This window comes from Cryptomeria japonica, chromosome 11, assembly GCF_030272615.1.
Source record: "Cryptomeria japonica chromosome 11, Sugi_1.0, whole genome shotgun sequence".
In the NCBI taxonomy this organism is placed as follows: Eukaryota; Viridiplantae; Streptophyta; class Pinopsida; order Cupressales; family Cupressaceae; genus Cryptomeria; species Cryptomeria japonica.
In genome coordinates this window covers 373688848-373760936 of record NC_081415.1, presented here as the reverse complement: position 1 = coordinate 373760936, position 72089 = coordinate 373688848, and the positions used below count along the sequence as shown (strand labels likewise).

At 36.9% G+C, this 72089-nt stretch overlaps 1 protein-coding gene across 2 annotated transcripts; it reads left to right on the top strand.

The window, feature by feature from the left end:
- Window positions 1–41115: 41115 nt before the first annotated feature.
- On the top strand, window positions 41116–59015 carry LOC131859940 (calmodulin-2/4). Of its 2 annotated transcripts, none has more exons than XM_059214240.1 (2): window positions 41116–41352; window positions 58174–59015. In XM_059214240.1, the coding sequence occupies exons 1-2, from the start codon at window positions 41277–41279 to the stop codon at window positions 58545–58547; spliced, it is 450 nt and encodes a 149-aa protein (XP_059070223.1). In that variant the 5' UTR covers window positions 41116–41276; the 3' UTR covers window positions 58548–59015. The 2 variants fall into 2 exon arrangements, with proteins under 2 accessions (XP_059070223.1, XP_059070224.1); XM_059214241.1 differs by lacking the exon at window positions 41116–41352 and adding an exon at window positions 44908–44928.
- The last annotated feature ends 13074 nt before the right edge of the window (window positions 59016–72089 follow it).

The following is a 72089-nucleotide window of genomic DNA, read 5'->3' as shown; positions in this document are numbered from 1 at the left end:
TCTATTTCTTCTATTAATTAAATAAATCTTTATTTATTTAATTAGTTCATTATCTTTTTCTACACATGACACATGTCATTCATCTCTTAATTCATACACTACCTACCTCTTTCATTATTTTACTATTTCCTCTACCTACCCTCTAATCCTAGCCGACCTCTCTTTTTACACCTCTCAATCTTAACCCTCCATTTCTTATTGTGTCTTCTATTTAAGGAGATGCTTTCTTCATTGTCAAACCCTAACTACTTGATCAATTGACTACACTACAATTCCACTTGCAACCACATTCCGTTCTTTGTTGAGCTCTTGTGCATACAAAAATCTAAGAGCAAGTATATCAAGCAAGATCAATGGAGATAGGAAGAATGGAGATCAAAACCCTATTGGACATGTGATGGTATAATCTTTATGATTTTGAGTTATTTTGCATTGTCTTAGGTTATCTTCATATGTTATGGTGGATCTTTGTCCATTGTTAGGCTAGGGTTTAGTGGTTGAATCCATTTTGGTCTTTCAAATATTGTTGTTTATTGCTATCCATTTTCACCATATACATTTTGGCACGTCCGGTGGGACTCTTGTCCCTTTGCATTTAACATTTTGTTGCAGATTTGGCATTTTTGAAGTTGCAGATCGGACGATTTCGACGACATTTTATTTTTTTCCGCGTCTGCGAGTGCTCGGATCGCGTTTTTGTATTTCAGAGGCGTCTGTGATATCTTGGATCGCGTCTGTGTTTCTGTCATTTCTATTTTTTTTGTCTTTTGCCCGTGGTCTATCTTATAGCCTACCCTAGTCCTGCCCTTCATTTCCCGAGTCAGTATTCTTCATCCTGTGACTTTGTCACATTATCCAATCAGTCCATTCTATCCCGTCTTTCTTATCGAGAGATTGTCTGCAATCTTTTCAGACATTTTCGTCCAATCTCTCGAGGGGGCAAATAATTCCTTATTCTGGGGCAACTCTGTATCAGTTCATCTTATCTTCTTTGAAACAACGCGACAAGCCGCATTGTCTCAAAGAGGGGCAAAATGTAGACACTCAAAATTGTCATGTCTAATTAAATAAATATTTTATTTATTTAATTATCTAAGCCTAATTCTTCTATTAATTAAATAAAATTTATTTATTTAATTAATTCATTTATCCTCTTCTAGCCTTATTTCTCATTTAAATAAATACATTTATTTATTTAAATTATCCCTTTCCTAAATTAAATAAATATTTTATTTATTTAATTGTTCTATTTCTTCTATTAATTAAATAAATCTTTATTTATTTAATTAGTTCATTATCTTTTTCTACACATGACACATGTCATTCATCTCTTAATTCATACACTACCTACCTCTTTCATTATTTTACTATTTCCTCTACCTACCCTCTAATCCTAGCCGACCTCTCTTTTTACACCTCTCAATCTTAACCCTCCATTTCTTATTGTGTCTTCTATTTAAGGAGATGCTTTCTTCATTGTCAAACCCTAACTACTTGATCAATTGACTACACTACAATTCCACTTGCAACCACATTCCGTTCTTTGTTGAGCTCTTGTGCATACAAAAATCTGAGAGCAAGTATATCAAGCAAGATCAATGGAGATAGGAAGAATGGAGATCAAAACCCTATTGGACATGTGATGGTATAATCTTTATGATTTTGAGTTATTTTGCATTGTCTTAGGTTATCTTCATATGTTATGGTGGATCTTTGTCCATTGTTAGGCTAGGGTTTAGTGGTTGAATCCATTTTGGTCTTTCAAATATTGTTGTTTATTGCTATCCATTTTCACCATATACAGTACCCTATCAGCTTCCAGGTCAAACTGAGCATTCCATGGTCTTCACTATAATTCAAAGTATCTATTTCCCAAATTTGGGGATCCATGGAGAGCGTTTGATATTTTTAATGTGTGCACTTTGTGGTCCCTGCATATTGATTTTATCAGGTTCCTTTGCTGACAAAGCCATTTAATCAACTTCAACAATTAATATCTCATCGCCCAGGATTCGTCGTGAGAAATTATTTTGCAAAGTAAATGCTAGTATTTCAAGCAATATGTCTTCCAGTGGGTGAGGTACAAAAAGGTGTTCTGACCAGTTTATAAAATGCATCTTTGGGTTTAAATGCGAAAATGTGACACAAGCACCTGAAAGTTGCAAGTTGAGTTTTAATGATCAAAAAATTGTGTTGATCAACTCCAGAGGCATGTTCAAGGTGCATGAGGCATTTCAAGGGTCAGTTGAATGAAAATGAAAAAAAAATTTAGCCGGACCCACTTTTGGGGCTCGACCCGACCTATGATTTTGTTTTACCACTCTGGAGGAGATGTTGAAGTTTTAGTTAAATCATTCGTGATTAAGAAACAAAAATATGTTAAAGTGGCGAAGATATCAAAGACATCTAAGGGTTATGTGGATTGTACCAATTTGGCCCCATCTACTGTTAAAATGTGACTTCAAAGAGACACAAGAATGGTTCGCAGACAAAGATGTTTGAAGGTAAGCATAAGAGTGTAGAGGCTTATTATCAGGCATGGCCATGAACTTCAGAAAAAAAGCATTGGCAGGATTTTCCAGTCCTCTCTGCCCCTGTGTGGTAGACTAAGGTGAAAGAAACTTCCAAGCAAATGCTACTGGCAGGTGGATCGCCAAATTCTTCTCCTTCTTGGCACGTGGTATGGTGTTAAAACAAAGAAACCTCCAAGCAAATGCCATTGGCAGGTTTAAAGGCACTCCACGACTTTCCAACGTCCTCCTTGCAGTGAGGTGGAGTGTCAAGTGAGTTGAAAGGGGGTTGAAGGAAACTTTTAGCCAAATGCAAAGTGGTAGGTGTAAAACCAAGTTTCACGACCTTGCTAGCATCCTCCTCCCTGCTTGAAGTGTGACGTGATGGCTGGAAAAAGCCTTAGAAACTTTCTGCAAATGCATTAGAAGGCGTTAAACCCAATTCAATGGTATGGAGAAGGAGTTTTAATCTTTCTAAAAATGTAAATTAGCAGGTGAAGCCAAATCCTCTCCTCCTGCATGGTTGAAAGGCACTAAAAAGTTTTAAACAAAGTCAGAATGTGTAGGTGCGTTGTGTTCTCCTCCTTGGTGTGTGGTGAGGGGAGCCCCTTTCTAAACCCTTAAACAAATGCACGTTGGCAGGTGTATAACTTGCGAGCTCCCTCCCTGCCATTGCATAGTACTCCCTGTCACATGGCTTTGAAAGATTGAAGTTAAACATTCAAACCAATGCAATCTATAGGTGTAAACCGATTTCTCCTTGCGTGGTATGTGGAAAGGCTCAGGAAGCTTTCAAGCAAATGCACAGCTCCTCTAGGGGTCCCGTGGGCCTGAGAAATCCTCAAACAAATTCCTTTGGTAGGTGTAAATTTAATTCCACAACCTTTTCCAATCCCCCTATCGTGAGATGGAGGCATTGAAAAAACTAAACTTTAGAAAGTTTCAGGCAAATGCAAATGACAGGGGAATGTGTAAAGAACATTTATCCCACATTGATAGTGAAGGAGTTTTCCAAAGTGTTTAAATACAAAGCAACACACATCTATACTATCAAAGCTTAAAGGCTTTTAACAAGAGGTTGCTTGGCGACCCAATGGACCCCATGCGCATGTGCGCATCCTGAGGCACCCAAATTTTGTAACAGAAAGGTGAGTTAAAGATCAAGCAAGTTGGAGATGATCTGATGGTGGTCGCTATACCGCAATGAAGAGTTGCTCGACGGTTATCCATCGTGACATAGCGACTGGATGGTGGGGCCTGCTAGAAGGGAGCAGCTCAGGTCTTGAGAACAACAAGACCTGTGGCAGGCCTGGATGACAGCATTTTGTATGTGTGCCAAAGGAACATTGAATGGAGAAATTCTCTAATAAAATAGGCTTATGATGACTTTGTGAAATTGATAAATCAACTCGCAAAATTATTTACTTCCATGAGAAATGAGCTCGTGTGCATTGGGATAAAATGTCTAAAAGATGATGGAAGAACCCTTGACATGATCGAGAATAATTTAAGAGCAAAATCAATTATGTGAAAGAGGCTAAGGGTTTGGTTCCGGATGACTTAAGTGTGATTGCTAAGATCGAATCACTCTTGTTTTTATGCATCGAACATCTGGATAGTCACTCCAACAAAGTCGCACAAGTTCACAGGGAAAAAGAGGTCAATTTTATTTTTATACTAGTTTCACTAACTTTGCGGGGCAGAAATTGTTGGCTTTCTGTGTTTCCTGTTATAATTGTTGGCCAGGTTGTGGCTATATAACTATGTTTTTGAGACTTTGGAAAGATGTGAAAAACTGTGATTTTTTTAGCATCAAACAATATATGTTTATGTTTTGAATTCCTTGGAACTGGATTGACTGATTTCTCAATGAAAATGATTATGGTGTGCAGTCTTTGAATCTGTGCATTTAAAGATTGGTAATCTTTCTTTAAAAATTTTGCTATGTGCATGATATCATTATTCTTATCAGTCAATTCTATGTTTTCTTGAATTCATTATTATATATATTTGTTAGAAGATTCATTATGGATTGAGTTGTGTTGATCCCCCTTTCCCTGTAAGGCATGAGAGAGTATCAATCAGAATCAATACTGCATTGAACTTTCTTTGCTCTGAATTTATGGAATTAACTTATGTGAGAAACAGAGTCTGTGAGCTCCTATTTAGTCTTCAGAATTTTCTCTATGTTTTATGTTATGGCATTCCTTTATGTTGATAGATGAATGCTAAAGCCTTTCTATGCTTTCTGGTTAAAAGCGTCTTCATTTCAAGATTTTCTGTGTAGAATTCATTGCAAATCATATGAGGAGCTACCCTCTAATGCAGAGGATGGATTTTTGATTAGTTCATCCAACTGTTGGTCTATTTGTGCCCTTTCATTAAGAGGTGTATAGAAGTCATATTATCATTTAGAGAAAATAAATATTGCAATTACAAGAAAGGGAGAAATCTGTTAACCAACAGATTTTTTGGCGACTCTGTTGGGGAGTCGAATCATAAGACTAGTTGCCTAGTTGTAAGACTGGAGTCAAAGAGATATACTAGGTCCTAAAGAAGGGGGGGGGTAGCTGATTTTATTTTTCAAGAGTTACAGGACCTCAATTTTCAACCCTCTTTTTCACCTCAAGATGAGAAAGAAGTAGGCCTCCTTCCCCATCCTCATCATCTCCTGTGTCCTTAGTTTGTCAAGCTCTGACCTTGCATGGTATTGCTTTACCAAATATAATCAACCCGACTCCACTTAATATCATCTTTCCAATGGCAGTAAATAATCATTGGGGGGCATTATAGGTCCATTGAACTTAGGATTAAATTTGAATCCCTTACCCAAAGGTGCTAGAGATCACTTGCCAAAATTCAGTGGGGATGGGAAAATCATTGTCGATGAGCACCTGAATGCATTCAATATGGCTTGTGGGATAATAGTTATTCAACATGAGGATGTTTCTGTAAGATTGTTTTTTCAAACACTAACTAGAGTAGCAGTAGATTGGTTCTATCACTTGCCAAATAGTGTGATAACAAATTGGCAGGATTTGAAAACAAGGTTTGAGGCAAGATTCAAAGTGGCTGAAGATGAACACTCTCTATTGGCTCAATTGGCCCAATTAAAGAAAGATATTTCAGAGTCTATGAGGGACTTTGTAGCAAAATTTGATAAGATTGTGCATAAAATTTCAGTCAATCAAAAACCCTCAGATGATAATCTGAAGTGCTTTTTAATTAATTTCGTGCCTTCAGAAATAGGTTTCCTGATCCGCAAGCAAAGAGTTGCAAATTTAAGTGCTACAAAAACACTTGCCGTTGAGTTGGAAGATGATCTAATCATGACAGGTAAATGGAAAAGAGAAGTACAGACACCCATTGCCCAACCTTCTACTTCTTCTGACCCTGTGATCCAGAGATTGATGAATGATGTGATTACTCTTAAAAGACAATTACCTGAAGCCAGTACAACATACTTATCTCCCTATCAAGATGTACCTAGGAGAAATACAAATCAGTCTTTGGGCTTTGGAAACAAGTCTTTGCAATTACATCATGCTTAGCAAAGATTGGCAATTGAGGCACCACCACCTAAAGGGAGTATGTGTGTTTTTCATCTCACAGATAAACATGATGGTAGTTCTTGTCCTGAGATGGTGAGTTATGCACAATTGATGAACTCTAAAGATACCCCAAGTGAGTAGAGTGAGGAAGAATCTTTAAAGCAACCTGGCGACTCTGAAATCCACTTCCTAGAGTATCAGTCAGATTCAGAAAGGGGGGTGATATTTTGGTTACTTTAGAAGATCCTTCATGTATTGTGCTCACAAGAAATCAACAAAATATGAAACCTCGGGGTGCTTCTTCATCTTCTACTATGAATTTCAAAGGTAAGGAGATTGTTTCAAAATTTTATAATAATGCTCAAAAACTGCAAGAGTCTCTATTGTTAAGGTTTGTTGAAAAGGAAAGTTCATTTGATATTATAAAGTTTTGCAAATCCTCCCAAATTCAAATTACACCTGTTGAGTACCTTAAGCTAAACCCCAAAGAGCTAGATAGGCTCATTCAGTTCGTAAAAGGGAATAATGTACTACAAGCTAATGGAACACAATAGTCAATAAATGTCACATTGTCCTCACACAGTGATGAACCAATTCACCATGTTTCTCGTGAAAAGATGCTTGAAATAACTTCTCTCCAAACAGATGATTCTTTGTCTTCCCTTGAGTCAAAACTTGAACCCTTTTACATATCATTCTTTATAAATGGTCATAAGTTAAATAATTGTATTATATATTTAGGTGCATCTGGTAATATAATGCCTTCTGCGGTAGCTAAAGCGTTAAGGTTGTCCTTAATGAAAACTTTTGGTAGATACTCTATGGATTCAAAACAGATTCCTCTATTAGGACAAATTAAGGATTCTCGGGTAGTTCTTTCCACCCACCCAAACAAAAGAATTAAGTTGACTATTCTAATAACTGACATCCCAGCTAGCTATGGCATATTGCTAAGTCATACTTTCTATAGAGATTTAGGAGGTGAAATTAAAATGGATTGGTCTCAAGCCACAATTTCAGTTGGAAAACAGCGAGTCATTCTGCAGCCTGAACCAAAGTCTAAATTCATTGTTTTCCCTTCTGACAATCCAAGAGCTCAAATTTTGTATCATGAATTTCAATTTGGAAACTACATGATTTTGTCTAATAATGAGGTAGTGGGAGATCCATCACAGCCTAAGGGAGAAGAAAGTCTATGGTTAATGGAGTTTGATGGTAATTGTGCAGCATCAGGCTCAGGTGCAGAGGTAGTGTTAATTCCACCTTCCGGCAATCATATTCCTTTTTCTTTTAAATTGGAGTTCAAAAACACCAACAATACAGCCGAGTATGAAGCTTTGTTGTTAGGTTTAGCCGAAGCTAAGAGACTGGGACTGAAACTCCTGCGAGTCAAAGGAGATGTTGAATTGATTGTAAAATAGGTCAGAGGGTTGTTTAATGTAAAAAATGAAAGGTTGAGACACTATTAGAATAGAGTTTGGGATGAAATCAAAGATTTTGATGCATTCTCCATTGAGGCTATTCCTAGGGAACTGAATTCAAAAGTAGATTCGTTGGCCGTGTCAGCCTCCTTACTAATTCCACATCCTGAATTTGTTGATGATATTTATAGAGTAGAGTTAGTATATCGGCCTAGTGTCCCAGATAACTCTAAATTCTAGCAAGTATTTGAAAATGACAAACAAATTAATAATTTTATGCAAAGTGTAGAAACATTTTCTGCTACATATTTTGAAGGTTCAAATGCAGAGTGGAAGGAATTTTCACTAGAATGAGCCAAGGAGTTGACTGATGGAGTTATGCAATTAAAAGGTAACAAGATCCCTAAAGGATTGGTTTCATTAGAGCGTATGTTCAATCATCATGATACCTACAAGAAAAACAAAGGTGACAAATCCCCCGAAGTTCAAGATGTTGGAGGTTACGAAAGGATTAACATCGGTACTGAAGATGAACCTAAATAGATCAATCTGGGAAAATGTTGTATGCCTACAGAAAAAGAGATTCATTAGTCTCCTATTGGAGTTCAAGGATGTGTTCGCTCGGTGCTATGATGATCTAAAGAACTTCAAGGAGGGAAAATTCCAACATCAAATTCCTCTGAAACCTAGAGTAAGTCCTTTTCAACAAAATCTTAGAAGTTTCAATCCTAAGGTAGGTGAGGCCATATTTCAGGAAGTAGAAAATATTTTTAAGGCTAGGATTATATACCCCATCCATCATTCTACATAGATAGCCAATATTGTTCCTATTAGGAAGAAAAATGGAAAAATAAGGATTTGTGTAGATTTTAGAAATCTGAATCAAGCTAGCCTAAAAGATAACTATCCATTACCAGCTATGGACCACATTTTACAAACAGTTTCAGGTTCTGAGATGATGTCCATGCTCGATGGATTTTTGGGTTACAATCAGATCAGTATCTTGGAAAGTGATCAACATAAAACTGCCTTTATTACTCCCTGGGGTACGTTTGCTTCTAGTCGAATGTCATTTGGTTTAATCAGTGCAGGAGCGACATTTCAACGTGCTATGGATTTGTCCTTCGGTCATTTGAAGGATAAGATAATTGTTGTATATCTTGATGACTTAACCATTTTCTCAAAAAGAAGAAAACATCACCTGAGGGATCTGAGACAAGTGTTACAGAGGTGTCGTGAGCATGGGGTGTCCTTAAACCCAAAAAATTCAATGTTTGGGTGACAAAGGGTAAGTTGCTTTGCCATATTGTTTCTAAGGAAGGAGTAAGAATAGACCCTGAAAGGGTAAAAGCAATTCAACAGCTAAATCTACCATCAAATATAAATATTGTCAGATGCTTCTTTGGACAAGTAAATTTTCTAAGGAGGTTCATCCCAGATTTTGCAGAGACTACCAAGTATATTGTGAATTTGATGAGTGAAAAATAAGCTTTTAAGTGGAATGAGGAAGGGAAGAAATCATTCGAATCAATAAATAATGCTATTGGTCATGCACCTATTCTAGTTAATCCTGATTTTAGAAAGGATTTTGTTATTTACTGTTACGCCTCAGAGCATACTATGTCAGGAATCATATTATAGAAGAATGAGGGTAACGAAGAAGTCCCAATATCATTCATGAGTGTACCGTTGAAAAAGCATGAATTGAAATATTCACTAATGGAAAAACAAGCATATGTGGTTGTGAAGGCCGTAAAGAAGTTCAGATACTAAATTCTTCATTCCCATGCCATTGTTTATGTGCCTCATTCTATAGTCAAGAGCATATTGACACAACAAGATATAGGAATGAATAATAGAGCCTCTTGGGTGTCAAAAATTCAAGAGTTCCATTTAGATATTAAGCCCACAAAATTGGTAAGAGGACAGGGTTTGTGCAAGTTAATTGTTGAGAGTAAGGAGGAAGTGATAGAGGAATTGCCCTAGTCTTGTTTGTTGGACTCTAGGATTCCTGGTTTGCAGATGTTGCCTACTATTTGACCTATGGAGACTGCCCAACACATCTTTCTTCAAAAGAAAAGAGGAACTTGAGATTAAAGGCTATCAAATACGTCATTTTTAATGATGTATTATATAAAAGAGGAATAGATGGAACTTTCTTGCATTGTATAGATAAATCGCTCCAAGAGTCTTTGTTGAAAACCTTTCATGATGAGGCCTATGGCGGCCATTTTTCAACAACAGTAACTACTTACAAAATTTTGAGAAATTGTTATTATTGGCCAAGAATGTTCAAAGATGCGTATGCATGGGTAGCCAAGTGTGAGAAATTTAAATTGTTCACAAGTAAGCCGCAGCTTGCAGCATTACCACTCTAACTCGTGATTGTGGATGAACCCTTCAAACAATGGGGTTTGGATTTTATAGGTCCTTTGACGCCTACTTCAAGTGTAGGGCATACACATATACTGACAGCTACATACTATTTTACTAAATGGGTGGAATCCATTCTGGTACGAAAAAACATCTTCAGAGGTTGTTTGTAACTTTCTCAAGGAGAATATCTTGGTTCAATTCATAGTTTCGCTAAAAATTGTGGTCGATAATGCCACTAATTTCTCTTTTGCTAAGATCTCATTATTCCACTATGATCATGGGATATCCCTCGTTCACTCTTCTGATTATTATCCACAGGGAAATGGTCAAGCTGAATCCAATAATAAGAACCTTATAAATATTATGAAGAAATTAGTGAGCGAAAACTTGAAAGATTGACATTAAAAATTGTATGAAGCTCTTTGGGATGATCGTACATCACCAAAAAGGGCTATTGGGATGTCACCATTTGAAGTGGTCTATGGTGTAGGGGCTCAAGTAGCACTTCCTCTGGAACTTGCAACTACTAAGTTACAGATTGTCATTGAAGACGCTTATTTTCAGGATTCTTTGGAAAAATGGATTATGCATTTGATGAGGATAGATGAAGAAAGAGATAAATTAGTAGACCGAATAACAAAGCATCAGATGAGGGTCAAGAAGATATTTGACAAGTGGGCCAGGCCACAGAAATTCATGTTAGGTGATCAGGTATTGCTCTAGGACAGAAGAACAGAACCAAAAGGAGCACACACGAAGTTCGAATCTCTCTGGAAAGGACCATTCTTGATTCATGAGGTAAAGGGGCCAAATTTATTCAAGCTTGCATATCAGGATGGTATTGCTCTTCCCCTGTCTTATAATGGACAGGATTAGAAATTATATCAATTGTAAACATAAGTCCTATGTAGGTCTTGTATATAAGTTTTTGTTGCGTGTAGCTAGTTGTTGCTTTTGTTTTGTGGTATTTTGGTCCTTTCTTTCTGTAAGTTTGTTTGTGAAACCAGAGATTCTGAGTTCATGTCTTGGTCCTTCTCAGTCCCAGTCCCTAGTCAGAGCCAATGTTAGTCCGCACTTGCATTATGTCTTTTTCGCATTCTTTAAATTTTTCCCCCTTTGAAATTTTTCTTGAACTAAACCTCTCGATTGAACCATTCTAAGAGTTCAAGTGCGGTATGTAGTATAGCGGCTTTGTTTTAAGTAAGGCATTAAAAGGTCTTGGTGGTCATAGTTCATTGCACTTGAACTGTGAACCTTTAGAGTGGTTCAAGGTTCAAGGCTCAACATGTTAAAGCGAGTCTTGTGTAAGTCATGTTTTATAGTGAGTAAGCTTAGGCATGTTCGTGTGTTTTGCACTAATGATGTTTTGAACTTAAACCTTTGATATTATTTTTGGAAGGGTTCAAGGTTCAAGGTTCAAAGTTCGAGGATTGATGACTTTGGAGATAAAGTGAACAAGTGTCGGCATATAGGGAATATTCTAGATTTAAAAGATGAACCTCTAGAAAATGAATTGTGATGAAAATCTGTACTTGGGAATAATCATTCCAAGCAATCATTTCAAGTAAAGGATATGGAGGAGAAAAGACTTGTTATTAATAAATTGTCAAAAATTAATCTTTTCAACACAATTTGGCACGAATGAGTATGTAGTTTTCAAATCATGACGAATCGTGCGACCGATATTTTAGGCCAGTTCCTAAGATCTGTTTTATTTAAAATAAGTTACTTGTCTTCATTATTTGCCCAATTTGGTAAGTAGGAGATTAGCGCAGGCGGCATTTCTTGTTCTCGACTCTATGAATTCTAAGTTTTGCATGAAAGATGAGTGCAAGTTCTTCCTCTTTTCTCATTGGTTTTCATAAATTGAAAGTGTTATTTGATACTTTCGTCGGTTCAGTCAATTCTTCTTGTCGTGTATTCTCTTATTGTAAAGCAAAAATGAGACCAAAAATACCTCAAATAGACCAGAAGTCTTGGTTAGTTAGTTCCCTGCTTGACATAGGAGATACTTTTCTGCCATCAATAGACTTAGAGGAATTCCATGAAAGAGTGCGAAATTCTACTAGTTCCCCTTTGATGCAGAAAATTTCAGATAGTGGGTTGGTAGAAGCTGCAACATTTCCTCCAGCTGTGTCATGTCCAGAACTAGTTTTGGAATGTATGAGGCAGGTATGATCCTGTAGAGAGGTGTATAAGAAATGTAGACGGAAATTTTTTCTTGCAATTAGTCAGGAGTTTATTTCCGTCGTAATGAAAATACCAGAGAAAGAGCAATATGAGGACTAGACGGTATGCAAGTCGCAAGGACTTTTCTCTGAGAAGAATTCATGTTATAGGAGTGTCATTGCAAGAAATTGGTTATTGAAATTTCAAAAGGGGGGTTCAAAATTTCCAAGCCCATTAACCCGAGAGCATCTGATTCAAGAAGTAAGGGACATAGTCATTTTATTACATAGAATGCAGGGTAATCAGATAGCCTTTTACTGGGAAAATTGGATGTATTTCTTTATTCAGGTCATCTTTGGTGAAAGGAGATACATAGATTGGGCAGAGTTAATTGCAGAAAGAATGCATGAGGGTTTAAGTTGTTTTGGGAACAAAAATTTCCATATGTCTTCTTACCTTATATATTGTTTAGCCTGCACCCATCAATAGGTAGGTCTGTATCATGAAACCTGGCAGAATGATACGAGAATATATGAATATCACCTGCATTTGCAACAACACGGGGTCACTGACAATTATTACAAGGCTCATAATATTTTCCTTGGTAGGTTGGTATTTGAGTTGAAAGAAGATATTCATAAGAGATTAACTAAGGAAGCTATGCAGTTTATAAATATATATGGTAGCTTTTATATTCAGTTCTCCAAGTTCACTTATTTGAGGGTTGGGGGTTTTGAAGGAGAACCCTACAAATTGCCAGGATATTCTTTGACAGGCAAGTGTTAATTGAAGTTTGTAGTTAACTCACTCATATAGATAAGAAATATGGGGAAGAACACCAAACAGGGGTTTCCTTTCCCATTGAACTGACACATTATATTTGTAACAGTGTCTCAGATGCTTTGAATTTGGAGTTAGAGTTCAAAAGGTTTAAATATCAGCTATATTTTCCCCGTATTGAATTTGATACTAAAGGATTTGCAATGACACACTTTACATTCAGGGAGAATTTTTGACATGTACCTAATCTAGAAGACTTTTGGGCGGATTGTGTGGATGAGTATGAAGTCTGAAAAAGAACTCACCTGAGACTCATAGTGCAACAAATTAAGGATTATGGTCTGAAGATAAAAGCTAAAAATATTGTGGATGATGAAAATGATTTTCTTGACCCCCAATTCGTTAATGATAGGCAGCCAGGAGTAATACCAAAGATTGACTAGAAAAATGATGAGGAAGAACAGATTCAAACCAGGACAATCTTGGTCATTCGAAGAATAGAGAAGTGGCTTAGAAAGTAGAAACTGAGAAAAAGATCAAGGAAAGTTTCAACCTCACCCACTGAGGTCTTGGTATCTAATTCTCTTGTCCTATCTTGTGCTACAGGTTCATTGAAATAGGGAAAAGGAGGACAGAGAGCAAAGACAGTGCAAATCAAAGAGGAGACAACTTCTATCAGAGTCACTCGCTCCAGAACAAGGGGCAAAAGACAATCCTTGCTTGTTGATACTATGGTGGTTGACCTTGAGATGGATAACACCTCAATTGATCCAATCAAAGAACAACAAGGGCTGGTTGATGAGGGTAATAATCAGCAGGAATGGGCAGGCTTAAATGAAGTTACTACTATGGTAGTAAGGGATGGAAATGAGACTGGAATTGATTCGGATAAGCCTCAAGTTCCTTTAGGACCAGTATGGTTAGAAAATATGTTAAGCAACAAGATGAGAAACATTGTTCCAACCTTGATTCCAGTAGAAGACATGGCGAGTAATTGCTTGGGAAAGACTCCTAAAGTGAAGAAGTCCAAAACTATGTCAAAAATTGACTTTGATGCAAATAGTGGGAACTGGATTGCAGAGATTGCACGCCCATTAACAGATTAAAAGACAGAGAATTCTATAGCTCAGGAATTCACTGTTGAAAAGATAAATATTGGAACTGCTTCTCAAGCCACAAATATTCTTCACCTTGAGGCTTCAACAAAGAAGATCATAACCAAGACCTGGAAAGACGAAAGGATAAGCATCAGATGAAGGAGATGTTATGAAGGATGGAAGAATATATTTAGGCAATCAATGATCTGAACCCTCAACCTTTGTCACAGATTCCAATGTCCTTTGATCCTAAGTCCCCTACAAATCAGAAGACTTTGGAGCAAATACAAAAATGCAGGCTGATCACAGAAATTGTGATGGAGTGGCTAGAAAAGATTCAGAAGTTTGGTGCAAAGTACTTTGTTAATCTAAGCAGGGTATATGATGGGGCGATGCAAGTGATGAAGGAGCTGGAAGTTGAAATCATCAATTGGAAGAATGAGGAAACTAAATGGGCATCAAAAACTGTGCAGATGCGAGAAGTGCAGAATTATGGGGTAATGAAGTTTCTTGCTGAAAGACCTGTGGTAGGCCTGGATGACAACATTTTGTATTTGTGCTAGAGGAACATTGAATGGAGAAATTCTCTGATAAAACAGGCTTATGAGGACTTCGCAAAATTGTTAAATCAACTCGCAGAATTAGTTACTTCCATGAGAAATGAGCTCGTGTGCATTGGGATAAAATGTCTGAAAGATGATGGAAGAACCCTTGAAATTATCGAGGTTATAACAAAATCATTTAAGAGCAAAATCAATTATGTGAAAGAGGCTAAGGGTTTGGTTCCGGATGACTTAAGTGTGATTGCTAAGATCAAATCACTCTTGTTTTTTATGCATCGGACATCTGGATAGTCACTCCGACAAAGTTGCACAAGTTTATAGGGAAAAAGAGGTCTGGGAGCAACGTATGGCACACGTGGGATTACCTCATAATACAATCATTCAGCACTTCGTCACTGCTCATGCAGATTGGAAGAAAGAAGCAGTTATCAGAACTGCATAGTGATATTTTTCGGTGATGATAAATCCTTTTCACTTGTTAGTTGCATAAACAATTTTATTTTTATACTGGTTTCACTGACTTTACGGGGCGGAAATTGTTGGCTTTTCGTGTTTCCCGTTATAACTGTTGGTCAAGTTGTGGCTATAAAACTATGTTTTTGAGACTCTGGAAAGGTCCAAAAAACTGTGATTTTTCAAGCATCAAACAATATCTGTTTATGTTATGAATTCCTTGGAACTGGATTGACTGATTTCTGAATGAAAATGATTATGGTGTGCAGTCTTTGAATCTGTGCATTTAAATATTGGCGATCTTTCTTTAAAAAATTCTACTATGTGCATGATATCATTATTCTTATTAGTCAATTCTATGTTTTCTTGAATTTATTGTTATATATATATATATATATATATATATATATATATATATATATATATATATATATATATATATATATATATATATATATATATATATATATATATATATATATATATATATATATATATATATATATTTGTTAGAAGATTCATTGTGGATTGAGTTGTGCTGATCCCCCTTGCCCTGTGAGGCATGAGAGAGTATCGATCAGAATCAATATTGCATTGAACTTGCTTTGCTCTGAATTTATGGAATGAACTTATGTGAGAAACAAAGTCTGTGAGCTCCTATTTAGTCTTCAGAATTTTCTCTATGTTTTATGTTATGGCATTCCTTTATGTTGATAGATGAATGCTAAAGCCTTTCTATGCTTTCTGGTTAAAAGTGTCTTCATTTCAAGATTTTCTGTGTAGAATTCATTGCAAATCATATGAGGAGCTGCCCTCTAATGCAGAGGATGGATTTTTGATTAGTTCATCCAACTGTTGGTCTATTTGTGCCCTTTCATTAAGAGGTGTACAGAAGTCATATTATCATTTAGAGAAAATAAATATTGCAATTACAAGAAAGGGACAAATCTGTTAACCAACAACGTGGAAAAAATAGTTAAGGGAAAAAACACAATGGGAACCTACCCACAGTAAGATAATACTCTATAGTGGTATGTGAAAATATTACAATGGGGAATGCACATGCATTCAAGCACACTGCCTAGAGCTCAGTGCTCAAATATGATGGCCCGAAAGGCTACAACCCTTAGGGAAATCTCACTGACTTACAATAAGATTCAGACTACAATCCAGAAGAAATAAATTGAAAGAATAACATCTCCAAATGCCTAATCACAGTTCTGGTTAAGTACAATTATCTGCTCTGCAACACCAATCTCTCCTCAATCTCAATATTGAAGGATGAATCTCATGTTCATATATACACCACTCTCTAATAATGCAGATATAACATCGACACCTAAATTACATGAATATGTCACCTATATATACAATTCATCAACCTTGATAACAAGGTTGGCTAAACCCTCAACCCTTAATTATAAAATTACATCACATTCAATACAAAGATCGACCACCAGACCAATATAATGATTTACATATCATAGCATGGACCTAAATCAATTCCCAAATGCACAAATCCACCACAAATTACGCCAAGATCAACTGCAACACGCTACACCACCAGGAAAAACCGCATAACACGAAAAATCATCACCGGTTCATAGAAACCATCAAAAAATCGCACAACGATCAATGTAGATCGACAAAACAAATAGGACATGACTAGGAAACACCAACAAGCATGTTAGAATCATAAAAAATAGCTTGGCCAACACCACTTATCAAATCTTCATGTGTCAACGTCTGAAAGCTCGAGAACACAACCAATCAACAACTGTCACGAAGAAAGATAACTTGTGGATCACCAAATCATAATCCATCTGAAATGGAGATATACAAGACCATCCCAAACAATATCCCAAAAACTCAACACAAGATCTGATCACACTGGAATATACCGGAGGATATATTGAACTCTGCAAAACAATGATCAACAAAACAACACTGCATACCAGATCATAAGATCTTCCCAATCTGCAATCACCAGAGCAATACATAGTAATATGTTGACATCAATGACAACAACATATCTTAGTAGCAACAATGACCAACCATATCTAACAATCTCCCCCTTTGGCATTGATGGCAACATATGAATGTGAAAAACAATCAATGCAAAGCAAGAAGATATCTCTAGTAAACTCCCCCTAAGATCAGGACATATAAAGTAGTTTTTCACATGATCTCTCTCCCCCTTTGACAACAATGCCAAAGATCTATCAAACTTACTCTCCCACTTTGAACATGAAACATGAATCTATCTCCCCTAAAACAAATAATACTCCACTAGAGGAGCAACACCAACTCACCAATCCGGATAAAAGGATAAGACTCTGAAATCCACTGGATTGATGCAACTTAATGCATCTAGTTCTCACCAGGAGTGGTGGATACCCCATCTTTCAAATAAACAAATGTATCTGTAGGCAAAAGCTTAGTGAAAATATCAGCTATTTGTTCCTTTGTAGATATATACCCTAGCTTCACCTTCTCTTCACTGACTTGCTCTCTCAAGTAATAATATTTGATTGACACATGCTTAGTCTTTGAATGTTGCACCGGATTCTTTGACATGTTAATAGTAGTAGAATTATCATACTATATAACATTAGGCTCATCACAAATAACTCTGATATCCTTCAACATTTGCTTCATCCAAACTACCTGAGTGCAATTACTAGTAGCAACAATGTACTCAGCTTTGGTAGTAGATAAGGACACTGAATCTTGTTTCTTACTAGCCCATGAAACCAATTTATTTCCCAAAAAGAATGTTGCATCAGTAGTTCTCTTCCAGTCATCAACATCATCAACCCAATCTACATCAGTGTAGGCACATAGCATGAAATCATCATTCCTTAGATACCACAGACCATAATTCATAGTTCCTTTCAAGTATCTAAATATCCTCTTCATAGCAGTAACATGACTCTCTTTCGGATCGACTTGATATCTAGAAGCCATGCACACAACATGCATAATGTCTGGTCTAGTTTGAGTAAGATATAGCAGTCCACCAACCATATATCTTTACAAACTTTGATTAGCTTTCAGAGATTCATCATTCTTAGACAATTTACAACAAGTCACCATAGGAGTTCCAACTGGTTTGGAATCATCTAACCCAACTTCTTTAGCAATTCCTTCACATACTTAGTTTGAGATATGAATATGCCTTTTTCAGTTTGTGAAATCTGTAAACCTAAGAAAAAATTCATCTCACCAATCATAGACATCTCAAATTCTTTTTGCATATCACCGACAAACTTCATATTCAAGTCATCATCACCTCCAAAGATAATATCATCAACAAAGACTTCAACAATCAGGATGTTATCATTTTTTATCTTAAGTATAAATTACTATCAACAAGACCTTTACTAAATCCCAATTTCAACAAATACTTTTCTAATCTAGCATACCAGGCTCTATGGGCTTGCTTCAATCCATAAAGATCTTTCTTCAACTTACATACCATGTCCCCATCATGCGATAGTGAAAATCCATCAAATTGCTCAATGTAGACTTCTTCCTCTAGATCACCATTCAAAAAGGCAGATTTGACATCCATCTGATATACCTTGAAATCTTTATAAGCAGCATATGCAAGCAACAATCTAACAACTTCAAGTCTGGCCACCGAAGCAAAAGTCTCCTCATAATCAATCCCTTATTTTTGAGAATATCCTTTGCAAACCAGTCTAGCTTTATTTCTAACAACTTCACCGACTTCATTCAATTTGTTTATGAATACCCATCTAGTACCAATAACATTCTTATCCTTGGGTCTAGGCACAAGTTCCCATGTATTATTCTTTTCAATCTGATCTAATTCTTCTTCCATAGCTCTCATGCAATTTTTTATCTTTACAAGCTTCAACAACATCTTTAGGTTCAACTTTAGAAATCAAACATACTTTTTCAGTAGCTAACCTTCTTCTAGTCATTACACCTTTATTATTATCACCAATAATCTATTTTTTTAGAATGATTCAATCTTACATAACTCGGAGTCTTCTGATTATTCTGATTATCACGTTCTTGCACCTCTTCACCAACAACAACAACATTTGGGTTAACTGTCTCTATCGGATCATTCTGCTTAGGTTCTTCAGTCTGAATAGGGGCTAAAACAATATGTTGTCCATCATCATAACCACATGCTCTGATCTCTTTTCCAAGGTTCTCATCCACCTTCACATTTGCATTTTCCACTATCTTTCTTAGTCTCTTATTGTAGCACTGGTAGGCTTTGCTCTTTGTTGAATATCCCAAGAAAATTCCTTCATCGCTTCTAGCATCAAACTTTCCAATATCCTCATCTCTCTTGATATAATATTTGCTACCAAATACTCTGAAATATCTCATAGTAGGAACATGACCAAACCATAGCTCATAAGGAGTCTTACTAATATCACCTTTAATATGAACTATGTTGAATGTGTAAACAACAGTGCTAATAGCTTCTCTCCAGTAGATCTTCGAAACATTTCCTTCAATTAGCATATTCCTTGCAACATCCAAGACAATTTTGTTCTTCCTTTCAACAACTCCATTATGTTGAGGGGTTCTAGGAGTAGATAATTGTCTTCTAATCCCATGCTTCTCACATAATGAATTAAACTCTCTAGAACATAATTATCCACCTCTATCAGATCTCAGACACTTCACCTTCAATCCAGGCTCAGTCTCAACCTTTGCTTTGAATATCTTGAATTTGTCCAATGCTTATGATTTCTCCTTCAAAAAGATAATCCACATCATTCTGGAATAATCGTCAATTAGCAACATAAAATATCTATCACCCTGCACACTTCTAACATTTTTAGGTCCACATAGGTCAGTATGCAAAATATCTAGCAATCCATCTGATGTATATTGCTTGCTCTTGAAAGAAATCCTTCTTTGCTTACCTAGTAGGCTTAACAATCTTAGGCATATCTCTAACAAATTGTGTAGAATAGATCTTAATCATTGAATTAAAATTTACATGACACATTCTCCTATGCCGCAGCCAACTTTCATCAATCTGAGCAATCAAACAACTTTTCTCACCGGCATTCAAATGAAAAATGTTACCTTCAGTCTTAGTTCTAGATGCAATTTCCATTCCAGAGGCATTTAGGATCTTGCATTTTCCATCCTTAAATTGTAGATCATAACCTTTATCAACCATTTGTCCAACACTCAAAATATTATGCTTCAAACCTTCAACATACAAGACATCATTAGTATTATGCTTACCATTAAAAGAAATAGAACCTCTCCCATGGATTACATAGGCTTTGTCATCTCCAAATTTAACTATTCCACCATCATATCTTTCCATACTCACAAATTTGCTTTTATCACCAATCATATGACGTGAACAACCACTGTCAATTACCCATTCATCTTTCTCTTCAACTTTAGCAGCTAAAGCTTTCTCCTCAATAGTGCAACTTGTGGAATTAATAGGTATAGGTCCATCTTCCTTAATGGAAAGGAATACAACTTCATCTCCTTCTTATTCTTCATTTGTAATACCTTCATCAACAACATAATAATAGTTCTTTTGATTCCTATATTTCTAGTTAGGCTTGTAAGGCTTATCATACTTCTCATGATTTTTATATCTATCATTCTTGAACCAAGGGAAACTTTCATGCAAGGTTGGTATGTTAGTTCAAATCTAAATAAGCATCAAATCTAAATGAAAACAACAAGCTAACTAGATTATACCTTGCAAGAGAGGAGTCTCTCTTGTTCCTTTGATTTGGACCCTAGTTGAAGCCAATAATGCGCCCCTTCTTGACTTGTTTGGATTGGTCCAATGATATGATGTGGATGGCTCTCCAAGTTGCACAACAATAGATGGATATGAGGATGGATAATTGTTCAAGGATGGATTATGGGCAAATATGGCTATTATGTGGATTCTCTTGATGGATGGATAGACTCAAATTAGCAGCATAAGATTACTTGAATTATGGATGATCAAGAGAAGGGATGGAGACCCCAATTTATAGAAGTGAATAGAAGAAAACAGACGGTCAAGATTGAAGAGGAATGGAGGGATGGGATTTGAGGAGAGGAGATCACATGGATCAAGGGACAATGACATGACAAGGGGGGTGGAGACCAAGAGATTTTCCATAAAGGTATTTCTTGTCTCCACCCTCCTCAAGGTACACGGGGAAGAGTTCCCAATGCACCTAGGAGGAATAAAAGGAATTAAAAATTCCTTGGGGGATGCATATGAAATTAAAAATTCCTTAGATATTGTGTGCATGGGGATTGGAAAAGGAAAAGGAATTTAAAATTCCTTGGGAAGGGTGTGCATGGGGAGATTCAAGGAATTTGAATTCCCTTGAAAGGATCAAAGGTGACGTGACATGAGTGGAGGAATATAAAATTGGAGAATAATGATAAGTATGATTAAGGAAGAATTAATTAGGCTAAGAGGGGATTAGAAAAAAGCGATTTGTAGGAATCACATGACTTAAGTTAATTAATTAGAATTAATTTAATTAAGAGGAATTTAGAAGACTTAATGATTTGGTTGACTTTAGAAGAATGGGGAAATAATTAATTTATTTGATAAATTAATTATTAGACTATAGTGACAAGATTGATTAAATTAACATTAAGAAGAAGAGAAATAACACAATTAAATTAGTTGATTATGATGACAGGCTTAAATTAAATAAACATTAATTTTAGGTGTCTACAATTCCCATCATGCTTATCAAATTTATCATGCCTGTCATACTTAGCCATTCTCTCTTGGCATCTAGAAGCAAAATGTCCTATCTTATTACAAGAGAAATATTTCAAAGGGAACTTTCCATCATATTTATCGGCTCCTTTAGGAAATCTCTAGGAAATCAATGCTTCAAGTTCATCCAACTCTCTTTCTTGCTCTTCCATCTCTCTTCTCTCTCTCTTTTATATCTAGATATTTTCCATTAATCAAGATCATACTTTTGCTTATTGGATACAGATGATGATGCTCTAAATGTTGTCTCAGACTTTCCATGTGATTCTCCAAATTCACTCAACTCAAATGCAACAATCTTTCCAACCAACATGTCTCTTATCATTGTAGTCACACTCTGGATCTCATCAATAGCAGCAACCTTATGTTTATAAGCAAGAGGCAAAGATCTCAACACCTTAACAACAATTTCATCTTCCTCAATGGTTCCACCGACACATCTGACACCTAGGACAAGATCATTCACCTTAGCCATGAAAGAGTGTATGTTCTCATCATCTCCCATCTTCAACACCTCATATTTTCCTTTTAAACTCTGCAACTTAGCAACCTTCACTTGTTTATCACCTTCATACATAATCTCAAGCTTCACCTAGATCTCATGTGCGGTCTGAAGTCCCATTACATTTGTCATCTTAGAATCAGTTAGGGCACTAAGCAATGTTTCCTTCACTCTAATATTATGTTCAACTTCCTTGATCTCATCAAGAGTATTCTGTCCATTTGAAGGAGCAAAATAGGCATTCTTTGCAATCTTCCAGTAATCTTCTCTAAAACATTTCAAGTGCACTTCCATCTGATTCTTCCATATAGCATAGCTACTTCCATCAAATCTCAGACTATCCTTCTTAAAGATAACACCTTGAGCTTCCATCTCGGATCTCCTCAAGCGATTAAGCTTCTACCAGAGAATCTAGCTCTAATACCAATTGTTAGCAACATCCAAGAAGGAAGACCGAGAGGGGGTAAATCAGTCTTCATCAGATTAACAAACTTAATAACAAAACATAGATCTGATAAATTGCAGTAACAACAAAGATAAGCAAATTGAGAGCACAACACACAACACCAAGATTTTGACATGGGAAACCCGGTTAAGGGAAAAACCACAGTGGGAACCTACCCATAGTAAGATAATGCTTTGCATTAGTATGTGAAAACATTACAATAGGGAATGCACATGCATTCAGGCACACTACCTAGAGATCACCACTCAAATACGATGGTTTAGAAGGCTACAACCCTTAGGGAAGTCTCACTATCTTACAATAAGTTTTGGACTACAATCCAGAAGAAATGAACTAAAAAAATAGCATCTCCAAATGCCTGATCATAGTTCCGCTTAAACACAACTGTCTGCTATGCAACACCAATCTCTCCTTAATCTTAACAGCGAACGATAAATCTCTTGTTTGTACATACATCACTCTCTGATAATGTAGACATAACATTGACACCTAAATTACATGAATATGTCACCTATATATACAATTCATGAACCTTGATAACAAGGTTGGCTAAACCCTCAACCCTTAATTACAAAATTACATCACATGATACAAAGATCGACCAGTGGACCAATATAATGATTTACATAGAATAGCATGGACCTAAATCAAATTCCCAAATGCACAACTCCACTAGAAATCATGCCAAGATCAACTGCAACACGCTACACCACCAGGAAAAACTGTATAACACAAAAATCATCACCAGTTCATAGAAACCATAAAAAAATCACACAACAATCAATGAAGATTGACAAAAAAAAAATAGGACATGACTAGGAAACATCATCAAGCACGTTAGAATCTGTTGGTGTAAATAATTATTCATCTTGGATATTATTACACTTTACTTAAGTTTACTTAGGAAATGCATTTCATAGTAGTTTGGGTATGAGACACTTGGGTGTTTGTGCCACATTGGGATAGTGTGTGTAGGAGAATTTCCACCTTTTATGGTGTTGATCTTGTTGTTACACTCCACATTCAGTGGGTGATCCACCTCATGTGGAATATTATATTGTTTCTCCTACCTACCCACACCTATTTCCTACCTACCCTTGTTTCTTATTGAGCCACATGTCATGTTTGTGTGCTCACATATCCATATAGCCTTGCCTATATAAGCAGGCTCATACTCATTGTATGTAATTCTTGATGATCCAGTTGATCATATTTTTCATCTTGATAGAATATAGTTTATTTCTATCATCTATTTTGTTCTCTCTTATTTGTGCTTTCTATTGCCTCTTGATCTTGGCAAAATCTCACATGGTATCAGAGCCATTAGAGTGTCATTGGTTTGCTAATTGAGAGAAATTGATGCTATTTGGTATTGTGTATTTTGGAGTTTTCTATTGCAGGTTATTATTGAAGATTGATGGGTCAAATCTGAGGTTACCATTGGATTGAGGAGGTCCAAGAAAGTCAGTTATGCCTTTTGTTTCATCCAAATTGGACTTCGGAGGCCAAATCTAGAGGCATTTGAAGTTTGACGCTGCAGCGAAAATTTTCCAGAAATTATAATTTTGCAGACAATTTTCAAATAGCGACGTCTCACTCATCCGGACTCGTTTTTACGAGCATTTTTTTTTTGTTTGGGTAGAATTTCATGATCTATACAGTGGTGATTTTTTTTTATTTTTGGATATAGCTTTTTCGGAAATCGCGAAATCCCGATTTTTACAACTTTGGAGGCTTCGTTTGGGCTCATATGGACTCCTTTTCAGGTGCTATGTTTTTTGGAAGTGCATATTTTTTCATCTACTTTCATAATCTACCATCTGTTTGCAATGATTTTAAGTAGAAATAGTACTTTCAGTATTTGGCCATTTTTGGCATATTTGGTACTTGCATTTTTCTTGGATCTCAGTTTAGATCACTAGCAGTATTTGTTGAAGTCTCTTAGATCTCATTTTTGAGAAGTTGTAAATTGGAATCAAAAGTCCACTTTGCCTTGTTTTGCAAGTGGCCCATTGTATACGCACTAAGTATAAAGTGCCAAAATCATCATTTTTTGGGGGGGTACTTTGATTGAGTGAATTTGGGGGGTGTCTCTTGTGCTTTTGTGTTCCTTCCTTTTTGTTGCTATGGGTTCTTCTAAGTTTCCTCTCTTAACTCCTCATAATTATGCTACTTGGAAAATTGATGCATGGAGTAAACTTGTGGAAAAAGGACTAACTCATTACATTGATGGAACTATTGTTTCTCCTGTTGATCCTAAGGTTGATCCAGTTGGTCACTTGGATTGGCTCACTAAAAATATCATGGCAATTGGTGCCTTAAGAAAGTATGTATCAAAGGATCTCATTTTTCATATTGAGAAGTGTACTCTAATCAAGGATGCTTGGAAAAAGTTTCAAGACTTGTATGGTCAAGTTGATGAGATTAGGGGATATCAGATTGATAGTGATCTCACCATGTTAGATCCCAAGAAAATCGATACTATACAAGATTATGTCACTAAGGCAAATGAGTTGAGGGCACAACTCAAATATTGTGGCATTGATAAGAAGGATACTCAATTGATATTCAACTTGATAGGCAAGCTTCCACAAGAATATGCAACATTTGTTTCTAGTTTCCAAACCCATAGGATGACAATGGGTTCAAGCTACACAATGCCTACATTTGATGCTTTCAATGAAATGTTGATGATGGAACAAACTAAGTTGATAAGCATGGGCATTCTTAAGGCTTCTAAGTCTCAAGCATTAGTGGCAAATCAAGGGAACAAAGGAAATCAAGGAAAGGACAACTCAAACAAGAAGAAATGGCAATCAAAGCCTAAGGACAAAGCATCATCCTCTCCACAACAAGGAGATACATCCTCTTCCAAGAGGGATAATTCACCAAAGAAGGAGAGACCTACTTGTGCCTATTGTAAAAAGGTTGGTCATGAGGAGCGTTGTTTCCATTCTAAGAAGATTGATGAGCTCACACATATCCTCAAAAAGCATAACATTGATTTGCCTAATGTCTAGAAGAAGGATGATTCATCAACTTCCACTTCCTCACATTCAAAAGGAAAAGGGAAAGCATTCATGGCTTCTACAAGTGGGAAGACTCACTCTTTTGGGACAAGAAAAGGAAAAGCTCTATGTGCTACTATCAGTCATGATTCAGAGAGATGGCTTCTAGATTCAGGGGCTTCTCATCATATGGCATCTTCGCAGTCTATGTTCTCTACATTTGAGCCTTGCACCATGCCGCAGATTTTGATGGGCAATCATACATACATGGATGTGATTGGGAAAGGATCTATTGACATTGGGGATAACTCCTTCAATAATGTGTTGTGTGTATCCCACTTGACAAACAATCTCCTTTCTATCTATCAAATCACACATGGCGCAACTAAGAGAGTTGTGGAGTTCACACCTGAGTCAGTTTTCATTAAAAACTTGGAGACTAGAGCTATCATTGCGACTGGGGTGGTTGATCATGCATCTCGGTTATACTCCTTTTCAGATTTTGTTGATGATGATGATTTCACATTTGATGATTCTACACATGATGATCACACTTCTTGTGATGGTTCAGATTTTGAGGAGAACTTTGGGCACTTGAACATGGGGATTCTCACATGTGAACCCGTTCTTGAGTCTTGTATTTCATCTCCTCATATTGATATCACATCACTTATTGCACCTGATGATGCGGATAGTGTGACAGTTTTGCCTTCATGTGATTCAGTGCAGCAGGATATTCATTGTCTTCCAACTTCAGATTCATGGGATGATTACTTGACAGACATTGTAGGTTTATTTATGGAATCCTACATTGCAGATTTGGGAGACATCATTGATGACATTCATCTTCTCTTTGATGAAGGTGATCCTTCTTCAATTGTTGCAAGGGAACACTTTGACCCTCTTGTTCATTCTCTACATGATCATTCTTTCGAGGTTGACATGATTGTGGATACTTATGTACAGCAGTTGGAGGAGGTCTCTTTAACTTTTGAGGAGAAATGTGAGTCTTTGGGACATGTTCTACATCCATCTCCACTAGATCTTGGGGTGCCTTTTTCAGCAGTGTGGCACAGTTTACTACCTTTGGAGGGGGTATCTTTCAACATCAACATGGGGACACTTGATCAATTTTTAGAGATTCCTTTCATCATGAGCTTTCTTCATACATCTTCCCTTCATGATTGGGGAGACTTCATGGATACACCTTTGGTTTTGTTTCTTCCTAAGGGGAGGAATGTTGTTCGACGTTCGTGGAGAAGTTTCTTCATACATCAAGCTTCTATCATTGGTGCAGATTCAACATTGAGGGGGGGCTTCCTAGCTTCTCTTCTTCTCTCATATGGGGGGGACTTTTTCCTCACATGGGGTTTTGTCCTTCACATACTTCTATGAGAGTTCTTTGTATCTAGTTTTTCATCTCTCTTTTGGGGGAGGGTTTTTTCCCATTGGGTTTTTCTCTCTTTCCCCACTTTGTGAGAGATTTCATTGCATTGGTTTGCATGCATTTGCATTTGTACATGGGTACCTAACATGGCCTAGTAGTCGGGACCCATCTTGCATTGCTTAGTTGCATTGTAGACTTAAGTGCATTCCCCTAAGTTGCACTTAAGGAGGGGTGTTGGTGTAAATAATTATTCATCTTGGATATTATTACACTTTACTTAAGTTTACTTAGGAAATGCATTTCATAGTAGTTTGGGTATGAGACACTTGGGTGTTTGTGCCACATTGGGATAGTGTGTGTAGGAGAATTTCCACCTTTTATGGTGTTGATCTTGTTGTTACACTCCACATTCAGTGGGTAATCCACCTCATGTGGAATATTATAGTGTTTCTCCTACCTACCCACACCTATTTCCTACCTACCCTGTTTCTTATTGAGCCACATGTCATGTTTGTGTGCTCACATATCCATATAGCCTTGCCTATATAAGCAGGCTCATATTCATTGTATGTAATGCTTAATGATCCAGTTGATCATATTTTTCATCTTGATAGGATACAATTTATTTCTATCATCTATTTTGTTCTCTCTTATTTGTGCTTTCCATTGCCTCTTGATCTTGGCAAAATCTCATAGAATCATTAGAAACAAAGTTGCACCAACACCACTTATCAAATCTTCATCTGTCAACGTCTGAAAGTTCGAGAACACAACCAATCAACAACTATCACGAAGAAAGATAACTTGTGGATCACCAAATCACGATCCATTTGAAATGGAGATACACAAGACCATCCCAAACAATATCCCAAAAACTTAGCACAAGATCTGATCACACCGGAATATACTGGAGGATATACTGAACTTTGTAAAACAATGATCATCAAAACAACACTGCAAACCGGATCATAAGATCTTCCCAATTTGCAATCACCGGAGCAATACATAGGAATATGTTGGCATCAATGACAACAACAATGACTAACATTTCCTACAAGACACACAAAACAAATTTGCCTGGTCTTACGTTGACATTCTTAGCCTTCACCCAAAATTGGTAGTCCATAATCTTGTTGTCGGACCAGATGCTAACTTAATTAAAAAGAAGCTACACAAGATGCATCCACAAGTTGCCCTCTCAATTAAAGCATAACTTTGGAAAATTCTAGATGTTGGATTCATTAAACCCATTGACTATCCTGAGTGGGTTTCAAACATTGTACCCATTGGCAAGCCCACTGGGGGCATTAGGATTTGCAAAGACTTCAAAGACCTCAACAAAGCATGTCTGAAAGATGAATTTACCTTACCAAATATAGACATGATTGTAGACCTCATAGCTGGACACGAGATGCTCTCCTTAACGGATGGATTCTCTGGATACAATCAGATAAGGATCACAAAATAAGACCAACATAAAACAACATTCATAACTCCTTGGGGCACCTTTGCTATCAATTCATGCCCTTTGGTTTAAATAATGTAGGAGAAACATATCAAAGAGCCATGACAACCATCTTCCATGACCTTCTATACAACATTATGGATGATTATGTGGATAATCTTCTAGGCAAGTCTAAAACAAGAGGAGCACATTCCTGTCTTAAGAAAAATATTTGACAAACTTGAAAAGTATAAGTTGCATCTTAACCCTAAGAAATGTGTCTTTGGGGTCACATCGAGAAAGTTGTTGGGATTCATATTCTCTCGCAGAGGAATAGAAGTGGACCCGACCAAAGTCAAAGAGATCATGAAAATGCCTCCTCCTAGGACACTCAGACAACTTCACAATCTCCAAGGAAAACTTCAATCCATCCGTCAGTTCATTGCACAACTTGCAGATAAGTGTCATCCATTTGCCCACCTCCTACATAAAGATACCAGATTCAAGTGGGACTACCTATGTCTAAATGCCTTTGACAAATTGGAAAAATACTTGGCCTCCCCTCTAGTTTTGATGCCACCTATTCCAAGACAACCCCTCTTCTTGTACATATCGGTAACTATAGCTGCACTAGGGGCATTATCAACATAAATGGATGACAAAGGCAAAGAGCATGCAATATTCTACATCAACCACACCTTATTGGATATGAACATAACTATACTCCCATAAAAAGAGCTTGCCTTGTAGTGGTCTTCAACACTCAGAAACTAAGTCACTATATGCTCAACAACAAGACCAAACTGATAGCGAAGATTGATCCCCTCAAATAGTTGTTGTCTAAAGATGCTCTCGTAAGATGAACAACAAAATGGGTAATGCTCCTGAGTGAATTTGACATTGAGTACATAGACAAAAAATAATCAAGGGACATAATAGCCGATTAATTGGTTGACGCCCCACTTCAAGGTGATCACCCCCTTATAGCAGAATTTCCTAATGATGTTGTCATGACTGTCACCACATCTACAAAATGGCAGTTATACTTTGATGGCTCTTGCACACAACATGGATTGGGGGAAGGTATATCACTAGTCGCACCATAAGGAGATTGCATCACTAAGTCCTACAAGATAGACTTTGCCTACACCAACAACATTACAAAGTATGAAACTCTCATTACTAGACTCCGTCTGGCTATTCAATGGAAGATCACAAAACTACAAGTATACAATGATTCCCAACTTGTCATAAAGAAAGCTAACGATGAGTATCAGATAAAGGATGACAAGTTGCTCCCTTATCATAGCATGGTTGAATATCTTAAGCATCATTTCACTTTCATTTAGTTTGACCAAGTTCCTAGAACAAACAACAGAGCTATCGACCCAATGGATACAATTGGCTCCCTCTTGCGGATGCCCAAAAATAGTTAGAAGTGTGATTTTTTGGTTGAGCAGCTCCTAGTACCAAAATATGATGTCCTCAACTCGAAAATGGTGTGTGTCCTCATTGGTTCTGATTCCCCATGGTACAAAGAAACCTTCATCTACCTTCACGATATCATCCCCCCTCACCTCACTAAAACCCATCAACAAACCTTCATTAGTTGATCTACTTGCTACACTATCCTTGGTGTACTCTATTTCGAAGGCATTTGGACAGAACCCTCCTAAGGTGTTTAAACAAAGAGGCTGAATGGGCACTATGTGAAGTGCACGAAGGTATTTGTGGAGCACACTCAAGTGGCCTTACTCTAGATAAGAAGCTCTTGCACACAAGATACTACTAGCCAACAATAGAAGAAGATGCATATCAGTATGTGAAGAAATGTATCCCTTCTCAGAATCATGATGACAAGATCCATGAGCCTTCTCAAGACTTGCAGTCGTTTATCACACCTTGGCCCTTCTCTTAGTGGGGGATCGATCTCATAGGAAAAATCCACCCCACCTCATCTAATGGACATAAATTCATAATAACCACCACAAAATACTTCACTTAGTGGGTGGAAGCTATACCACTCACTTTCACCACTGGCAAACAAATCTCCAAGTTCATCCTGAATTACCTAATATGTCGTTATGGAATTCCTAAAGTGGTCATAACAAACAATGGTAGACCTTTGAAAAATTAGGATGTTAAAGAATTATGCCAGAAGTTTTCCATCCAACACCGCTTTTCCACCCCCTACTACCTGAAAGGTAATGGTCAAGCTGAGGCTTCAAATAAAATCCTTATTAAGATCCTTAAGAAAACAATCAATGAAGTTGGTTGTGATTGAGACTTGCAACTCCATCCCGCCCTCTGGCCTACTGCATAAGCATTCGTACCCCCACAGGAGCTACTCCATACTCCCTAGTCTTCAGTTTTGAAGTCGTTCTCCCCCTTGAGATTGAGATCCCCTTGCTTCGAGTATCACTGCAGAACATCCTTCCTGATGAGGAATACAGAGTGGCCAGACTGCAAGAGTTGGAACTGCTAGATGAAAGGCATCTTAAAGCCTTAAATCATCTCTGAGTATATCAGAATTGCCTACGACTAAGCTACAACAAGAAAGTCAGAACCTCAGAATTTGACATTGGTGACCTAGTTCTTATGGACAATCAAAAGAATCTTTAGGATTGTGAGAAGAAAGGAAAATTTGAGCCTAATTCGCTTGGACCCTATCTTATCACTGCAAAATATGGATCAAGAGCCTATCAATTGGCTACACCTGAAGGAGATCATTTGGATGAGCCCATGAATATCATGCATCTAAAGAGATTCTGTACCTAGTTTTTAGAGGTTACCAGTCTTCAAAAATCAGAAAAAAGATCAAAAAAATCAAAAAATCATAAAAATACAAAAAAAATGAAAAAAGTAAAAAAGTAAAGAAAAAATCAATTCGTCCATCAGTGAAAACCACTTTGTGGCATTATGGGCAATTACCTTGGTGAAAACCTAGTATCAGGCGTCAAGGTAAATAAGTCAGATCCACTGTCTCTTTGGACACTCATCCCCTTGCTTGCATACTTTCCCACCCTCCCAACTAATATCCATATTTTGTAATGTAAGCCATTAATTAGCCTCCAACTCCCCCCAGCATGCACAAACACCACACCTTATCCACCTTAGATGCCTATTATTTTAGTGATATCATTGATAAGACAACTCACCATGCATGGGACTACACATGATAAATCATTTAGACTTTGGCCATTGCCTACTCCTTGCCCCTCCCCTCATCGGTATCCATATTTCTTTAGTCATGTAAGCCATTAATTCGACATCTAGCCCATCAATCTGCCCTTTATTTATGCAGGTCCCTTCCATCTTGATCACTTGCAATGCTTACCTACATCCATCATACTCGCCTTCCCCTCATGAGATGATGAGCTTTCATATAGATCCTTTAGGATCGTCTCAATAAACTAAGCTTTTGTCCCATCATACTTAGTTTTTCCTTGTTTTTATGAGCTTATCTCGTCAAGCTGAGCTTCTTCTTGACTTGCGCATCACCCAAGAATCCATCTACATGAACTTAATCAAATCCCACCAATCAATTTCACATCCGCATTCTTGTGCATGCCATCTTCTCTATTGCCTACTCAGTCATATTAGTTAACTTTTCCCATCGAGATGTGTCCTTCCTGTGTCCGACACTATCATCATAATCCTACTCCTACTCTTGGCAAGAGATATTAGTTGGTCATGTGTATGATGTTTGCATAATTTGATCTTTTGTTTTGATTTGCATCTTTGTGTCCTATGACTACTCCTATCTAGGGCTACCATGATCATTCTATATTATGGTATGCCCTAGGTTGGTGTATATTGGGAAATCTTTTTGTGGTATGACGTGTTTGAAGGTTTCTCTTGTACAATCTTGTAGTCCCGCATTTACATCATCACGATGTTTGCGAGCTTGTGTGCATTGAGATACCTATTGTTTGAGAGTCTAGTCCACGCCTGGATCTTCACAATGTCCCGATTCCTATAATCAATAATGTAGATCATCCTTGACAATATTAAACTAGGTTTGCTCTCCACATCTGCACAACAACAAAAAAATCACCACCCATTCATTCCATTTTTCATTCCATTCCCCTTATCTTGGAGACTTCAATTTATTCACTTCTCCCCCCTCCTCTTTCCTTTTTTTAGTTCTATATCATTGTATTATGGTTAGCTCATTATAAAAAAATGTGCATTTCCATTCACATGTAGGATGTCATATAGTTGTAATTTATTACTATTCCATCATTTAGTTATCATTACCATTTTCATTTATCATTCAATTGCATTCCCGTTTAGTTTCATTATCATATTCATTCTCATTTAGTTATCATATTTTCATTACCATTTTTCATTTCCACTTAGTTATTTTACCACTTATATTAGTTGCATTTTCATTGCATTCATTACATCCATTTATTTAGAAACATTCATATCATCACATGTAGATATCATATACACATAAAAATCAATAACAAGTATATTATGAGCTATAATCCAATGTAACAAATACATGTTTTGAAATAAAAAGAGTTATGTTGCAAGTTAAGCTCATACACTACATTGCATTTTACGCACCATTATAACCATTGCATACATATATATCCATTGCATATAATATAGTATCATACATGAGGTCATCATGTCATAATAACTCAAATCCCATCTTGCATACATCATAGGTTAGGAATAATCACACATTATATAAATCACAAGCATCCACCCTGCATCCATAACATGTTAGAAAACATCATAAATAAACATGAGCATACATATCACATAGGCATACATCCTACATCACAAACACGTCAAATAATATGCATCATCATCATCATAAATCCAAAATAATCAATCATCCATCATCCATCCATAATAAAGTCCATAAACAATCCATAATAAACTACACATCTATGCCGCCGCCAAAATCATGACTTGTATATATCTCATAAATCATAATGAGTCCAATCGTAGTAAAATAATAGCCCTAAAGGGTCAAAATGTCACACATATGAGATCACTACCCCATGCCCTCTCTATCTCCTGTGCTGGAAGGTCCTCCTAGAGGCAGTCGCGGTGCTCATCCCAACAAAGGCACCCAACTACTGACTTTGTGTCTTGTGGGATCGAGTACTCTCTACATAATATATTGCCCTCTACTCCGTTGGCACTACCTGATAGTATAGATCCCTATAGAAATGGATATCCTATGCCATTCTCTTGATCTTCTGGCGAGCACCTGCAATCTCTGAGAAAACTGCAGAGAATCTCGCTAGAACCAGAAGCTGCCAAACCACATCCCTCTCCCTCCGCAGTATGACAACCTCTACCTATGACCTACTCAATCTAGCTTGGAGCGTCTCTAGCTCCTCATCCATCCTCTGCATCTCCTCCCCTATCTACGCAATGATTCCCCCACTCTTGGCCACCTATAACAACTCTGAGGTCATCTCAGCCTTTGTCCTGTAACTATTTCACTCAAAGATAACAACCTATAAGTCCCTCTGCAAGGCATCACCCTCCTCCCTAACCCAATCCAACTCTCCCTGCAGGTTGTCTACCCTAACCCTCTCCTACTCAACCCTCTATCTCTCAGCGATCAACTTCTCCAAGTTCTGATCTCGGGCCCTCTTTGTATTCCTGTCCAAAATGGCCTAAGGAACTTGCCTGGTCTCCCTCTTGTCCCTCTCCCTTGGCATCCATCAAATCATCTCCTCCTGCCTCTTCTCCTTGTACCTATGGAGCTAACTCTATCCCCTCTACCGGTGCTCGCATCTGCATTGGTGCAATTGTTGCTGCTCTCTGTCCCCTCCCTCCTCTCATAGGTATCTATTGTCAAACCCTAGCTCCTCCTACTGTCTCCCCCTCTCTAGCTCTATCCTCCTCACCTTGATTATCTCATCAATCGAATGTGCAAGCTCATCCTCCTCCAAAACCCTTGGTCTATTGAGCTGAACAGGCCAATGGGCCTCACACCATGCATTATATGCCCTAGTGCATCCCGCATCGTTGATCTCTGGCCTCTTTGTCCAAATCAATATCGTTGCGCCCATCTAGTTGAGGCGCACTATGAAAGGTCCAATGGTATCCCCCCAAGTGACCATCTCCCTGTTGATCTGTGGGTGCCTACACTCATGCCCCACTATGTCTTGTTGATGACCAAAGTGCCTCATAACTTGATGTGGGAGGTACTGATCGATCACATGCACTGTTCAGCCAAATAACCAACACTCACTATGTACCCAGGCAAGCATATAATCTCACCACCACCCCTCACAATCTCTAAAAGGGCGCCATGTAAAATCTACCATCTCATTGATAATCTCTCTCCAAAACCACATGACACCGACTCGTGTATAATGCAAAAGCCCCCTGTATATGTCAACGTAGGGGTATCTCCTTTGTCAGTCCTATACGCCAATCATTCGTGTGACTCCAACATGCTCCCATGCCCATATATGAAGGAGTGTCACACCGGTCCTGATGTTTTTATAACTTCGGTAAACACACATGTGCATATCATGGTATAATTGTCTTGACATTGTTGCGCCCCAAGCCTACTGTACTCCATCCTTGAGCATGTAATAGACACATCTTCTCTAGCCAATAGGAAATCCATGCCCGCTCAAATCAGGCATCATCCTCCCACTAATAAACTTGTAGATGAATAGAACCAATCATGGGATACCACAATGAGGCTCCATTGCTCTCCTCAAAATCATCTACATCTGGTCTATAGGCAAATATTTTGTACAACATAACCTCTGGAAGTAATCCTCGTTGTGCTCCAACTGGTGCCACACATCAAGCAGAGTGATGGTAGCCTCAACTGTCGGTAAGTGAAATGTGCAGGTCTCACTATTCCACCTCTCTACTAAGGCGATCATCATGGTTGCATGGCAGTGAATCCATGACCACTGTGCTACAAACCCTAGCCCACACCATGCTAGGAGTGTCCTCTCTGTCCCCCTAGCTCTTTGAACAACGTCATCATTGGAGGCCAATGCTCTCGTGATGACAAAATGTTGGGATCCTCCTGCACCCAGTCAAACCACTCCATTAACCCTCTTTTCTGGCATATTCTAGCTTAATCCTACCCTTGGGGCATCTTGTTGACACATCACAATCCTATCTTAGTGACTCATTTTCCCCCCATTCTCTCCTGTATGGAGACAACTTTTCTCCTTAGGTGGAGACATCAAAACCGTGGCTCCTGCGCCGATCCGCAGGGCAGAGACAGTAATCCATAGGCCCCCATATCCTCCTTCTCCTCACTGCAGAGACATTGATCCTCAGCTCAACGTAGATGCGTAGATGGTGTCCGTCTGTGCGTATAGGGATCGCCTCTGCAGAAGGTGATCCCCTGTGCAGACGCCAAAACAGTGATCGATGTCTTCACCTCGCTAGCATTTCCCCCTATTTATGACCCTAATTAATGCTACCTCCTAAAACACAGAGTCGGGGATAGGGTATGTACCGGTGGGCCAAGCTTAAGTGGTCGCTAGTATCTCCAGGCCCTCTTTGCGCAATGCTCATGGCATAGAATACGATCCATTTCTTTGCTCTCTCCATGTCTTGTGAGCTATATGTGTGACAATGACCCTTCCTTGGGCCTCGTGTGGCTTATATAGGGCCTCCCTTCGCCCTTTTTTTCACTTTTCCTCCATCATTGCTCCTTTTTCTTCCAAATTATTTTTCTTTTCTTATTTTCTCCTTCTTCTCCCCTTCTCGTCATTATTTTCTTTTTTTTTTATAAAATTTCTCTAATTAAATTCTCGAGGGGCATGTACCACCCATGTCTTCAAGCTGAGCATCATTTCCTGTCTTTTACCCACCGCCAATTTTGTTGTTGCATAAAAGAGGGGCAAAATGTAGACATCTAAAATTAATTAAATTAAATATTTAATTAATTTAGCCTTTCTACATAATTAATTAATTTGATTATGTTTATCCTTATTCTTCTCAAAATTGATTAAATCAAATTTTAAATTTTGTCACTATAGTCCAATAATTAATTTGCCAATAAATTAGTCATTTTCCCATTATTCTAAAGTCATCCAAATCATTAATTCTTCTAAAATTCTTCTTAGTTACTAATTAATTAACTCAATCATGTGATTCCTACAAATCACTCTTTTCTAAGCTTCACTTAGCCTAACTAATTCTTCTAGAGCCATGATTAACATTATCCTCCCATTTTATATTCCTCTACTCATTCTCTCTCCTCATGTCACATCCTCCTAACTTTCCCACTTGCACTTTAATCTCCCATTAACCCACCCAATCACCCCCCTTAATCATTTGCACAATCCTAATCCTCAAGATTAGGAGCAAGTCAGCCATTTGCCATGAATGGTTAGTCCCCTCCACTTTCCAAACCTTAAATGCAACCACTTTGATCATGTCAGATGATTTCAAATCCTTTACACATTCCCATGCCCTCTCTTACCAAGGAATTTTTAATTCATTTTATCCTTTATTCCTTCTATGCAATCTTTTATTTAGGAATTTTTAATTCAATCAAGAGAGCATTTCTGGATTCGATTGTGTGAAAGATTTTTGCATCAACGTTTCGAATCACACTCCGTGATCCATCATTTGACTCTCTTCATCCTGATGATGGATCACAGAGAGTGATTCGAAATGTTGATGCAAAAATATTTCACACAATCGAATCCAAAAATGCTCTCTTGATTATATGATGGATTGTGGAAATCTCTTAGAACTGAATTTTTAATTCTCTTATCCCTTCCTAAGGAATTTTTAATTCCTTTTTATTCCTCCAATGTGCCTAGGGATCTCTTCCTTGAGTACCTTGAGGAGCGTAGAGACAAGAAACACCTTTATGGAAAATCTCTTGGTCTCCACACCTTGTCCTCTTATAATCCTTTCCATCACTCTCCTTCAATCTCCACCCTCCATTTCAAATAAAACTTAGCCCTCCATTTTGGCCTCCTCCAATCTATAAATTGGAGACTCCTCCCCTCATTTCCATATCTCATCTTTGTGCGATCTTATGTTGTCCTTTTGAGCTTAGAAACCTCCCTCTAGCATCCATATTATAGTCAAATCCCTCCATGCTTAGCCATTATCATCCATCTTACCATCCATCATTCCATCAAGCCACCACTCTATCTTGTGGTTGTGTAGTGGAGAGCATTCCACATCCCAATCCAAGGACCAATCCAAAACAAGTGGATCAAGGGTGCATCTTCACTTCATCAAAGGTCCAATCCGAAGGAGAAGGAAGGTATATCTATTTCATTTGCATGTTTATTGTTCTAATTAGTGTTTTATGTTTATTTTGTGCATTTGAATGGACTAACACTTTTCCTATCCTCCACTAAGTATACATGCTTTGTAAATGTAAAGGGGATCTCACCCTATTATTTGATATTGAAAGAAGAGGATGTTGAAATTATACATCCTTGTTGAGATAAGCTAGCCTTTATATGCAAATAAAATGTAGATTAGGATATAATGTTAATACCAACAATCCAACCTAGCATAACCAAATTAAGAAGTGGGTCATTAGTACAAAATGTTGAATTTATATTGTGTAGGATTGTATTGTGTTGCTGAAGTATACTTTAATATGGTTGTTGTTTTATACTGCATGTGTTTGGTGTAGTAAAACTAAGAGATCAACCATCATAAAGGCTATATGTGCTTCTTGTCTCAAGAAGAGTTGAGCACATCACGTGCATGAATATTGCTTTCAATGAGTGCAATTTATAGATTCTTACATGTTATAAAGATATACACGAGGAATAGTTGAATGCTTATATGCATATTGTCATAGATATCATAGTTTATGTGGGAGCTTACTTAAGATGTCATTTCTCCCTCTTGTTGCATAGCATGAATATTGTTGAATTTGATATCCAAGAAATAAAAGAGGGTGTATAATCGAGATTAATTGAGAAAATAATTTGTATAGTTGTTTGATTTAATGTCGCTTGAAGTTAAGCCTATGAATCATTGCCAATTGGCTTTGAGGTGGGTGTGTTTGATCTAAATAAGTGTACTCTCCAAAGAATTGTTCAACCTACAATTAGGAAGTACATGCAAATTATACTTCTACATGCATCATTATATGATTAGTGAGCCTAAAACTTTGAGAAGCTCATTTTTTATGGGATGTTGTTGATGGATATCAACACATAGATACATCACACATTGTTGGAATTTGGGGTTTCTTATGTTGAGTGTGATCAAAGATCTCCCTAGGAATAGTCATACATCTTAGAATAGGAAGTTGAAGTCCAACAATAAAGTGTTGTATTGATAAGGAGTCATGCTGTGCCCATGTCAATACTCCAACCCTTATACTTTAGAGCATGTGGTAGCAATTGGCTCTATTGGAGGTGAGGTCATTTCACCACATGGAAGTAATTTAGTTCATTTAGAGGGTTCAATAAATAATTATGATTTTCTATAGAGGTTGGTGTAAATTTGTAACTCCCTTATGAATACTTTGCTCTCTACTTTCTTCTTCTAGGCAATGGTGTGAAGAAAAGAAGAGCATTAAGTATCTTTGATACTAAACAAAGGTGTTTGATTATAGGTTGCATGAGATTGAGCCTCTATGCTTTAAAACTAGTGGTCTAATTTTTTTTTTGGATTGGCTCAAACAACTTTAGATGAAGGAAAAGTTATGGCTATACCAATGGAAGTATATATTTACTTTCATAGAAAGCTTGAGTTGTAAAAGTGTTGTTATATAATGTCACAACCAAAGAAAAGACATGATAATTACATAGATAATATTTCATGTATTGATTAATGTTACATGTGTGTACATCATTACACAGAGGCTTTGACAAAAAACAAGGCCCCATGATTAGAAAATGAGAAGTCACACACACTTTATTTACCAAAGGTACTTTGGGGAACAACCAAATCAAGCCAAAAAATATGGCAAGGCTCATTGGCAAATCAAAAGACTAGTTTATATAGTATACTAGTGTGCATTTAGTTAAATGAGTTGTCAACAAAGCCTTTAATAGAATGTTTAAGTGTCATGCATGCATGCTGTGCTTTATATGTGGATGAGTGGGTAACATATGCCAAACATGTATGGTGCCATTTAGATGGTTGCATTATGTGGTCATGTGAATTTCCATGTGTCCAAAGCTTACAATACTAAATTGGACTAATTGATGTAGTTGCATATATTTCCTATGTGTAGCTTGCATACAATGTGGAAAGGTAGTAGAAACTAGCAATGGTATTGTCGAAGTTGAAGTGCAAACTCCTAAAGTTGTGTGATGTGTCTAGAGAGTACACACATGAATATCTTGTGGTCTCCTATGTAGAGCTATAAGAAATGATGCTTGTGTAGATGTAAACAGAGCTATTTCACCAAAAAGATCTTCATGTGTAATGTACCTTAACATTGTGTGTCTGCAAGGGCGCATTGCAACATGAGATATAGTCAAATTGAGTTGTTGCTTGAAATTATGCACAATTCATACAAGGATAGACATAATAAATGCACTCACACATATGAGAGGGAGGAAGGGAAGAAATCCAATTTACACAAATGATGATGTAGAGTATATAAATATATCAAATTGTTCTTTGAAAAAATTTCCACTATAACTGCTTTACATAACTAAATACAATAATTTTTTGTAGAAGGGTGTTTTCTTCCACTACATCATGAAGTGCCTATGGTTTACAAGGATATATGAATCAAGCACACTAATGTCTTGAAAGTTGACTTCTTGACTTCTTTATGTAGAGTGAACAAATTATATATATGAAAGAGAGAAGAAACCCGATTTACACAAAATTACATCATCTATGAAGTATATAATAGTATAATGTTATGTCAAAGTTCAAGCACAAACTCTTGAAGTTGTGTGATGTGATCGAGGAGTGCAAACATGGGTATCTTGTGCTCTCTTGTGTAGAGCTCTTAGAAGTGATGCTTATGTAGATGTGCACAAAGCTTTTATGTCAAAATGATCTTCATATGCAATGTACCTTAACATAATGTGTAAGAGCACATTACACCATGACATGTATGATAACGTACATAATTCATACAAGCATAGACATAATAAATGCACACACACAATTAAAAAAGAGTGTGGAAAATGATCTAATTTATACAAATGATGATGTATAGCATATAAATATTTACAAACTATTCTTTGAAAAGTTATTCCTCTATAATTTTTTTATATAACTAAACACACTATATATTTATAGAAGAGTGTTTTCTTCCATGAAACATTAGTCAGACATTAAACCCTTTTAACTAAAACTCATACTAAAAGATTGAAGATTGAGAAAAAAATCAATAAAAAAATTTAAGATAAAATACCTTACATATAAAACAAGTTTATTTCTATAAGTCTGTGAGACACATTAAAAGCTTTGATTTCATTTCCAATATTCGCAGTAGGTGGGTAGGTGACATTTATCAACTGTCATCCATCTGCACTTTCCACGGAAAACGCGTCCGAAAGCGCGTAAGGAACAGAGGAATTTGACGGGAAAAAGGGAAAGTAACCAAGCAATTAAATTGTACTTTCAACGTTATCATTATCATTACTTTCAAACCTCGCACCCAAACCGCACAAAGCGTACGAATTCTCTCCAACTTTAGACTCTACGAGTGGTATTTAAGAGTGTGTTGCCATTGACCACGCGACCTCTTCCCCGTTTTATCGTTATCATCCACACCTCCTTTCCACTCCCGCATGCTTCCTTCCTACGCATTCGCCTCAGTCTAAAGAATAGAGGGACTCTTTGCGGCTTTGGTGCTTCTTCATCTGCGCAAAAATGGTTGAGCAACTTACAGAGGAGCAGATCTCCGAGTTCAAGGAGGCTTTCAGTTTATTCGACAAGGATGGAGATGGTCAGAATCGTTCAATTCTTCTCTCGTTTACCCTGTTTTCAAGTTTGTCGAAGTTTTTGATGTATATGTTATGGGGGTACTTATTTTTTATTTTTTAATCCGTGTATAGATCGGTTGTCAAAAACTGGTTCTCATGATAGACTGTCTGGTTTGATCTAATGAAAGTTATAAGTTTGTGATAACTTGTTGAGTTGAAAATAAACATACGCATTAGGAACATGGGGCTTTCACAGTCTATAAAACTGAGTTCAACTCTTATGGTTAAAAACTTTTGTTGATATCAAGTTATCGGATCACACTTGTGATCCATAGTCAGATGAGCATTGCAGAGTAAGTCCAATAAAACAATTAGGATGTCAAGGGTTTCTATGTTTCCCTTTTGGCATCTCAATCAGTCTTTTTCTGGTATCTGTGTATTGTTTTAATTATTTTTATTATTTTGATGATAGATCAATGGAGTGTGATCTGAATCGTAGGTTGATGTAAACAAAAGCATACACTGTTTTTAACCAGAAGCTTTCTATATGTATATCTTTATGGCTAAATGTTTCTATTTGGATTGTTAGAAACATTGTCTAGAGATGTCCACTTTATATTGTGATTAGACCAGTGGAATATCAGTCGAGGTCTCGGCAAATTTACGAACTTTTCCTTTATCTTAGATTGTGTTTATGGAATAGGTCATTATCAAACCAGACCTCACAAAGTCAGCATTATCATGCATAATTTGATTTAGATGAACATCAAAATCATAGTTTGATTTGGATGAGTATCAGAATCTACTAGAAATATCCCGATCCCTAATTTCGCCCTCCGATATCTAGAGGTCTTCAACCCTGTAGGTCTCTTTACAAGCATCACAGCCATACATGAATTTACAGGAGACTTCAAGACTCCTATGTTTGATATGCTTATTTTTCCCCTAGTTTTTAACTCCTTTTTATGCTTTTATCCGTAGATCTGTTTTTCAATTCAATAAGTTGGGATTCGAAGTGAACCTTGTTCATTTTCTGCTAATTGCTCCACATTAATAGAGCTGTTTGGCAGTTCTTCTCAGTAAGTCTAATGCCACGTGATGATTTACCCAAGAATTTGAGCCTAGCTTCCAAGTAGTTTGTTTGCGTGCTACTTGCTATGCTCATACATCTACCTGTACGCTTTACTAGTTGAAGATGAACTGCAGCTATTGTTAATATCAATGGTGATTTAGGTTGTCTTTTCTTTGTGCTTATTTGGTTAAACATCAAATTAGTTCAGAAAATGCTTTATCTGCAAAAGACGTAGTTCTCTAACAAAAATAGCCTGGCCTGTAGAAGGACCCTTAGTTGTTAAGGCTAATTTACGGGGGGAGGCCTTGCTATTTCAATCTAAGATTTAATCTAGTTATTGTATTGACCTATTTGTCAACATAGAGGGCATATTATATCAGATCACTTTAGAAAGGATGCAACGCAGTTGTGAACTGCAGGATTTGACATTGTATTTCTTCAAAAGGATATGTTTTTTTATGGAAACAGAACATCTGGTCTTGATTGATGGTAACACAAAAATTGTTTGATCGAAGGCTTACTGCGTTTATAAAATTTATCTGCAGTTTAGAGTAGCAGATTTTATATTTAGAACTAATGTCATCATAACTTGAAGTAATAGTATTGTTAAATGTTTTAAACGTAAAAGTCAAGTAAGCTGTTTTATGCATTACTTGATTACGAATACTCATTATTTTATCAAGGATTTTTCTTGTAACATCCAAAAAACTTTAGAGCTGTTATGTGTATGTGGTCCTGAACTATAAATGATACAGAACAGATTGAAGCACTGTTTGAAGGCCCTACAAACCCTCTTTGCAAAAGGAACATTCCATAGGCATTGGCATCTTCAATTTTTTTTCCTCCTGCATAATGTTTTTGGATAAGATCAATGACCATGTCTGGAAAATACTCTTTCTGATGACTTTGTAATCCTCGAGAGTTTAAAATTAAAATAGTTCTGGATTTATAAATCATACACTTAATGCTTTTTTTAGTCAGAGTTTTTCATTAGCCACTATTCAAATATGCGATGTAACACTTACTGAGTCATTAACATTGTGCCCAGGTTACTTTGAGGGTATGTACTGTGTCCTTTGTGCACGTGTAACATATTTCTATCTTTGCTAGTTATTTCATCAAGATGGTGCTGTTAGCATTAAAGGATCTGCTATGCCTTAAAAGATACTTTTTGATTCACATTTTGTTTGTTTTTTCTCTGCACAAATTACTGTATTCTGATTGATACTAACAATCCATAAATGTTATTTGATTAGTAACAATTTATAGATGTTATTTGATTATTTAGAAACGTCAATTCAAAGCTTTTTATCAGTGATTAATAGAAGGAACCTCTAGGCATTGCATTGGGCCTTCATTTTTCCTTATTTTGCACCAGTTGTTTAAAAGTAATGAATGAATGTACTATTTAAGATTCATATCCACTTGCTCTTAATTTTTTGGGTCCTTGGATATTTATGAATTAAATATTTTATACCTCATTGATCTTTCTGGACTGGATGTATTTGTAAGCTAGTTGAGTTTTGTCTTGAGTTGGTTTATATGTTACTGTTACAATGATTTCTTTCTAATATATGTTTCTGTGTGGTCCGTTTTACAATGATGTCTTTCTAATATATTTTGCTGTTAAAATTAAGACTTTCTAATGTAGGAAGGACATTCCTCGCTTTTCTAAAGCTTTCATTCAACTGGCAAAGTGCCCCATATACGAACTAAAACTTGAGTTAGTGAAAGTTCTGAAAAATCTTCAATCTTTTAGATATGTTTCTGTGTGGTCCATTTTATGTGGCTATATTGTCTCTATGTTTGCATCTATGTTTTTTACAAAATATAAGCTATATAAGGTGTAAGTATTTGAGGCTCCGTTATTTTCAGACAGTAGATTTGCTCAAGTTTTTCAATTTTTTGCATGGTTTTAGGTTTTTTAGAATTTGTATGATTATTTGATTGAAGTGAATAAGATTTTTGCAAGCTTTTGCATGGTTTAGGATATTTTTAGATCTAATATGATTATTTGATTAAAGTGAATATGATATTATATGATGGTGCAGAGTCTGGTTAGAGTACGTACGTGAAAACCAGAGGGATTGAGCTAAATACCCTTGTCAGGCCCTCTTCCAATATGTAAATATGTAGTATGGATGCAATGCCCTAAACTAAATACATAGTGAAATCAAAACGAGAAAGGCTCTTAACAACAGAACTTTTTTATATTATCTTATGAAACATGTACATTTAAAAGAGAGCAACATATCTAATACAACTCACTGGGAATGCACAGCATGCATATCTGAACTCGGAGCATCTCTATCACATTGTGGTATGCAAACTGATTGCCCTACTCTTGCTGGATTCTCTGTGATTGTGATATTGTTCTGCACCTTGTATCACTCCTGACTGCTATCGTTCTGCAACATGTATGACTCCTGAGGGTTTTCATTTCCAGGACCAGTTTCATGCCGTAAGGGTTTCGTCCTCAAGCACTATAAGCAAGCTGCTGTAGCAGTGTCACCTTCCTGAAGCTGAAGTGAGTTTTGGTTTGCAATTTTCGAACATACTTTATCTCTCCTCCCCTAGTGTTTCTGATACTCCCTTAAACTGTTGATCCACAATCATGGGCAATTATCCCACTATTTGTGGTAGCTAACTGACAACTAACTCCCTAAATTGTTGGTAGTTTCAATCAATTAACTGGGTCTATTCTTAATCAATGGCAGTTTCAATTAGTTAACTGATCTCTCACCCACCTTTATTCCAATCCCAACTGAAAGGCCTGGCAGCTGCTCAACTGAAAGACACAAAGACGCGGCTGCCTCCTAATTGAAGACTCAGCCACCTCATTTCAATCATAAACATTCCTAACTGAAAATTCAGTCCTAGCTAGCTGCTGATAGAGTACTCAATGCAGTGGCTAAAAGGGGACATTGCAAATTGGACCTTCCTGGAATTGCTTTTCCCACAAACAATGCAGAGCTGAATGTTCAAGTATCTCTGGCCCCTCCCAAGTAGCATCCTCTGCAGATAGGTTTCTTCAATGGACCAAGTATTTTAAATTTTTATGGCACTCCTGTCCGTCAGCTTATTCACCCATATGTTAATAATGGAATTTAGAACCAATAAATGTTTCCATTCTTGTCAACAACACGTTCTTCTGTTATGAAGAACCCAACTCCTTGCACAAAAGCACCTTGAATCTGTCGAATTGCTTCACAGCTTTCTTTAGATGCAATTCTTTTAGCCATAATTCTTCTTTTGCTAAGCTGATATTGTCCATCTTAAACAATAGTGGTTTTCTTACATGGGTAGGTATGGGCTAGTTAGGCTTGGCTATCTTCCCTTCAATTTTCCAGTTGGCAATGTTATATAATAATAATATATACCCCATCGATAAATAGTGGGATTGAACTCAAATCTGGTTACTGAAAATTTCGTGGTTATTGAACACTTCCATCTGATTTACTGTAGCTTGACCACTCTTTTGAGCAGCATCTATTTATTTGCATAATTATGTACTCCGACCACCATCAAGCTGTACATTTATATTCAAACCAAGTAAGATACAAACACAGGCTATATTTACATTTAGTCTTATGGTTGTGGTCTGTTCAAGGCTACTGCAACACATTGTTGTACCTGTGAAGGTTTCTGGGTTCACAAATAAACAGTTGTATAACTCTCCTCACCAGGAATACATGAGAAACTTTGTGATTCTGAATGAAAGTGGTAGTTATGACCTATACTAATCTCTCCTTCAACAATAACTTAATCAGATCTGAGTGTTATCTACTTCACCTCCCTGGAGGTCAAAAGCTCTGCTATCAAAAAACAGAAAACAAATCTTGCAAAGAAAGCATTCTTTATCCAGGTAGTCCCTTCTTTTGAGAGTAAAAATCTTTTTGCTGGGTTTCTGAGAATGCCCTTATCCCAAATATCCTCCATGTCAAGTGCTAACTTCAGATAACAATTTCTTTTATCTGCTTCAGTGCAATTTGTACTATTTTTACATGCAAATGTTTGAAAAGCATCCAATAGGGGACTACAGTCAACAAACCTACATAAATTTCAATAATTTTGTCTTAAATTTCTACTATCTTGATGTGTAGGATAGCGAAACCATCAAGTGACAGCTACATTGAAACCCAAGAAGTGCTTTGCCTAAAATGACCTTAGCTGTGAGTGTGGAGACCCACTAGCAATGAGCATATAAATGCATGGTTAAGATTGTTAATTTTAAGCAATCAGATGTTAATTTAACCAATTAGATTATAATCAGACTGTGCATAAACAGTAACAGCAATAAAACACAAGACACAAGACACCAATACCTTGGGAAAACTTCCCTCTTGGAGGTGAAAACCCAGCCTTTAAATGTGATATGTATTATCTCAAATGTAGACAGTTTACAAGGCAATGACTTATCTCAGATTGCTGTTCAAGATATCGGTGATGAATGCAGCCCTTCATTAACAGCAGATGATTAGGAGGAGCAGCAGATGTCCAGATTAGATTCACACAAGAGACCTTATGAAGAACTTTGACAACTTCGCCACAATCAACCTTGAAGAGTTTGCACAATCGCCATATACAAGTTTGCATGAGGAAGGATCGCTGCTAGGAGAGCAGATAGCATTTGGTAATTATTGTGTTCAAATGACTTCATTTTGAAGTGGTTATATATCAATCTTTTGGCGCCAATTATCCTAAAGTCGGCTTGCATGTTAATTAAATAATGTTATATTGTCATTGTACATTTCCCACGTTAGACATTTGGGTCCAGCCCAATAGTCATTGAATTGCCTTTCCACGTCACATTTGGGCCCAACCCAATAACATATGTAATTGCCTTTACACGTTACATTTGGGTCCAACCCAATAAAAAATTTAATTGAGATAATACATATGAATTTTAATTGTCATTTGACAAAATTAAAATTCGATAATCAGGCATCCGAACTAGCTAACATTTTCAACACTCCCTCTTAGCTAGGGAGGATATCTGCCATATGTCATGATCCATTCATGACTTTCATCTTGCATTGCCCGCAAGGATGAATGTATAAGCTCTATAGAGTATACTTGCAATAAAAACACATAAATATCATGAACTCATTTCATGATGTCTATGTTGCATTGCTCGCAGAGGATGGATCTACCTTGCATTGCCTGCAGAGGGTGGAAGAGGTCTTACACCTCAACCTTCTCTCAGAGAAGGACACGTTGTCACCTTGCATTGCCCGCAGAGGGTGACTCCACCTTGCATTGCCCGCAAAGGGTGGAAGATGCAAACTGAATTGCATCACTAAGATTGAGACTCCCTCTCAATCAATGCTGTGTTCTCCACCATTCCAAGCTTCTCTCTGAAGTACTCAAACTTCACCCGAGCTGGAGGCTTGGTGAGAACATTAGAAACCTATTCATCAGTGTTGATATATTTCCGCTGGATGACACCTCTTTGTGCCATATCATGAATATAGTGATAATGAGTTTCCACATGTTTTGACTTGTCATGAAACACGAGATTATTAGACATTTTAATACAACTCTGATTATCACAATAAATAACAGTGCATTCTCAAGGTTGTCCAAACAACCCAGCAAGAAGCTTGCGAAGCCAAACTGCTTCTCTAGTTGCCACACTTGAAGCAATGTATTTAGCTTCTGCAATACTTAATGCAACTGAGGATTGTTTCCTACTGGCCCAAGAGATCATAGTAGAACCCAAGCTGAAATAGATTCCTGAAGTGCTTTTCCTGTCAGTAACACTTCCAGCCCAATCAGAATCAGAGTAGCCTTCCAAATTGATTACTATGTTGATTGGATACTTCAGCTCATAGCCAATGGTTCCACGCAAGTATCTCAGGATGTGCTTGGCTGCCACCAAGTGAACATGCTTTGGCTGGTTCATGAATTGGCTAAGTGCACTCACTGTATAGCAAATATTTGGGCTAGTGTTGACTATATACATCAAGGATCCAATCAACTGCCTGTACTCTGAAGGATTTGCAAAATCAGAGTTAGCTGCAGAAATACTCAACTTCTTCAAGTTAGTTTCCATAGGAGTAGACATAGGTTTACAATCCATCATACCAAATCTTTTCAATATATCAATAGTATATTTACCTTGACCTAGAATAATTTCATTAGGTTTTTGCCACACTTCTAACCCTAGAAAGTAATGCATTAGACCGAGATCCTTCATTTCAAATTCAGTATCTAATTCTTTCTTACACCTAATAATGAGGCTATCTTCACCAGTTAGAAATAAATCATCAACATATAGAACCAAAATTAGCATTTCACCATTAAATACTTTAAAGTAAATGTTAGGGTCAACATCATTCTTACAAAATCCTAAATTGACTAAGTACTTATCAATTCTTTCATACCAAGCTCTAGGGGCTTGCTTGAGACCGTAGAGAGCTTTCTTCAATCTGCACACATGAGTCTCTCTATTATGAATCTCATAACATTTAGGTTGTTCAATATAGACTTCTTCCTCAATAACACCATTAAGGAAGGCAACCTTTACATCCATTTGATGTAATTTCCAACCTTTGGTTGCAACAATAGCTATAATAGTTCTAATAGAAGTATATCTAGCAACAGGAGCAAATGTTTCTTCATAATCTATGCCTTCCTTTTGAGAAAAACCACGAGCTACAAATCTAGCTTTATATTTCTCTATACTACCATCAGCAACATGTTTAATTTTAAACAACCATTTGGAAGAAACAACAAACTTACCTTTTAGGTCTAGGCACAACATCCTAGACATCATTCTTGATGATGGATTGATACTCTTCGTCCATAGCTAACTTCCGTGCTTGCTGGTTCATAGCTTCTTCTATGCTGGATGGTTCAGCCTTAATGATGTTGCACATCATTGCAACATAGTTAGGGAGCTTCTAAGGTCTCTTACTTTCTCTGAAAGTGCCACTAGGAGCTGCAAACTTCTCTGCATCTTGAATTGTGCTTCTAACCCAAAGTGGTATTTTCTTGCTAACTGCAATATCTCTAGGTTCATCAGTTGGAACCAGAGGCTCATGAGGATCATCATGCTCAATAGGTTCAAGAGGCTCAATAGGCTCCCTCTGAATCTCAGGGTTAGTATCAATATCCATATCTTGATTATCATTAACTTTTTTATCATTATCAATAAGAGAACCTTTAGATTTCTTGAAAGCAATATTTTTTTCAAAGGTGACATCCCTACTTACCTCAATGTACCTTTGACCAGAAATGTAGATGCGAAATGCCTTGGAAGATTCGCTATATCCAACTAGGATACCCTTCTTCCCAGAAATAGATAGGTTTTCCAAAGATCCTTAGGTGGCTGATATCTGGTTTGACTCCTGTGAAAGCTTCCTCGGGAGTTATGTTCTTCAAGACACAGTGAGGACATCTATTTAGAATGTACACATTAGTCTTGGATGCTTCAGCCCATAAGAGGGTCTGCAGGTCCTGATCGTGAATCATAGCTTTGGCAGCTTCAAGAATGGTTCTATTCTTTCGTTCAGCTACACCATTTTGTTGAGGATTGTAGTGAACGCAGAACTCCCTCTTAATTCTTGTTTCTACACAAAAGTCATTGAAGCTACTTGAGGTGTATTCACCTCCATTGTTAGATCTTAACACTTTAATCCTTTTACCAGACATATTTTCAGCTAGAGCTTTAAATTCTTTAAATCTACTTAACACTTCATCAAATTCTTTAGATTTTAGAATTTAAATCCAAGTCTTTCTAGAAAAATCATCTATAAATGTAACATAGTATAGAATTCCGCTAGGTGAAGGAACAAACATGGGTCCACATAGATCAGAATGAACAAGTGCTAATTTTTCTTTAGCTCTACTTTCACTTTTATGAAATGGAATTTTAGTGTTGTTACCTAATGCACAACCTTTGCAAGCATCATCATGAGATTGATTAAGTTTAGGCATACCTTTAACCATCCTTTCAAGTGAAGGAAGTGCTTGATAGTGAAGATGACCGAGCCTTCTATGCCATAGCTCGCTAGATTCAGGAGCTTCATGAATGAGTGCTCGAATGGGGTTAGCTGAAAGCTTATACAAACTATCATATCTATTTCCAATAACACGAGTAGATTTAATACTATATTTCTTAGGCCACGCAAGTACTTTACCCTAAGAAAATGCTATTTGATAACCTTTATCTTCTAGAGTAGAAATAGAAATTAAATTCCTCTTAATTCCATGTACAAATAAGATATCACTAAGATGCAAGGACATGTCAGATTCTAAATTTAAAGAAGTGCTACCAAAACCTTTTATCGAATATTGAGCATCATCACCAATTACCACATGAAGCTTGGACTCTTTCTCCATCAAGTCTGAGAGATGCTCTCGATATCTCGTGATGTGTCTAGATGCACCATTGTCGATCAACCAAGTGTTGCTATCGGTTGGCACATTGCTGGACAAGGCAAAATGAAGAGGTAGTCTTCATTGTCTTTTGAGTTTGCAACTTCATTTAGGTTGGCCTCTCTTTGCATGGGCGGGTTCTGACATTTTTTAGCATAATGTCCAAACTTGTCGCATCTGAAGCAACGGACACGTGAAAGATCCCTTGGCTTCTTCCTTGAATCGTAAGCAGGAGGTCTGAAGTCTCTATCTCTTTTGAAGTTGTTCTTCTTCCAATGACCTCCCTTTCTTCTAACATGTTGAGATGCAAGCACATGTTGATCTCCTCCATGAGAGCCTTTATGCATTTCTCTGGCAGCAAGGCGTGACTTCTCTTGAATGCAATCTGATCGGAGGCGATCAAAGGAAGGGAATTTAGCTCTTCCACTTATGCTTTGAATAAAAGGATCCCAAGAGTCAGGAAGACCATTCAAAGCAATCATGACAATATCCTTGTCCACAACCTCGCTTCCAATGACGCTGAGTTGGTCCTTCAATTCTGAAATCTTCGTGAAGAAGGACATGACTGAATCACCTTTGCTCATTTTGACTTGAAGAAGCTGCCGCCTCAATGTAAGTGTCCGGCTGATGTTGTTGATCTCATATATCCCTTCTAGATGTTTAAACATCTCTCGAGCTGTCTTCAATTTGGAGATGACTGGAACAAGATGATCCTTTACGGAATCAATAAGGAATTTCTTTGCTTTGACAACATTCTTCTTGAATTGCTTTAGCTCTTCCGGATCCGAAGGTTCAGTCAGATCCATATCTTCCACAAACTGTAACAACGCTAATTCTTCAAGAGCAAGGAGGACACGAACCTTCCATGATGTGAAATTGAGGGCACCTTCAAGTCTATCCTCTACTTTCAGACTTGTAACCATCTTGCAAACCTGAAACAACAAACTGAAAGTGAAGGGCAACTAATAATCTGATTATTTTAATGAACCTAAAGCTCTGATACCATGTTAATTTTAAGCAATCAGATGTTAATTTAACCAATTAGATTATAATCAGACTGTGCATAAATAGTAACAGCAATAAAACACAAGACACAAGACACCAATACCTTGGGAAAACCTCCCTCTTGGAGGTGAAAAACCCAGCCTTTAAATGTGATATGTATTATCTCAAATGTAGACAGTTTACAAGGCAATGACTTATCTCAGATTGCTGTTCAAGATATCGGTGATGAATGCAGCCCTTCATTAACAGCAGATGATTAGGAGGAGCAGCAGATGTCCAGATTAGATTCACACAAGAGACCTTATGAAGAACTTTGACAACTTCGCCACAATCAACCTTGAAGAGTTTGCACAATCGCCTTATACAAGTTTGCATGAGGAAGGATCGCTGCTAGGAGAGCAGATAGCATTTGGTAATTATTGTGTTCAAATGACTTCATCTTGAAGTGGTTATATATCAATCTTTTGGCGCCAATTATCCTAAAGTCGGCTTGCATGTTAATTAAATAATGTTATATTGTCATTGTATATTTCCCACGTTAGACATTTGGGTCCAGCCCAATAGTCATTGAATTGCCTTTCCACGTTACATTTGGGCCCAGCCCAATAACATATGTAATTTGCCTTTACACGTTACATTTGGGTCCAGCCCAATAACAAATTTAATTGAGATAATACATTTGAATTTTAATTGCCATTTGACAACATTAAAATTCAATAATCAGGTATTTGAACTAGCTAACATTTTCAACATAGATAACTCTCCATGAATTCTAAGTGGGTGATGCTGAGGTGCTCCTGGTAGAGCTGCAAGTGTACCTTCTCTAGTGCTGGTGTTATCTCTTGCCAATTGCTCAAGCTCATGTGCCACAATTGAATCATCTGTTGCTTTTGATTCATTGGTCCTATAATAAACGTCTTCTTCATCAGAAATTACTTTAGTTATAATGCTACGATGTATTTGGCCCTTGCTTAGACGTCTATGACTACTACCATTGCTCTTTGTATGGAAAACACAACTTTTTTCTTCTAAGCTCATTTCTAGTTCACTCATCAATCCTTTTTGCCACAATAGGCTGAGCTGTAGTTCCATGATGGTATGAATTGAACTGCCTTTATTAACTTTTTTGTTGTCCAGTAGTAGTTGCTTTAGGTTGATGAAAATTTGTTTCTCAGTACAATCGATCATAGTGTCAAAGCCCTTCTAATATTCTGCTGTAAATGGGGGTGCAAATGCCTTACTAGACCCTTGAGAGGCTCAAATAAACCCTTGGGCCTCGATAAAGAGGAAAGTGTTTCTCTTTTCTGAACATTAGCTACCATGAATACAACTTGCTGAAATTTAGCAACATATAAATCCACTGATGTTTTGTTGTCTAATTTTGGCAAGATACCTGAAGTCCCCATCCTCACCTTTCACTCAAAGCAGTCTCACAATATCTGGTGGAAATCATCAAAAGTATGTGCAATTCCATGCTCTTGTGTGGTCAAACCATGGTGCCACTGGTCATAGGCAACACTCTCCAAATGCAATGTGGTGAACAGAATGTCATCTTGCTCCACTCTAGGATTGAGTGCAAAGTATGTCTGCAACCATGCTTGGGTGGATGTTTTATTGCTGCCATAAAAGGTAGGGCTTCTAATTTGTTCAACTTCTGTAGCAAGTGCCTCTTTCATCATTCCAGGTGCTACTATGGGTTTTGCTGTCCTGAACCTCCTTGACAAGTATCTCCAAATAGTTAACAAAAGTTAGTTACAGCCTTGAATTCTTCTGATTTCTTTTGATACTTCACAAAAAGTGTGTCCAACTCCCCTGGAGTAGTTTTCCTTAGCATTTGGTTTTTCATTCTTTTGTACAAACATGGGCTTAATGGGTTTCTGAAGGTGATTGTTTGATTAAGTGCTGGTTACTCATACAAAGTTAAACTGCCCTCTATCCAAAATGCTGTAGTATTATCTGGATTGATTATTTAACATTTGTTCCATTCATTTTACCATACTCTCTTGTACCTGCTAAATTCCTATTAGGGTATTTTAAAATAGATCTGCCCTTTCATCTTCTGGCATTTTACCCTTACTATTCTCGTGTGCTATATTCTACTTTCCTTGTTTCCTATGTTGATATCTTGTTTTCTTGTCAGTCTCTGACATGGATGTTTGATTATTTATATTTGTTTGTTTTTGTTTTTGTTTTTTCTGTTTAGTTATTTAGTTTTTTGTTGTTTTCTATGGTCTGGCAAGATCACAGCTTTGATACCACCATACTAAACTAAACATATATATAAATCAAACCTAGAAAGGCTCTAACAATAGAGATTTTTGATATTATCTTATGAAACACGTGCATTCAAATAAGAGCAACTAATCTAATACAACTCACTTGGAACTCCCAACATAGCGATCTGAACTCTGAAACATCCCTATCACATTGCATTATGCAAACTGATTGTTCTGCTGTTGGTGCATCTCTGTATGATACCACTATTATTTTGCACTATGTACCACTGTTTAACTGCTATTATTCTGCAACATGTATTACTTGTGAAGGTTTTTGTCCCAGGATGATCAGGTTCATGCCAATAGGGTTTCATCCTCAATTGCTAAGCAAGCTGCTGTGGCATCATCACCTCCCTGAAGCTAAAGTTGAGTTTTGGTTTATAATTTTCAAAGATACTTTGGCTTTTCTCCTCCAGCACTTCCTATACTCCCTCAAGCTGGTGATCCACAATCGTAGGCAGTTGTACCACAATTGGTGGTAGCTAACTGACAACGATCTCCCGAAGTTGTGGTCTGTTCCAATCAGTTAACTGAGCAGTCCCACCCTTAATTGATGGCAGTTTTAATCAGTTAACTGACCACACATTCACCTTTATTCCAATCCTAAGCAAAAGATCCAGCTGTGCTCCACCCGAAGGCACAAAGGTTTGCTGTGTCCCAACTGAAGAGTTAGCTGCCTTATTTCAAATCTAAAGATGCCTAACTGAAAACTCAGTTCACTTTTATTCCAATCCTAAGCAAAAGATCCAGCTGTGCTCCACCTGAAGGCACAAAGGTACTCTGTGGCCCAACTGAAGACTCAGCTGCCTTATTTCAAATGTAAATATGCCTAACTGAAAACTCAGTTCTAGCTAAGTGCCGACAAAGCACTCACTCAATGCTGCAGCTAAAAAGGGGACATTACAACCATACAAAAGGCCTAAATTCCCTATTCACAGAGCATACTTTACTTGTAAAATCATCTATATAAAAGGCATGTAACATAAGGGGAGCCAAAAAACATAAATATAAATTATTAAATGGTAATGAAGCAGCATTGAGATGATCTCAGATATTTGTCATCTTCTCCTCTGCTTGGAGAGTCTGGATGGTCCAGCATGACCTTTTGATGGCACTTGTGGTGCTTTGTCAAGTCCACTTGGAGGTAATTATTACTGTTAGAACCTCATCTTTCTGTTTGCTAGTGTAACTGATCAAATTCTCAAAGCTTTTTCCCCCCCAGATGTTTAATCTTGTCATGGATATGCAATGTTGATTGTCTTGGATTCAAAGCCACTGTTCATCTGGGGTGTCCTTTAGATGCACTTTAGATGAAAACAAGTGGTGTAAGTCTTCCAAGCCCAGAAGATTGAGAAGACAACTAATCGGACCCTCAAGAAGTAAGTCCTCCTCTACCCATTTAAGGTTTTGGCTCTTTCTCCAGAAGTTTTGGATCTCCTCGAAAATTGATTGGGAGAATTGAAGACTCATTAGATATCTAACCAGCCAACTTTACTAGGTTGGGTGGGTTGTCCTCTAAAATTGGCTGGGAGAATAGAAGACTTATGAGATATTTACCCAACCAACTTTACCATAGGGGGAGGCCCTTTGACACTGGTTGGGAAAATAGGAGAAATGGTTTCAATTTGTTACAACAATAGAATGTGTTTTTTGAATAATTGCTGGTTGGGAGGATTGGAGAAATAGTTTCAGTTTGCTAGAACCATGGAATGTCCTTCCTGAATAATCACAAATCCCAAGCTGGTTGGGAAAATTGGAGAAATGGTTTCAGTTTGATACAACAATAGAATGTGTTTTTTGAATAATTGCTGGTTGTGAAAATTGGAGAAATAGTTTCAGTTTGCTAGAACCATGGAATGTCCTTCTTGAATAATCACAAATTCCAAGCCTTAGATTGTGCAATTATCCTTATTGTAAAGTTTTCCAGCATCTAAGATAACATATTTTTTGCTTCAAAAGTTGAAATGCCTAAACATACTTGTTAAAATGGCCAATATATAGAATAAAAGTAGTGGGTGAAAGGGACGGATTTGGAATCTTGCCCATTAATGATTACTTGTGATGGAGAGCAAGGTGGCATCGGCTCTTGTCTCATATATGACTAGTAAGGGAAAATGCTGCCTCACATAAATAATCTAGACTAATAAAATAAACAAAGCTTTTAAGTAAATAATCAACCTAGATATAAGAGTTAGGACTGGCAATAATAAAAAACTGAAATTATTGTAGAAATAAATGAATTTGAATGCTATTCGTAGCTTGAGGTTTGATGATGGAATATACTACTGAAGAGGTGAGAAATGTATTTGCCAATGCACTGAAAAATCAGGGCCCTGTTCAGATGAATGTCTTGGAATCTGCAAACTAATTGTGTGTCACTCTTGTTAAGATCTGTGTCTGTGCAGCTGATCTCTGCAACTGAACCTGAAACTGACCCACAGGCTGTAACTGGTGGAAATTGAATGACAACAAGAAACGGAAAGAAACAGGCAGTGTTTACAAACACCTTTGGGAGTCTGCTGAATTGCGAGGGTCATGTTCAATCAGATCCCTAGGTGAACCGATTCAGCAATGATGAACCAAGATCAAAGACAACAGAAAAGCATGTAGTATGCCAAGGATGATACAAGCAGACAATGCAATCACTTTGCTATTTGATGCTTTCATATGAATGCATCCATGATAATCTTTGATGATCTAGATGAATTGCCTCTAGGGTTAGTGCTTAAATACAGCACCCTAGTGTGCAATTTGAAATAAATTGTGTTTTAGTCAGCTCATAACAGTAAGAGTTAAACTTGGTTTCATACTAAGAAATTGACATTTAAAAGTTTGGGGTTACTCATCTCCATGATCCAGATCTGATCTGCACATCTAGTTGTTCGACTTGGGCGCAGCATAGTTTAGAACTTTAGATGAATGATTAAATGTGCAGATTGGAACTGGATCATTGAGATGAGTAAAATGAATGAGACAGACCAAGATAAAGTTATTTGGCAACTTCCATGCAAAACACACCATTAGCACACTAGTTGATGCATAAAAAGACAATCCCAGTTGCTGTGGACCCAAAACAAATGGGAAAAGGGGATAGGCATAGGCATATGTACAATGCTTGAGGTGTAGGTTTTAGAGAGTGAGGTGCAATTTGGATTGTGTCTGCTCAAGTTATAGGTTCAATGTTTCAACTTTCAAGTAATAGTATTGAATGCAGGCTCTGAGTGCATTTATAGTACTTCCTAGATTTCTTCCTCGAGTTGACATCATTAGTAGACAAAGTGAGCAAGAAGAAACAAATATTAACAAACAAAGGTACATCTTGCACAAGGCTATTTGTATTTATATTCTGTTCTTATGGTTGAGGATTTTAACAGCTTTAGAGTTTACTGCTGTCATGATTGCTTTTCTTTAGTATTTAAATTTTTAGTGTTAGTTACTTTTTATAACCTAGGGTGTTTTTACCCCAGTACTTATTTTTAGCGGTTGTAGCTTTTGACTTGTTGATCTACTTTCAGTGTCTTTGGATATCAATATAATTTTATTCCTGCCTAATGGGGTGGGTAAACATAGGCTTCCATCTAGAAAAAGGAAAACTTATTCATAATTATGTTGATAGAATGGTTTACATTGCTTAGATTTGGCATTATTTTTACGCTAGTAGTTTCCTAATGTAACTGGCAGTAGTTTGACTCCTTCATGTTCATTTGGTCACCTGTTGACATTGATATACTTTCTTTATTCTTGCCTAATACGGTGGATGGACTGAGGCTTCCATTTGCGAAAGTGACAGTCAAATCAATATTCTATAAAATGGTATACGTTACTTATAGAATCGGCATTGTTATTTATTAGTCTCTAGTAATAAAAATGTTTGCTTGCTATAGTTATTAGTATTTTTGTACTTTTTGTGTACCGGGATTCAGCTTAATCTTAATTTGTATCCCCTTTCAAAGTCATTTTGTTAGATTTTGGTATGGTGGAAGGTGTTCTGGCAATTTCTAGTACATGGGACATTAGTCTCCAGATAACTTAAACATGAGGTAGGAAAGGTATTGTTCTATGGTATTTTATAATTTTCTGATTTCATTGATAAATCGCTGTGGCTGCAGGATGCATCACAACAAAGGAGCTTGGAACAGTTATGCGCTCTCTTGGTCAAAACCCAACTGAAGCAGAGCTTCAAGATATGATAAATGAAGTTGATGCTGATGGCAATGGTACGATTGACTTTGCTGAATTTTTAAATTTAATGGCACGGAAAATGAAGGACACAGACTCTGAAGAAGAGCTTAAGGAGGCATTCCGGGTCTTTGACAAGGATCAAAATGGTTTTATATCTGCTGCTGAACTACGCCATGTCATGACAAATCTAGGTGAAAAGCTTACTGATGAAGAGGTTGATGAGATGATTCGGGAGGCTGATGTGGATGGAGATGGACAGATCAACTATGAGGAGTTTGTCAAGGTGATGATGGCGAAGTGATTTTGTATTTCTAAGACCCCCAATATCATGTGTCTTTTGTAATCCAGATTGTCTGTGTTGCACTCAATAGAAATCTGGTTGTGTGATTTTATTAAAGCTCCGTTCAGGACCGTAGCAGTTATGTTTCAAAGGAACAATGGGTTCACACCTTGCTCTATCGTAAAATAGAGTGAAGGTGTACTTTCTGGTTTTAACTGTCTGAATGTCCTGTGTTATATATTTTCGACTAGAAGTTTATTGTACTGTGAAAGACTCCTGTTAACGTCTTTCTCGCTACAAAATTAGAGGGAAAGTATTTTGCTTTCTATTTTTGGACAGTGGGTTTAGTTTGAATGTCTCTACTCTGATCCCTGTGCCTGTTTTTAAAGTTAAGTACTACACAAAAACAAGTTAGTGTGTAAGAAAGGAATTGAGGGTGATGTTTTTGGTACAAATTTTCAATATTATAAATTTGTTTCTTTAATCTTTCATTGGATGCATACCGAAACATTCAAAACTTCTAGTAGTTCCTTCTGTAGAACTGCTTCGTAGAATTTACTTTTGAAGATTTGCTTGGGAAGGGGGTACAACATTTGCAGGTTTTTGTCCTAAGATATTCGAAATTCGTAGATTGAGCACTAACTTCATCTTTCAATGTTCATAAGATTGACCAAATGCTTGCGATGCAGCGCACTAAGATTCGTTATTACTTGAGATTTTCTCTTCTGGCAATAATTTGAGCACAGAAAAATATTTCTTTGGTTACAATATTGGATTGATTCAGAAGCTGCTTAAAAGATGATAATTCTGTTTCTGCTTTGAGAGGCTAATTGGTATTTACTCTACCTGAGATCACTTAATGGTTACTATGGTAGGACGGTTTCAGTTTTTTTTCCAAAGACTTGCGGGATTCAACAAGGTACTAGAAACAAGCTAATTACACTTTCATAAAAATTATGCAATTTATCTGGGAACAATCCAGATTCCAGAATACATGATATCTGGAGTTAAAACTGATTTCCTGTTGTTTTGTGAATAAATAAATATTGTGCTATTATCTGGGAACATTCCTGATTCACAACATATGATATCTGGAGTTTGGAACGGTTTTCTGTTGTTTTGTGACAATATTGTGCGTATCTGGGAACTATCCTGATTCCGGTACACATGATATTTGGAGTTTGAAACTGTTTTGGTTGTATTGTGACCTAGAGATTTTCCCGTAAATTTCTAAAGCTCATTTTATGCTTAGAGGTTGAGAACTAGATCGTTAAAGCCGTGAGATGACATATTTGCTGGAATTGAATTTACTTTCGAGTAATTCTGAAATTTGACAATAAACAGAGTTTTAGTTGAAGGCAAAAATTAATCCACATTTGAATATGATCAAAACATTCATTAAAATTTTATCTTATGACACCATTTTAAAACATATGATATGGTTGAAAGACACCCAGATCAATCTCAACAGGCTATTCAACATGCAGAGAATTGATTATTTTACCTTTTTAACCGCCTATTTTGTTTCACTTATTAATCGCATGCCAAAGGCACTTTATAAGATCACATGCACTAGAGACTTTTCATCTTTAGATGACTTGCATTGGCGAAATATATCCGCATCAAACTTTGAACAGTACATTTTTTCTATTGTTATTTGCCTATTGCATTTATTTGTACAGCTGTTCCTATAGATTTTCCATATTCGTTAATTTGTCTATGGAGTTTATTTATATAATTTTTTGTGCTGTATTTTTTGCTTTCTTATTTTTCAGCCTCTCCTGGATCACTATCATTTTTCTCGTGACGTTTCAAACAGCTTCAGAAAATGTAAGTCTGCACTATATATATATAGCACATACTTCTAACACTTTTTCCTTTTTTTCAAATTCTAGTTTTATCAAAATCATGTATTTATTTACAATATTAGAACTAGAAGAAAATACGAGGAGAAAGGCTTAAGTATGCATTTCATTTTTTTAAAATTCTATTATATGAATATAATTTAATATAAAATTATATATTATTGTTAAGATTAGAATAAGATTTATATATTATTATGTTCTGCACATAAAAATAAAAACATAACCAATATATATACATAAAAATTAAAACTAGAAAATAGTTCTTTAAAAAAAAAATATTAAAATTATAAAATAATTCTTTAAAATAAAAAAATTAAAATTATAAAATGATTTTTAAATTAAAAAATATAAGATAATTCTTTTATATATATATATATATATATGGGTATATGGGACACCCTTTGCCTCGCTGAAATTGAAATCAGAGTTTTTTATGAACACCATGAATAGTCTTAATAAGGAGTATATTAATAATTTTAATAAGAAGACTGCAGCTCACAAAAAACGACTTAAAAGCTTTGCCAAAGATCAAAAGTGACTTGAAGATATTAGGATGGGAAATACTGACGTTTATAAATTGATATATATGTTTTTGTTTGATTAGCTTTTGAGGGATCTAAAATGTTTGATGTAATAATTTATATACAGTTTATGTTTAATTTCTTGTTATGTCTTTGTATTTTGAGTTTTTCAATTGCATTCATTTGATATCATCTCATAATCTTTTAATAATTTTGAGAAAATATTTGTATATCATTCTAAGTATATTTAGCTTAGAGTATTAAGATTTGTACAATCGGTTAAGATAATTATATCCCAAATAGTGATGTTTTCCTATATTCATCTGATATCTCTCCATCCTTCGATTATTTTGAACAATTATATGCAAATTCTTCTAGGAACAACAATACCTTCAAGGAATTAAAATTTGCATGATCATTTTAAAACATTTACATATTGGAGAGTGATGTCTTGCAATGACACTGATTATTTAATAGCTTTCATTTGACATCTCATCATCCTTTTATTATTTGTAGTATTTATTTGCGTATCATTCTAGAGACACTTAAATTAGAGTACCTAAAAGTAATTGAAATTTACACTATCATCATAAGACATTTGGATCTTAAAAGTCATGTCTTGCTATGCCCTTGTATTTAGAGTTATCCAATCAAATTCACCCGGCATATCATCATCCTTGGTTATTTCATCCCCCCTCTCACCTATTGTGGCCAACCTTTACATGGACTCTTTTGAAAACATTCCTAACATTCAAACCAAAGTGGTGGAAGCATTAGACACCAACGTTTGTTGGCTGCATGGTTGAGAGAAATTAGAAGAATTTCGCTCCCATTTGAATAGCATAGCTAAAGCATCTCATTCACGAAAGCGATAGAATGTAACAACCAACTTCCCTTGATATCCTTGCCATTAAAAAACTAGATGACTCTTCAGCCTGTTGGGTCTATTGTAAATCAACCCACACTAATTTCTACATTCACTCTTCTTCTCATCACCATCTTGACTATAAAGTTGGTGTTTGCAAAACTTTAACCTCGTGCTTTTTTGATTTGTGATACAAAAAACATTGAACGAGAGATTACTTACCTAACTCATGTTTTCTTATCTAATGAGGAAACAAATATCTAGGGCCATCAAGCAACCTAATTATAGGTGTGTTCATGATCCCAAATCCTTAGCCCCTCCTTCCTACCCTAGTGCTTACCTTCCTTCATCAAAGGCCTCTCTAATAAGACTGTAATAGCTACCACGAAAGCAAAACACCATGTAAACCTAGCCTAATCAAATCGATAGAGCTATCAAAATGAAATGCCAAATGAATTAAACAACATTGAATTCAAAAGGAAATAAAACTCATTGCATTCTTTTGATGTCATTTCATCGTTTCTTCTTTCTCCTCTAATGTGATGTAGCTCTCAAATAGGTGAGTACATGTATGCGGCAAGCAAGAATGATTCACCAACGTGATCGTGAGGGTATTCAAAGGATCATGGTTGCAAGAATGAGAAATGAGAGTCCAATTTATTGACTTCGAAGGTTGATTTCAATCAATGGACAAGATTGATTGTGAGGATGAGTTAAGTGAAGCCAAATAGGAAAGGTGTCATTTCCAAGTGGAGAGGGAAATGGAAGGTTAGTGAAGTTAAGTGGAGCAATTTGGGAAAGTGGAAGAGTGAGGTGGAGTTAGAAGTGGAGATCAAAATGGAGGTGGAATTAATAAATATTCACTCCAAATTTTTTAATTAGCCAATTAAATATTCATTTAATTGTGACAAAAGAACTATAAGAGGGACATGCTAGGAATAAGGGGGGCAATAATTAAATGAGTCTGTAACCCTAGAAATGAATTAAGTCAAATTGATGCCAAAGAGATAGAGATTGAGCAATCAACATAATCATTTAATAAAGAAGAGCAACTTAGGTCAAAATGATAGGAAATCGACATGAAGCGATCAAATTAGAGGACAAAAGTATGACATAACATCAACAAATGGTAATGATCAAACACATGATAGGAGATATGTTAAAAAGAGGAATCACAAGCGTTGACCATTTTTTAGTGTCTACATTTTGCCCCTCTTTGAGACAATGTGACTGAGCATTGTTTCAAAGATAAATTGCATTAAATACTACCCTAGCCATAACGGGTTATGTAGTCACATAAATCTGTCCACTTAATTAAATGAATATTTACTATTTATTTGAGCATTTAACCATCATCAGTTAATTAAATTAATATTTAATTAATTCATCCTCAACCCCTTCTCCTATTAATCAAATAGATTATTCAATTTATTTAAATTAATTCATTAAGCTACACTCAAAATCAATTAAATGAATAAAACATATTTATTTAATTTAACCTCATTTCTTCTTTTAAATAAATAATAAAATATTTATTTAAATCCCTAAACTACCCCACCCACCCCCCACTTGCATTCTCCTACAAATGCAAGTTGCACCTATTTAGTTGAAAGAAAGTAATTTTATTTTAATTAAAATCCTATTTTCCCTCACCCACCAAACCCACTTGCATCCTAAACCCATTCTAGATTCTTTTAACCCATCCCCTAATTAGCCTAAAACCCATCCCCTAATTATTGTCACATCCCTAAGCAACTTGGAGTTATTTCTCAAAGCCTCCAAGGTCTTTGAAAAGCATTAAATGCTTTATGTCTCCAACAAGTTAACCCCTAAAGTCTTCCAAACCATTAATGGTTCTTAAATGACCATTTATGGCTCTTACATAACCATTAATGGTTAATTCCACTTGCCCACATGGTTAGAGGCTTTACCTCTAACTCAACCTCCATTTAACTCATGTGTCTCCTCAAGCATTCATTGCTTTGACCATGGTTATCCCCACTAACTCTTGCACAAGAGTTTGTCCATTGGATAAAAGCATTATTCATTGGATAAAAGCTTTATTAATTCAACTCAAGTTTAACCTTACCTCCCAAGCTAACCTTCATGTCATGTCAAGCATTCAATGCTTCTTCCCTCTCCTCTCAAGCCATCTCATGTTGACATTTGTCATCCTGAGATTGGGTTGAAAGCCTTCACATGGGTCATAAGTCTTTCAATCTTGACCCTTGTTGAGATTACTCAATCTCAACCATCCATTTCTCTATTTTTCATATAAATAGAGCCCATTCCTTCATAAACCAGATCCAAAAATCTTGTATGTATCTAATTTATAGTGAAATTTAAGAGAGCATTTTAGAAGCAAATCATAATCTAATTTACATTGTTATTTTGGTTAAAATCAATATAGCTTAATTAGGTGCTTTCTCATATTTAGTATTGCATTTGCATCTTTTAATCAAGTTTAAATCTTGAATCTCCATAAGACTTCCATAGTAGTGCAAAAAGATGAGGGCTACACTCATGTGGAACTTGGAGAGGAGAGGAACAAGGGAGGAGCAGCTATGAACATGTTGACAAGCATTTGGAGGGGTCTTGTGTCTTTCTTTTGCTTTTGCATGTTTTCCATTAAATGTTTGATATCTCTCTTGATATGCTTGCTTAGGATCGTATTTCATTTATGATACTAACACTAATGTTGACTTGTCTATCTTGTCTGTGTGTTTCCTAACAGCCTTTTTGCAAAGCATCATTTGGTGAACCCAACGTGAATCGAACACACAACCTTCTGATATGTTAAAACTATTGACTTTTTGAATTGTTGAAATTACCACACAAGTTGTACTTTAGCGCTATTGAACACGTTTTAGCGCTATTGAACACGTTTTAGCACCTTTGAAAGCTGGAGTTTTACGCTTTTGTCTTTCATTTAGCCCTTTTGTATGTAGATTAGCGCCTTTGTCCATGTATTAGCGTTATTGACAGTTAAATACGCTATTACAACTAGTTTAGCGCTATTGCACTCTCTGTTTGACAGATTATTTTAGCGCTTTTGTCCATTTCATAGCGCCTTTGGCGTTCTTTTAGCGCTCTTATCGATCATTTAGCGTATTTGTGTTAAATAGCGCTTTTGTGTTTACACAGAGTAGTGCTATTGTAACAGAGTTGTAAAAAAATATATTGTAATCGAAAATAATTTTTTTTAGGCTTGTAGAAGCCCACCAAAAACTTCTTTTTCACTAACTGTTTTGTTTTTTATGCAGGGTTTTGCTAACTCTTTTTGCAGGATTTGAAGAGTTAAATTAGGAAGTTTAATTTCTTTGTGTTTTCTAACTTTGTTTTAAAGTTGGATTAAAAAGAACTCACTTTCTCTTTTGGATTAAAAACAACTTCATTTTTCATTTGGGTTATAAAAAAATCAATCAAATTTTCAATTTGGAGCTTTAAAAAGAACCTCATTTTGCAAGTTAAAAAGAACCACAAACTCAATCAAACAACTTTGTTTTTCTTGCAAGTTAGGAACAATCTTTCATTTTGGGCTTAAAACAAACAAACAAATTTCATTTTCTTGCAAAGTTTAAAAATCACAATCAATTTTCATTTTTGCAAGTTAAAAAGAATCAACAACTTGTCAAGTTTTGTTTTCAAAATCGATTTTCCCTTAAAGCAAAAACATGCTTCAATTTGGTTGACTAAGATTTTACTTTCCTAGAGTTAGAAAACATTTTGCCTTGAAGTTAAAAAAAACACCATGTTTGTTGGAGCAACATCTCCAAATAGCATTTAAATCACATTGCAATAAACTAGTTAAAAAGAACAAGTGTTTTCAGTGTTTGACACACTTGTGCAAAAATCTGTAGAGTGGTCCTACTTCTAACACACACTATCCTCTCCCTTGACTCTCATGGTCCTAGGTGTAAGAGAAAAGTGTTAGTAACGCTCGAAATTTTATATTTTTAAGAGAGGCCTGCCAAGAGACACATCACTCTTGGGAACGACCTTGCACGGTAAATCCTTCGAGCTGCTATAGAAATCAGGTGAGAGCGAAAGTTGTAGCCTTGGGTATAGCTGTTCTTACAGTGTAACTTGCCGAAAGGACATATGGGCCCCACCACAAGCTACAAGGCTCTTAAGTGAGTCATTGCAGAATGAACTTATGTCCAAAAACATCGAACATTACTAGACACCTTTTATTAAAGAATCCCACCCGTTCTATTGATTAAGGATATTTGTGAAAAGTTCAGTGCAAGAGCATAGATGGTTTTGCTCCCAAGATACTCACCATAAATATTTCCTTGAGTAGAAATAGGGCTTTTTGAAAGGCTACTTGTAGCTTGATAAAAGTGGTGACTCCCCCATCATAGGGATCATCTATCTGTTATGCTCGCACAAAACTTAGTATATCACATCCTTACCTACCACGGTGGGATTCATAAGGTATGTAGTACCAAAGTCGAAGAAATATCAAGATGTGGGCTGAAATTATCGCAACTGGCCATTGACCTTAGGGATAAAGTGTGTTTGAATTGTCTTCGTCTTGTGTCGAACCAGTAACAATTTGAGCCAACTTCAAGCTTTTGGAAAAAAAACATACAAAACATTTAAAAAGGGGTCAATAAAGTTCATGATTGGGTTGATCTAGACCCACACCTATTGTGCCTTTTGAGGCAAGATTATTGTTCTTGTGTGCTTGCTCTGTTTTCTTGTCAAAGAAATTCAAAACAAATTTAAACCAAGTTTTCATCCAACACAATTTCACATCAACATTGACCAACAAAAACAAACATCAAAAAGTGAAACAAAGTATCAATTTGTATGACCATCACTCACATTTTGAGAAAAAGGAGTCTTCATCAAAAGACTACATTGAAAAAGAGACCATTGAGTTCAAAAAATCTTATTAAAAGAAGGAAGTTTTTAAATATCAATAGACAAATTTTTCTCACATAGAGTCTTCTTGCGTCATATGCATTTATATCTTCAAGGAAAATCCAACGAATTCGACAAAGAGCCTTTGAAAAATAGAGCATTTACTCAGTACAAGGCCTTTAGTTATCATAAAAACAAAGGGGGCAAGATCAAACCTTCTTTCTTTCCAAAAATCTTTATCACCTACAATGTAGCTCAAGGGGAACCACCGACCCCTGAGAGAGAGGAAGAAGTAGAAACCCCTTTTGTGACATAAAGTTTTTATTGAGGTCCATATTCGATCCACTTTCACCTTCACACATCACAAAATAAAAATAAATAACCATTGAACTCTCAAAACACAAAAAGGTCTTGTCGTAAGTTCTTTTAAATATTGCTTAAATCAAACCAACAAATCACTTTTAGGGTGTCTCTACATCTAGGATCAATCATCCTAAGAGGCATTTATACACAGGTTAATACTAGTTTATGAGTGCATCCTCTCATTGCTAGGTAGCTTGGTTTGTAACACATTTCAAACCTTGCTATACCTTATCCCATCCAAATTGTTGAAAACACAAGAGCAATTCACAAAGAAATTTGTTAAACATCCAACCTTCAGTGTTAGAGATCCATCTTCTAAACAATTCACAAAACACTTATCTCTCATCAAAATATTTCATCACCATCCCTCATAAATCACAAAAGCCTCAAAAATTTCAAACAAAATGGCTCACACCAAATCGAAAACTAGACAACTAGAGATTGAAGAGGAGGAAGAAAACCTCAATGATTTCCATGAGGCCATTGGAGGAGGCACAAATGATGAAGATCCTAGCACTCCAACTCCCAAAGCTATAGAAAGAGCACAACACAATCCCAGGTTCAATAGACTTTTTGACGAAATCCTTAGAAACAACGCAGATGCTCATTTTCTGAGACTTGCTCAAGAGGGTGCTAAACAGATACGTCAGACATCCGAACAACATAGCCGTAATGATGGTGGAAGAGGTAGAGATTACTTCTAATATGACCTTAATCAAGGAAATCCCCCACCTCCTCCTCCTACATAAATAGACATGTTGAGACAACAAGTCGAGAATCTCACTCAACGACTCAATAGTGGCGTGAAGTCTACTCGATTTTCACTTAACGATATTTGTCCCTATCCTTTTGATAGGAACATGCTTATGCCACCTTTTCTGTGAGGGTTTGAAACACCTAAGTTTGAAAAGTATAGGGACAAAGGAGACCCTAGATATCATGTCCGAGAATTTCACTCAGCTTGTTTAGAGGTGGCTTATGAGGACACCTATCTAATGCGTCTTTTTCCTCAGAGTTTGGGAGGCACAACCACACAATGGTTTTCCCGATTACCAGGTGGCATTAGAACATTTGAGGAACTAGTCCAAAAGTTCATCGCTCATTATTCACATAACATAGAACGAGATGTTACCATGGCAGACCTATGCAACACCAAACAAAAACCAGGGGAGTTGTTTTCAGCTTTCCTGCAACGATGGAGGCAATTGTCTAGCAATCGTTCTCTTCATTTGCCTAAACAAGAACTAGTAGAAATATTCATTTCCAACTTGAATGACGAAATGGAATTCCATTTAGACATGAATGGTACTGAATCTTTTGAAGAGATGGTCACTCAGGGATTAAAATGTGAATGATCCCTTATCAAAAAGGGACTTATCAAAATCTACAATGAACCAAAAGATGGCCCTTGCTCGTGTTTTAATAGTGATAAACCCAATTTCTAGAACAAGAACAAAAACATCGTCAATGACGGGGTCGTAGATGCAAGGACCGTAAAAATTGCGCAACCTGTGGTAAGATTCGTGGGGTGAAATCCCCCTCCTAAAAAAAACACCATCACTCATCCACAAAATCAAGGTCTCAATGCGCCACAAGAAGAACCAAGACAACGACAACAAAACACACATACACACCCTTAGGGGAACCCATCGAAACAATATTGCGTCAATTGGTCTCTTCCAATCTTGTAACCTTACCGAAAACATCTAACTATGAACCTCAGGTCAAACCTCCATGGTGGAGAGATAATGAACATTGTGAATTCCACCAAGGGAAAGGACATAAGACGAGCAATTGCCATCGACTGAAAGATCTTGTTCAAGATCTTATTGACAGAGGAGAAATTGAAATAGAAGGACACGACCCTAAAACATCAAATGACGATCATCTAATGTTCAAGAATCTGCTTCCATCACATGATCAAAAGGGTCCTTTCACCTCGGGGCGAAACACAGATACTACAACTAATTATACACAAGCTGCCTATAATTATACTGTGAATCACCTCTATGACGCTAATGAACAAGTTGCAACCCTCACCATCAAAGATCCAAATCTTGCATGCAATGTTGTTACACGTCATAGCAAAATTACCATTTGAGCGACATCACAAGGAACAACACCCTTGCCCAAGCAATATAATCTTGTGGAATAATTGGATAAAATGCCCGCACTCATATCCATATTAGAGCTTTTGTGCTTATCTCCTTTACATAAAACAATCTTGGATCAAGCTCTCCAAGAAGCGTCAGTCCCCGCCAACCTTAACACAGATCAATTCCAAGCCATGGTTGGCAGTCTTAGGTCATCACCATGCCTCACTTTTTCTGAAAGTGACAACGCTTCATTCCAACAACCACATAACACATCCATTCACATTGAAGGATTTGTAAACCAACACAGAATAAGAGTCTCTTGATTGACAATGGAGCTGAATTGAATATATGCACCTTGCAGTTGGTCACAACATTGGGATATGTAGCAGAATCAGTGGACCCCAACAAAAAGATAACCATTAAGGCCTATGATGATGCAGAGCGTTCTTCCAAAGGAGCTGTTGTATTACCTATCAGAGTGGGCCTAGTGGTAAAGCATATCATCTGCCAAGTTTTGGACCTTCCTTTGCCATATAATCTCTTGTTAGGAAGACCTTGGATACATGCCATGCAAGCCATTCCATCCACCTACCATCAGTGTATCACATTTCCCCATAACGATGTTGAAATCATAATCCTTGGCGATGCAAATCCATTTGTATATTGTAATAATATTAACCATCAACTAGAGATCACTGTTCCTAACAATCGAGAAGCTATGACTTCCACATCCTATGTTAGTCCAGCCTCTCTTTCTAGTTCAATCACCCCTATACCAAAGCAAGAGAAGTTGAAAATGAAAATGGCTGAGGAAGGTCCTGGGGAATATAATCTAAGCCAACTCTTTTGTGTTGGGAAATTACCCACTTCCCCTAGAACTTATAGCAAGCCTCAAAAGTTGCTTCAAACACCATTGGCCAAGCCAGGATGCACTTTGGCGCAGTTCATCCCTAGTAAAAGTTAGCAAGAGGAAACCAGAGATGAGGACCTAGCAGAATGGATGTACAAAGACCCTATCACCACAAAAATCCCATTGGCTAATCTTCCTACTGATAAATATGACAAAGGCCTCACCATCATGCAAAGAATGGGCTATGATGGCCAAAGTGCTTTGGGACATTACAAACAAGGATGACAGGAGCCCTTGCAGCTTGAGTTGAAACCCAAAGATAACACTGGATTAGGTTTTCAAAAGGAATCTCTTCCTAAGCTCAGATTCAAAGGTAAGCCCAACAATCCCATGTATCAAACAGTTACTCCAAGGAGGCCCTCCTTGATTATCTCCACGACACCAACAACACCAACTGCACCAACAACACCAACTGCACCAACAAAATTGATAATCCCATCAGTAGCATCAGTAGCACCAACCACACCCACAAAACTGATAATCCCATCAGTAGCATCGGTAGCACCAACCACACCCACAAAACTGATAATCCCATCAGTAGCATCAAAGCCATCAACAACATCAACACGAATAATAATCCCATCAGTAGCATCAACAACACCAATAATCCCAGTAGCAGTATCAACAACATTGATAATCCCATCAGTAACAACAACAACATCAACAACACCAATAATCCCAGCAGCAACATCAACAACACTAATAATCCCATCAATAACATCAGTAACATCAGTAGCACCAACTGTACCAACAACACCGATACTCCCAATAGAAACATCCACAACACCGATAATCCTATTAGCAGCACCAACAATCCCACCTCTAATAGTGCATAAACCCGTGACAAATACACTCTTGAATACAAAAGACATCCCAACATGGTACAGTAATCGGATGTTAGAGAGTGATTAAGAGACAGACTCGCATGAGTGGGAATGGGATTCAGTGAATCTAAATACTTCAGACGAGGAATATACATCACCTCCATCGCCTCATAAAGATATCCCAGTCTATGGGGGGGCATGGATTAAAACCTTTTGGGTTCGTGAGCAAGAAGCCACTTCCACAGGACCTACGTCACATCCTACACCAGAATCTGACAAGGAGAGTACCATCAATGAACTTCACTCCTCTATATTAACCCTCACTGATGCCTCCTCTGAACTCAACCTAATCGATGAGGTCATGCCTATCATCCACCTCGAACTCATTGACTGGAACCAGCCAAATCCCCCATGTCTTGATCACTTCTAAAACTATGAGGCGCTCATCGACTTTCTAGAAATACGGGATAACATACCAAGCGGGGATCATAAAGCTGGATTTTCCATCAAACTCAATAGCGAAACATACTTTAGGGCAGATGCCAAATCTTCCAACTGTAAAAACATCACAATAAAACATGGATCTTCTAGTGAAAACCATACAGTGGCACTTGTTGATCCCAAAAAAGTAAAAATAAAGAGCGTATCCAATGGTGAAAACATCTCCGAGGCGCCTATGGATGAAAGGTTTGACATCCTCCCCTCTAGTACAAATCAGGAGAGATCGACGATCCTAATCGAAGAAACAAAAGAATTCAATGTGGGGACCCCTGAGACTCCTCACTAAATACATTTGGCATCTCTATTAACTCCAAAGGAACAACCAAAATTTGTGGAATTCTTCCAGAAGCGTCAAATCAACTTCGCATGGTCTTATGCAGACATGCCTGGCTTAGATCTTGATTTGGTCATGCATCACCTAACCGTGGCAGAAGGAGCTAAACTTGTAAAACAAAAGCTCAGAAAGATGCACCCACAGATTGTTGTTCTTTTTAAGGCAGAACTCAAAAAGCTCTTAGATGTTGGTTTCATCCGACCAATCGATTATGTAGATTAGATCTCCAATATTGTACTTGTTGGCAAACCTAATGGGGGCATCCATATCTATACAGACTTCAGAGATTTGAACAAGGCATGCCCTAAGGATGATTTACCCTTTCCAAACATCGAAATGATCATCGGTCTCACAACGAGACATACAATTCTTTCTCTTATGGATGACTTTTCAGGGTACAACCAGATCAAGATTG

Excerpts from the sequence above, each read along its gene's own strand:
- LOC131859940 (XM_059214240.1), top strand. The coding sequence starts at position 41,277 with ATGGTTGAGCAACTTACAGAGGAGCAGATCTCCGAGTTCAAGGAGGCT. Across the intron at positions 41,353-58,173 it reads ATTCGACAAGGATGGAGATG|GATGCATCACAACAAAGGAG; the intron begins GTCAGAATCGTT and ends CTGTGGCTGCAG.